Source organism: Caretta caretta, chromosome 6 (genome assembly GCF_965140235.1).
Source record: "Caretta caretta isolate rCarCar2 chromosome 6, rCarCar1.hap1, whole genome shotgun sequence".
Classification (NCBI taxonomy): Eukaryota; Metazoa; Chordata; order Testudines; family Cheloniidae; genus Caretta; species Caretta caretta.
The window spans coordinates 131,851,404-131,923,492 of NC_134211.1; the positions used below are offsets into that span (position 1 = coordinate 131,851,404).

Consider the following 72,089-nt stretch of genomic DNA (forward strand, 5'->3'; position numbering starts at 1 on the left):
AGGGGAAAAATCCGTAATGAGGAGGGGGATTTGCTGGAGTAACAGATGCATTGCTGCACACATTTGATTCCACCTTTAGAAACCATCAATGCTTTCTCAGTGAAGGAACATCAGTAAAACAATAAGCTCCTTTTCTATTTATTGACGATGGTCCAGTATTCAACAACCAGCACACAAGAAGTTGTTCTGTATACAGCATAAATGGCTGATTACATTCAGAACATGTTCCTTAGTGCAAAACGGTTAGAATCTGGCCTTCTCCTGGCACATACAAGGCAGAAAAAGCTACCCTCACAGCCCATCTGGGAATTCCCCTTGCATAAGGGGAACCCTTTCCTGGCAGCAACAGGGCATGCCAGGACAGGATGAACTGGGGCTGGAGTGTATTGCATAGGGGGCCATTACAAACTGGAATGAGTTAGAGGAGCCCAGGAGCAGCTTGAAGTTGTGCAAAGACCAAACTGACCTTTGGCTGCCCCCAGGACTGCCAGACCCCCTGCCCTACACCTCACTGGTATGCAAGCATTGCTCAAGTGTCCTTGTGGGTCTGTCACCTTGCCACAGGCCTCTCTGACAAAGGGATGGAGACTTCCAGGTGGTGAAGGAATCGCTTCTAGGCAACACTTAGTAAACTCCAAGTGAGAAGACAAGAGAACAGCTAATAATAACACCTGACAAAGGGATTGATCTGTAATGGGAGCCACAGCTTCAGCAAACAGACTCCATAATAAAGAGGAAATTGCTGCGGATTCTAATATAACCAACAATACACTACAGGGAGACAAAAAAAACCATAGACAGTAAGAATCGAGGAAGAACATAAGAAAAGAGAAATGGTCAGACTTTCTGTCAGCACAGTACCAGCTCTTTACAACCAGCCCATCAAATCAGACATCGGGACACAAAGCACTACTTCCGCTCGGCAGCGGGGGGGATTTTATAAACGTCCACACAAATACATGCATCCCTCCTGCACCCTCCTCATTGTCAGAGGAACGTATTGATCTATGTGCATTCATAGCACAGCCAACACGTCCTGAAAGGGAACATCGCACAGATGCATATGCGCAATAATAGCATTTGCTCGAGTTCACTGAGTCTGGCTCCTAGCACTGGAGAAGCAGCATTGTAGTGTTTGTCAAGGATGGAAAGACCTGACCAGTTCCTGGTGGAAATGGTTAATCTCATGGGGAACTGGTGAGCACTGAAAAGCTGGACCGTCCCTGGTTGTCTGGGGGGAGAGGGAGGGGGAGGGAGCCTCAGCCCAGAGCAGACTCTCACCCCATCCTCTGAACCACTTGAGACTAGAACCAGGGGGCACCTGCCCTTTGTGAATACAAGGCAGAAAGAAAGATTCAAGAAGCCTGATCCTTCTTTGAGCCCCCTGAGGCACAAATCACTCGCGGAGGGTGAGGGGGCATCAGGAAGATATAGGGCTTGTGGCAGTGGCCCTGAGAGCCGGCTGAGTGTGGGGTGTGGGTGTGGGTGTTAATGCTCCCCCAGTGAGCTGAGTTGCTAAGGGACCCATTATGCCCATGTGGGCCAGTGGCTAAATCCCAGAGTTTTATCTTAATGTACAACTTAAATTGAGACTAGCTGGCACAGAATCATAGAATATCAGGGTTGGAAGGGACCTCAGGAGGTCATCTTGTCCAACCCCCTGCTCAAAGCAGGACCAATCCCCACTAAATCATCCCAGCCAGGGCTTTGTCAAGCCTGACCTTAAAAACTTCTAAGGAAGGAGATTCCACCACCTCCCTAGGGCACCCATTCCAGTGCTTCACCACTCTCCTAGTGAAATAGTGTTTCCTAATATCCAACCTAAACCTCCCCCACTGCAACTTGAGACCATTACTCCTCGTTCTGTCATCTGCCACCACTGAGAACAGTCTAGATCCATCCTCTTTGGAACCCCCCTTCAGGGAGTTGAAGGCTGCTATCAAATCCCACCTCACTTTCCTCTTCTGCAGACTAAATAATCCCAGTTCCCTCAGCCTCTCCTCATAAGCCATGTGCCCCAGCCCCCTAATCATTTTTGTTGCCCTCCAGCTGGACTCTCTCCAATTTTTCCACATCCCTTCTGTAGTGGGGGGCCCAAAACTGGACACAGTACTCCAGATGTGACCTCACCAGTGCTGAAAAGAGAGGAATAATCACTTTCCTCGATCTGCTGGCAATGTTCCTACTAATGCAGCCGAATATGCCATTAGCCTTCTAGGCAACACCGCTGACTCATATCCAGCTTCTTATCCGCTGCAATCCCCAGGTCCTTTTCTGCAGACTTGCTGCTTAGCCAGTTGGTCCCTAGTCTGTAGCGGTGCATGGTATTCTTCCATCCTAAGTGCAGGACTCTGCACTTGTCCTTGTTGAACCTCATCAGATTTTGTTTGGCCCAATCCTCCAATTTGGCATCTTATGGGGGCCTTCTTCACCATGGTAATGTGCACTCTCCAGGAACAGACCTACTTTAAATGTTGGGCCTCAATTATTTTGTGTCAGGTCAAGCACAAGTGCAGACCCCATCCTTAGCCATGCATGTAAGAGGGGAGAGGTGCGTGAGGGCAGGGTGAAGGAAGAAGTGTTTCTTTTGACTCTTTCCCCTCAACTAAATAAACAAACACATAAAAATAGGGCTCAATAGTTTCTTTGCCTTTCTGAGGCACTGGGGGACTGCTGTGTTCACACCCTGCGCCTTACTCAATGAGATGTGTACAGAATGTACCTAGCGAGGCAGCAATTAAAGCTAATGAAACACTGATTAATAACATCACTGTGGAATGCAGGTGGCAATGCCCTGTGTGGAATTATGGATACTCACTGATAGCAGGCTTTAAAGGCTGAGACTAAAAGGTGTTTAAAGCAGGCTTGACCGGGGAATATATAAACAGGTTTTCTCAAGACAAAGGCCAAGAATTTCTCAGTTTCAATAGGTTGTTCTTTTGTTTGGGAGGCTGCAGGAGGAGAACATTTACCTTGTGCAACTGCAGCAGGAAGCTTTGCATTGGAACATACAAGGGGACACCTTAAAGAAGATGGATTAGCCCCACTGCTCCCCTCCAGAGGAGAAAGGAGACTGAACCCTAGGGAATCAACTTGACCCTTGAAAAAAGGCAGACTTTGAGAGATAAGGACACAGAGAAAGACTTTGGACTGTCCTTCACCTGAGGACACAGCGCCTGGGACTCTGTAGGGATCTGGCTAAGAGTCAATCAGCCATTGCTGGAAAAGGAAGTTTGGTGAGAAAACTATCTTGAAGAAAGACTGTAGCTTGCTAAGTTAGGTCTTAGCCATTAGAAAGTGTATGTGCGTGTGTGTAACCATTTCTGCCTTTATTCCTTCTACTTGCTATCACTTAACCTATGTGTTTTTTTGTTATTAAACTTTATCATTTCTACTGTACACCAAGACAGTGCTGTATTTGAAGGGAAGGGTGTGTTTACCCCAGTTACACTGAACGGCTTCAATGTAGTGACTCTTTAAAAGAGCAGCACACTAAATATCATCTCTGGCATGTACAGTGGTAGTGACTGTGCCTTGCGGAGGAAGATCTCTGGGGAGCTGGGGGCCTGGAGTTCACCGCTTATTATCTGCTAGGGAGAACCTGGAGGAGTTCGCTGGTGAGGGAGACAGGCTGGTATGGCAGGGAGATGACCCAGTCTGATCTCCAGCAAAGCTCGCTCTTGCTGAGACAGAGAGGTAATACGGGGCTCACAGTTCTGGGTAGTGGCAGCAGGGTATTACAATGTCCCCTTCACTTCTGACAATAAGGAACAGTGCCAACAACATGAGCCGAAGCCCAGTGAAATGAATGCAGCCTCCCTTCGACTTTGGCATTGGATCAGGGTCTAGAATAAAAGGCTTCACTGTCTCCATAAATACTCTCTTCTTTCTTCTAGCCTGCCACTGCTAGGCCACTGCCTCATGCCAGTGCCAGCAGCTCTCATACTCAGCTGAGTACAGCTGAAGCGTAGCCCATTTTCAGTCTGAATTATCAGCCAACCGGCTAACCACGGCACAACTTTTTTTTCTGTTCTGTGTTTCTTTCTGTCTAGGTTAGGCTGCAATAACATAAGGGGCCTGCCCTTTTCAATGTCTCGGCTATGGTTTGTATAAATGAGACCAAAGCCCTCTAGTGCCAGGGGCTATAGAGACACAAAACAAGACACAGTCCCTGTCCTGAAAAGCCGATACCTAAATCAACAACACAGACAGAGATAGAGGGCAAACAGAGGCACAGACAGGGGAAGTGTTTTGCCCAAGGTCATGGGTAGGCCTTGCTGGAGCCCTAACCATAATTAAGAGTGTAAACCAACGGTTGTTAACCAGAGTAAGCCTGTCCTTAGCAAAAGAGTAACACATAAGGTGTCAGGTAACCAAGTAAGCAATCCTGACCAGAGAGAATGGTACAAGAATACACAGATCTCTCAAGTAACTGCGTAAATGGATTCCTAAGAGATAGCACAGGAACACACCGACCCCTCGTAAGATAAGGAGGGGATGACAGGATAACGGATGAGGATGTTTTGTTCGAACTAGCGGGTACAAGGATAAGGGTGGTAACTAACCACGTCTGGAGTGTGATACGTAATTCCTTTGTATCGTCATATAAAAGGAGAAGTCCTAGAAGGGGCCTCTGTGCGCTGGTCATGGGGACAGGATCCTGGTGTGCTGAGTGAGCTGGTACCATTGTCCTGCACGTACGTGCACTAGTGTACCTCTAGCTCCTACAGAGCACTAGAACCGTATTTTTCTGGTGCCTTCACCACCCAACCGAGCCTGTGGTCTTTCTAATGACTAACATTGAGGTCTGCTGAAATAACAGGCTGCCCTGTCTGCTAGCGCAGCTGACATCAGACCTCCAAGAACAGCAACACTAACAGCATCAGCAACACTGAGCACGAAAACATCACCCCACCAGGTAAAGTGCAGGGACAGGGCTAGAACCCAGCTGCCCTGACTGCCGGCCCAGAGCCCTTACCTATGCAACTCTGTTGCCCCTGCAATAAAATAACAACACTGGTTTTATGAGAGAACATAGCTTTTAGCCCAGCTAGCTAGGGGTGAGCATTTTAAAGTATGCCATCAGGTTCTAAAAATATCTGTTCTGCTAATTAGCATTACAGAAGCAAAATCACAGACGTCTCAGCAGTAGTTTTTATATAGATCATTTGCAATATAGAAAAAAGTTTGGTGTTACTTTTGTCATAAAGAATAAATCTATATCCCCAAACAATGCTTAATCAGAGCATTTGTCAAGGTTCCTTCCCCACTCTGAACTCTAGGGTACAGATGTGGGGACCTGCATGAAAGACCCCCTAAGCTAATTCTTACCAGCTTAGGTTAAAGCTTCCCCAAGGTACAAACTATTTTTCTTTTTCCCTTGGACTTTATTGCTGCCACCACCAAGCATCTAACAGACATATAACCGGGAAAGAGCCCGCTTGGAAACGTCTTTCCCCCCAAAATCCTCCCCAAGCCCTACACCCCCTTTCCTGGGGAAGGCTTGATAAAAATCCTCACCAATTTGCATAGGTGAACACAGACCCAAACCCTTGGATCTTAAGAACAGTGAAAAAGCAATCAGGATCTTAAAAGAAGAATTTTAATTGAAGAAAAAGTAAAAGAATCACCTCTGTAAAATCAGGGTGGTAAATACCTTACAGGGTAATCAGATTCAAAACATAGAGAATCCCTCTAGGCAAAACCTTAAGTTACAAAAAGACACAAAAACAGGAATATCCATTCCATTCACCACAGCTTATTTTATCAGCCCTTTAAACAAACAGAATCTAACGCATCTCTAGCTAGATTACTTACTAAATTCTAAGACTCCATTCCTGTTCTGTCCCCGGCAAAAGCATCACACAGACAGAGAGAGAGGCTTTGTGTCTCCCCTCTTCCAGCTTTTGAAAGTATCTTGTCTCCTCATTGGTCATTTTGGTCAAGTGCCGGCGAGGTTATCCTAGCTTCTTAACCCTTTACAGGTGAAAGGGTTTTTTCCTCTGGCCAGGAGGGATTTTAAAGGTGTTTACCCTTCCCTTTATATTTATGACAACATTGATAAGGCTTAATGAGCTGTGACTTATAATACAAGTCATTTTTTAAAAATGATGATGACACCTTGAGTTGAGAAAAAAAAATTGCTTGTCTTTTCCAATGACTAATTCACCTTCTGTTCAGATAATTTATAGAAAAATGAGGTAAAATAAATGTTAGGATTAAAAAAAAAGGAGGTTGGAGGGAGGTTATTAGTGGAGTTACTCAGGATTAGTCTTGGGACCAACCTTATTTAACATTTTCATTAACATCCTTGGCACAAAAAGTGGGAGTGTGATAATAAAATTTGTAGATGACACAAAGTTGAGGGGTATTGTCAATATGGAGGAGGACCAGAATATCATACAAGAAGATCTGGATGACCTTGAAAATTGGGGTAATAGAAATGGGATGAAATTTAATAGTGCAAAGTCATGGATTTAGGGACTAACAACAAGAAATGTTGCTGTAAACAGGCGATTTATCAGTTGGAAATGAGAGAGGCGGGAAAACCCTGGGTATATTGGTCAATCACAGGATGGATATGATGAGTTGGCAATGTGATGTGGCCATGAAAAAGGCTAATGCAGTCCTACGATGCATCAGCCAAGGTATTTCCAGTAAAAACAGGGAAGTGTTAGTATCATTATACCAGTGAGACCTCGTCTGGAATATTGAGTGGAATTGTGGCCTCCCATGTTAAAGAAAGATGAATTCAAAGCAGAAGAGTGCAGAGAGGGGTCCTAGGCTGATCAAAGGATGGAGAATCTACTTTACATGAAGAGACTCATGAAGAGACTTGGCTTGTTTAGCCTAACCAAATGAAGGCTGAGGGGAACTATGATTGCTCTCTATAAATACATCAGAGGGATAAACAGCAGGGAGGGAGAGGAGTTATTTAAGTTAAGAGCTGATCATGGCACAGGAACAGATGGATATTAATTGGCCATCAGTAAATTTAGGCTTGAAATTAAATGAAGGTTTTTAACCATCAGAGGAATGAAGTTCTGGAACAGCCTTCCAAGGGGAGCAGTGGGGGCAAAAAAAAACCTATGATGGGATTGCCTGCAATGAGATATGGCCCATCTGCAACTATTATTTGCAAATATGCCCAATGGCCTGTGATGGGATACTAGATGGGGAGGGCTCTGAGTTACTACAGAGAATTCTTTCCCAGGTGTCTGTCTGGGTGGGTCTCGCCCACATACTCAGAGTCTAACTGATCAATATTTGGGGATGGGAAGGACTTTTTTTCCCCAGGTCAGACTGGCAGAGACTGGTGGGGGGAGGGGGCGGGGGAGAACGACACAACGACAGTGGTTTCCCTTCCTCTACAGCATGGGTTACAGGCCACTTGCTGGTTTAAACTAGACTAAATGGTGGATTTTTTTTATTTGAAGTCTTTAAATCAAGATTTGAGGACGTCAGTAACTCAGCCAGAGGTTAGGGATCTATTACAGGCCTGGGCAGGTAAGGTTCTGTGGCCTGCAACGTGCAAGAGGTCAGACTAGATGATCGCGATGGTCCTTTCTGGCCTTAAAAATCTCTAACTCTATAATGCAACAAAAAGAAAAGGAGTACTTGTGGCACCTTAGAGACTAACAAATTTATTAGAGCATAAGCTTTCAATTGTACATTGTACATTGTAAGGAGAGTGATCACTTTAGATAAGCTATTACCAGCAGGAGAGTGGGGTGGGGGGAGAGAAAACCTTTTGTAGTGGTAAACACCCATTTTTTCATGCTTTGTGTATATAAAAAGATCTGCTATACTTTCCACAGTATGCATCCGATGAAGTGAGCTGTAGCTCACGAAAGCTTATGCTCAAATAAATTGGTTAGTCTCTAAGGTGCCACAAGTCCTCCTTTTCTTTTTGCAAATACAGACTAACATGGCTGTTACTCTGAAACCTGCTCTTTTTATGGATAAAGACTAACACAGCTGCTACTCTGAAACCTGTCATAATGCAACAGTGAACCAGATCCTCCTTAATTTATCTGAGTTAGTCGGTAGCGGTGAGCTGGACTGTGTACCATAGCTAATGCACCAAAACAGTCTCCAGTACAAAACCCTTTTTCCACACCCTTGTAACTTTTGGAAACATTCATCTCTTTCCCTAGAAAATCATGAAAAAACAACCATTAATTTGTATTACTATTTTTGCTAAGTGCTGGCAAGTTAGTTGGAGCTCTGTGGGACACAGAGGCAGGCCTGATCCTTTCCTAGGGCAGTTTATAATATACACAGATGATACCTGTGACATTGTCTAATTAAAATATAACCATGCAGGCAATTATTACTACCACTGTTATATACTTGCAATGACTGTTATACAAAATATAACTCAAAATATACAAAATATAACTCATGGCCAGAAGGGATTAAACAGCTTGCAGGCTAATTAACCCAAAGTGACCTTTAAAAACATGCTACAAAAGTATGGGAATGGAAATTAGGGCCATTCATGCTAAACAACCTAGAACTTTGAAATGCAGATGTAAGCAGTGTCAGGATGAGCTCCACCCTGACATCTGGTGGTGAGGTGTGGCAAGTTGTGGAAAAGAACTTCAGGGGCCGATCTCATTTGCATAGGCACACCCACCCCGCCTAGAATGAGACCATAGCTGCCCAAATGGTCACTTTGGCTGCTGTGGGATCCCCAGTGTCTCTGTTATTGGGGCAGGAAGAATAAATTGTTATTACCCTGATTATGGGAACTGTGCTTGGAACTGTACGTGGCCTTTTGTTATGATGGAGGGATTCACCATCAACTAAGTAGCACTCGCTAGGCAAGGGTCATGGGTTCCAAAACTGTGTGAATGGAGAGAGGCTGGGGACAAGTATTAATGCTTGGTGGCATGGGCCCCTTGGTGAGGGTCTTACATGCTAATTGCACTTCCTCCTCTCTCCACTGTGGAATATCAGAGCTAATTTTGATTTCATTAGAAGTCTAGTTATAGGCTGCTGAGCTCACTTTGGGCTGACAGTGCACCAGCACTGGGGCTCCCCTACTACAAGCTGAATTCACCTAAGAGCTGAAATCACTGAGTGTTGTGTTAAGTAGTGGGGGAGCCTGAAGATGTATTGTGGAGCAGTTCGACGCGGAGCAGTGTGTGGATGGCAGGAGCGGCTTGTGGGCCATGGAGCTGAGCGAAGGAGTTTGTGGGGCGGCTGGCGGAGCAGAGCGCAGCTGAGTGAAGGAGTTCGTGGGGCGGCTGGCGGAGTGGAGCGGAGCGAAGGAGTTCGTGGGGCGGCTGGCGGAGCGGAGCGGAGCGCAGCTGAGCGAAGGAGTTCGTGGGGCGGCTGGCGGAGCGGAGCGCAGCTGAGTGAAGGAGTTCGTGGGGCGGCTGGCGGAGCAGAGCGCAGCTGAGTGAAGGAGTTTGTGGGGCGGCTGGCGGAGCGGAGCGGAGCGCAGCTGAGCGAAGGAGTTTGTGGGGCGGCTGGCGGAGCGGAGCGGAGCGCAGCTGAGCGAAGGAGTTTGTGGGGCGGCTGGCGGAGCGGAGCGCCGCTATGGAGCTATGGGGCAGTCAGCTTCAGATCACGTAAGGTGCCTCTTACCCCTGTCCCATTTCCACCCAGGTTGGGAGGTAAAGCTCCGCAGATAAACTTTCGAACTCTGGGGCTGCCCTGACCAGGGACAGAGACTTTTGGGGCATTGGACTTTTGGGACTTTGGGTGATTTGGGGTTGCTGGACTCAAGAACCAAAGGGAAAAGGGCATGCCCCAATTTGCCTGGGGTGGGTTCTTTTTTTGCTCATGGGTTGTGTTATGAATCCTGTTGGTGGTGTTTCCCCAACATAATGCCACATTGTTTCTCTCTGTTATTAAAAGGCTTTTGCTACACTCAGACTATGTGCTTGCGAGAGGGGAAGTATTGCCTCTTGGAGGCGCCCAGCGGGGGTGGTATATATTTGTCCCAGGTCACTGGGTGGGGGCTCGAGCCGGTTTGCATTGTGTTATTGGAATGGAACCCCTAGATATTGAACCCGGCCCTTGTTGCTGCCAACTCTGACGGGCAGAAGGGTTACACAAAGTTCACTTGCCACACTATGCATCCCATGAAGTGAGCTGTAGCTGAGGAAAGCTTATGCTCAGATAAATTGGTTAGTCTCTAAGGTGCCACAAGCCCTCCTGTTCTTTTTGCGAATACAGACTAACACGGCTGCTACTCTGAAAAAAGTTCTCTATTGTTAGAAGTGATACTAGTTGTGTGTATCTTTAATTCTAGCCATGTAAACAGACAGTTCCTGTCTGTCACTACAACTATTGATTCAGAGATCAAAAGGGAATATTAACATTTAGATGAATGTTTGGTAAAATAATGTCATTGTCTGTACGCTCTTTGAAGTTTGTGATGGACTGCTCAGTGGATACATTGTCCTATGTTAATTTGTGTAACTAATTCCTGGTCGTGTTTAGGATGCAGAAGGTTACATCAAAAGCATATTGTTTACCCAGGACTGTGTGGTCATGTGGATGCTAGAACACTGTTTAAAAGACCATTGGGTCCTGATTTTGTCATCTCAGATCTGCTTGAGGCTTCACAGAGGGGAAGCTTGAGCCATAAGGACTGAGATCCTAGTTCGAACTGGATCGCCCTGAAATGTAAACATTGGACTATAACCTAGGGACCATTTCTGAAAGAACTCTGTGCAACTACAAAGCTCACCGTCTCTGCTATGAATCTGAACCTCAATGGACAGAACTCATGTCTGTATGTATATTGATCTTTTAACCATATTGTCTCTCTCTTTTATTTTGTAATAAATTTTAGTTTAGTTAATAATAAGAATTGGCTGCAGCATGTATTTGGGCAAGATCTGGAATATTCAATAACCTGGGAGGTAATGTGTCTGGTCCTTTGGGATTGGTAGAACCTGTTCTTGTATATGATAAGAAGCTGTTTTATGCTGGCTTGGTGAATCTAAGTATTGGAATATCCACCAGTTTTGTGGGGATTGTTTGCCCAATTCTTTGCAGTTCACCTTAATTGAGTGACCACAGCTGGCCCCCACTAGGACCCCGGTCACAATACCAATCAGGACACACAAAGCAAGGATCTATGAGAGCTGCATGAAACTTTTTGGGAGGGGATGAAAAATGACTTTTCAATCAAAACAAACCATTCTGTGAAAAAAATTGTATTGACATTTTTTTACCAAGTAATTTTGAAACAACAAATTTCAAAAATGATAAAAACATTTCACTTTTTTTAAATGGGGGAAAGAAAATATTCTCCCATTTTTTAACCACCTCCCCTACACCTTTTCTAGTGGAGAAAAGGAGAAAAATGTGTGGGATTTTCCCTCCACCAATATGAAACCATTTTTAAATTAAAAAAAAAATCCAAAAACTGAATTGAAAAAATGAAAACATTTCTTAAAAAGATTTTGAAAGAAAAAATCAGTTATTAGAATTTTTGGGTGCGGGGTAGTTAGCATTTTGACTGGTCATTGTGCATTTGTGTTTATATATATTTTCCCCTAACCCCAAACATTTCTTTGCTTTTAACTTCACTGGACAGTTGTAACTTCCTGAAATTTCTTTTTTTTTGCCAGCTCTTTATTATTTTAGCAACCCCTTGTCATATAGACACTCAGAGTAGGATATTTTAATGCTTGCTACCATTTGAAAGCCAGCATTGTGTGTCATGAGGGATCACAGATTGGTGCGAACTCGAACAGCTTTTCAGATAATGTTCAAGAAAGAGAATTGAAGAGGTTGAAGAACAACAACAACATTGTCTGAATAATGTGCACATGGGATCAGATATCTTGTCAACTCTTAAGGCTCAAAAAAATGCTCTATACATCTTTGGAAAGTGGGGGCTCCCAGTGTCCATCAGTGTATAGCATTAGCTCCTATCTCTTGGGGTTCATAAGTAGAGCTGGTCAAAACTGTGAATTTCCATTCTGTGGGGATTCTGACATTTCAGGAAAAAAATGTTCGGAACTTTTTCATTGTCAGATTATTAATTTTGGTTTTATTATTTTTATATTACTTTATGTTTTATTATTTGAATTTTATTTTACATTATTTGTGCTGATTCCTGCCCTCCTCTCTTCCTGACTCACTGAGAGCAGTTCCAGACACAACGGCCTGCCAGTGCCTAACCTCGAACCTTTAGAGGGTGTAGAGTGGTGGAGTAATACTGCTCTCCCTGGTCCAACAACAGGCTCATGCCAACCCAGTCCATCTCGCTGTCACCATCTTCCGACCCATCCCACATGGTTTCAAACCTCTCCAGAGATTCATAGAATCCTGCACATTCCTTCTCCCCAGCCCTCAGTCCCTTGGCGCCACTGCCCGGTCTGACTGGAACGTTTTCTTTCACTGTCTCACATTCCCGGACTGTTGTGTCCGCTTTGTCCCACAGTTATTTTGCAATAAAGTTTAGATGTTAACACCATCCTCTTTTCCCTTCCTTTCATTGGTGGATCTTTCCATTGCCCCCTCAGGATAACCCCCACCCCAATTTAATACATCTCAGATTTAGCACTCTCTCATTTTTATTCTTCAGTGCACCAATGACTGGCATGAAGGGTGGGGTTGTACCCAGTGAGACAGCCCGGAACTAAGGGCAGGGTGGAACTGCACTGCCCCAGGGGTAGCTCTGAGTCTGAATGTGCTTCGGGAGGCACAATCCTTGCTCTGTTTTCCTTCCCACTCTTCCCTAACCATGTGGAAGACACAAGCCATGATGCTCCCATGCAGACATTTCCATAGGCCTTAGCAGGGTGACAGCTAGAGCAGTGACAAGTCTTCTGGGGTACACATTTGCATCTCTACTGCTTTTAAATGTTGGCGTTTTTCATTCTCCCACGTCTTCATAGGCTGGGCTTTCCTTCCTGTAGGAAGCTGCTGCACCCTGGTCCATAAAGTGTTTTCTCTCAGTTCTGCCTCTGCAAAGCATCTTATGACAGATAAGATCTGCATAAAAACCCAAACCCCTTTGTAATTCTCTGTTGTGTTCCTTTACAAGGTGTTGCGTGGAGGAGGTACATCAGGGTCCCCATCAGCTAGAAGAATCCACTTCCTCATGGATCAAACATGAAATGACACACTTTTAGCTAGGGGATGAAACCGTCTTTTTGTGGTACTAGGAGATACAGAAATTGACGAGCATACAGGCAAGCAGCTGTACATTTAGCATGCAACACTTCTGCACCTACGGCATCCATAGATGTTATGTACAACTGGGGAAATGAATAGGGGTTCATAAAGATCTTAGAAAGTGGGGAAAAAAGTTTAACCCAGTGTGCAGGGGGGCTTTATAGATCCCAATCAAATGTGAACTGGCTTGCAGTGAGCAGTATTTAGGGTATGGTCGTGCAGTGGTAAAGTGTCACATTGTGAGGATCATGAAAATGCCCCTTGAAGAAAAATCAAACCAAATCATACACCAATAACCTCTATATACAGGGGAAAGATTGAGAGTGAGAGTTCCTGGCAATACCCGTTGAACTTAGAGGAGTATATTGACAAAACAACTAATGGGTCACTTTTCTTAGTTCAACCACGCGTCTGAAGTCCTCAGCAAACAGCAATGCAAGAATTCCAGGTGGTTTAATATTTACTTTATATTAGTTTCTTCTATCCGTTTCCCCTCACCCTCCCACCCCGCAAAAATTGTCTGAGTGAAAAGGAGTCTAGAGCTGTGTAAATAATGTGTGTGTGTGTGGGTGGGTTTTTTTTTTTTTTAGTTAGCTGGCAAATCTGAACAGAATTGAAAAACAAATTCTTGTTAACCTTCAAATGAATTTTTTCAGAAATTTTGGTGAATCACAAAATGCGGGGGTGGGGGGAATGTTGTTATGGGTAAGACAAAACATTTCATTTCAGGTTGAACAGAATGTTTTGTTTCAATTTTGACCATTTTAAAAGGTTTTGTATGATTTTTAATAAATGAAAGGAAATTTTAAAGTGAAAAATCATTTAGAACCAAAAAATAAAAATGTTTTGTTTCAGAAATGTCAAACAAAATGTTTCAGTTCTTTAGATTTTTTTAAACTAAACAAATCAGCAAAACTGACATGAATACACAGCATGGTTCTGCGTCACCAAATCTGCATCATAAGATGCTTTTTGGAACAGGATCCAGCCATCTGGCCCAGAACGCCTTGCCTTTATTAATGTATTTTCCCTCTACATTCCTGATTTTTGATCATGTGCTCCAATTCTCTGCCTTACCAGAAATAAATCTGTAGAAATCACTTTTGCTCTTTGCTTCAGTCACTTTCACTGAAACTCAGCCCATGTTCCTCTGTGTGAATCACTTCTCCGAGTTTCCTGTTTACTTCCTGTTCTCCAGTTTTCACATTTTGATCCTTATTGGATCACCTTGATCTGAAGTCGGGTTTCTTCATTGCTTAGGCTGAAACGCTTGCCTGGACAAGGAATGGAAATCCATGTGCTTTCACTCCGCCTCATGCTCAGTTCTAGCTTAGATGGGCTCAATGTAGCTCAGTGTGTGTGTGTGTTTGTGTGTGTGTGTGCATACACACAAAAGTATCTTTAAACCCCCTTTTCTCTTTAAAGGAAATAAGTGAATGTAGGTCTTTTTTCACAAGCACTGATTACAGTCATGTATTTATCACAGAAAAGACACTGAAAGATGATAAACGAAACTTACTGAACATGCCCTGTCCATAGCCTAGGTCAGAACATGTTCCGTTTGCCATTATTTTTATTTTTTAAATAAGCCATTGCCACACTATGGATTAAGAAAATCTAAGATTTCCTTTTAAAATAAGTATTTTGATCTTTAAAGGAATAGAACACACCCCCTTGGCCAAAGCTGTATGGAACATGTTTAGCATTTACAGAATTAAAAATAAAATAGTTACATTTGAGAGAGGAAATTATTTTTGTAAAGATTTCTTAAAATCATTTCACTGCCAGAATGTACCACCAAGCTAAGTGAACCCTTTCATAGCCCCATTGCTTTAGAGGAGTATCCTGAATGCAACAATTTACAATCTCAGATGCAAACCCTGGCACCCAGTTAGCTCCCTCTTAGGAGCATCAGGTGCAGCCATGAAGCAGACTGTGGTCCAGCTGGCATGCGGAAGCTCTCGAGCATCATTTAACGTGCAGGTGAGCTATGTGAGGACTTTTCCCATTCCTGAGCGTTCCTGTTCCACAGCCCACTGAACTCAGGGGAAGGGCGCCTATTGACATGCACGGGCTCTGGATCTGACCCTAACTTCCTGATGCCACAGCTAGGACTGGGCAGCGGGGTGGGGAGCAGGTTTTTTATTACTATCTTTTACAAAAGTCCATGCATGATTTCTCACTGGTTCATTCTGTGCAATTTCACAAGCCTCTGGATGTTGATAAGGTAAATTCAGATTGCAAGTAAGGTACATTTTTAACAGTGAGGGTAATTAACCACTGAAACAATTGACTCAGGGTCACGGTGGATTCTCCATCACTGATCATTTTTTAAATCAAGACTGGACACTTTGCTAAAAGCCTTGCTGTAGGAATTATTTGGGGGCAAGTCTCTGGCCTGTGTTGTGCAGCAGGTCAGACTAGATGGTCATGATGGTCCCTTCCAGCCTTGCAATCTATAATGTATGACATTTACAGCCTTTGGGGGAAATGATGCTAGGAAAACACAAAGTGACATGAAAGCCTGAGAGCCACCGGGAGCTGCTGTTGTACCTAGGCTCTGGCCCCTGTTCCCCACCTCTGGAAAGTCACTTGGCTCAGGGGGCTAAGAGTAGGGCTGGGAGCCCTGAGTCCAAGGGCCAGCATCTGGTGTTGATAACCCTTGGCACTTCCCCTGTGGGAGCTCGTTACAACGTGAGTCAGAGGGTAAAGAGCATTGTCACCCTTGCACGGACGGCCCAGAAATCATGAGGCCCGCTCTTGGAGTGGACCACACAGGCAGAAAGCTTCCCCCTCCTTCTTACACTAGTGTGCCAGGGTCACTCACAACAGCACCCTCTGTGCTCTGCAGGGAACTCGCCCCAAAAGCAGGTGGTGTGGCCAGGCCCTGCCCACTGTGCTCCAGTTGGCCACAGGGAGGGGAATCTGCTCCGTCCTATGGGCGGGTTCAACAGCAGCACTAGCAAAGGTCCTGCTCACCTGAGGCAGAGTCCCACAGTATTCTTGTCAGCAAGTTAAGGAAGTACGGGCTGGATGAATGCACTATAAGGTGGGTAGAAAGTTGGCTAGATTGTCGGGCTCAACGGGTAGTTATCAATGACTCCATGTCTAGTTGGCAGACGATGTCAAGTGGAGTGCCCCAGGGGTCGGTTCTGGGGCCAGTTTTGTTCAATATTTTCATAAATGATCTGGAGGATGGTGTGGATTGCACTCTCAGCAAGTTTGCAGATGACACTAAACTGGGAGGAGTGGTAGATACGCTGGAGGGCAGGGATAGGATACAGAGGGACCTAGACAAATTGGAGGATTGGGACAAAAGAAATCTGATGAGGTTCAACAAGGACAAGTGCAGGGTCCTGCACTTAGGACGGAAGAACCCAATGCACAGCTACAGACTAGGGACCGAATGGCTCGGCATCAGTTCTGCGGAAAAGGACCTAGGGGTGACAGTGGACGAGAAGCTGGATATGAGTCAGCAGTGTGCCCTTGTTGCCAAGAAGGCCAATGGCATTTTGGGATGTATAAGTAGGGGCATAGCGAGCAGATCGAGGGACGTGATCGTCCCCCTCTATTCGACATTGGTGAGGCCTCATCTGGAGTACTGTGTCCAGTTTTGGGCCCCACACTTCAAGAAGGATGTGGATAAATTGGAGAGAGTCCAGCGAAGGGCAACAAAAATGATTAGGGGTCTGGAACACATGACTTATGAGGAGAGGCTGAGGGAACTGGGATTGTTTAGCCTGCAGAAGAGAAGAATGAGGGGGGATTTGATAGCTGCTTTCAACTACCTGAAAGGGGGTTCCAAAGAGGATGGCTCTAGACTGTTCTCAATGGTAGCAGATGACAGAACGAGGAGTAATGGTCTCAAGTTGCAGTGGGGGAGGTTTAGATTGGATATTAGGAAAAACTTTTTCACTAAGAGGGTGGTGAAACACTGGAATGCGTTACCTAGGGAGGTGGTAGAATCTCCTTCCTTAGAAGTTTTTAAGGTCAGGCTTGACAAAGCCCTGGCTGGGATGATTTAATTGGGGATTGGTCCTGCTTCGAGCAGGGGGTTGGACTAGATGACCTTCTGGGGTCCCTTCCAACCCTTATATTCTATGATTCTATGATTCTATGATTCTGTGATTCTCTCCAGAGGTGCTCCAGGGGCACCCTGACTCCCGCACAGGGATGGGCTTTAACAGCCACAACCCAGCCCTACATGACTCACCTGGGACAGGCTGTGGTCCAGAGGCTGCGAATGAGCCTGAGCTCCAAGGCTGTTTGAATTGAAAACTGCATACAAATGTCATGCTGTCACCTTAAATCCTAAGGGGTTTCCTGGTCCTGCCTGCAGGCTAGAGGCCTCTGTAGGGAAGCATGCAGTGTGGATCTTCTGCAGTCAGTCTTCACAAAGCAAGCCGAGAGCAATGTGAGTCCAGTTGTGCCTGAGGGAGCAGCGTACTCTCACTTCTCTCTGTATTTGGTTGTCTTGTGTTAGAATCCAGGATTCCTAGGGGTCGTGTTATGCTGCAACAGTCTAACTCCATGTGTGTGTGCTGGGAACATAGCGGGTCTCACACTGATCTGTGGCCCATCATTAAACCTCTCTGAGCTTCAGTTTCCCCTGCTGCAAAGTGATGGTCTTCCAAGCTCACAGAGCACGTGCACAGCAGAAGCAATTCCAGAGCCCCCCACTCATATCTCGTGCTCCAGGCCATTAGCCACAAGGCAAACTTCCCTCCTTCTCAGCCTTGATATTTTAAAATGTCCTTTGCTTTATTAACTATTCTGTCTATTTAAGCACACCAGAGCTGCATTTAAAATAGTGTAAGTGACTCACAGATTGCCAATGTATACAGTGGTATGGAACCACTTTTCTTAAAGTGACAGCTTGTGGTTCTAATAATCCAGCGAAACCTTTCGGGGAACAGACTGCAATGTTGTTCTTTCAGTCTATTCCTAATACAGAATCTCTTAGCCTATCTGGCTAGGACTTAAAATAGGAAATCCCAAAGGGTAGCAAATACACTAATTGTTCTCACCACTCAAAGCAACCCTTAATCATGAAGATCAGCCTGTTGCTGTTCTTTAAGAACACTTCTTTGCAGTTGAGGGACAATCAAGTCAATCTGAGCAATTCATTAATGATCTTTCTGATATGTCAGCTGTCAATAACAGATCAGGAAGTGAAGATCCTAGAGTCCTAGGTCCAAGACTGGGAAGAACAATTTTGTTCACTCTTACTCTATGTGTTAGCCCAAGAATGGAAGCAATAACCTTTGCAGCACACATTCATAGACTCATAGATTTTAACGTCAGAAGGGACTATTATGATCATCTAGTCCGTCCTCCTGCACAAAGCAGGCCACAGAATCTCACCCACCCACTCCTGCAATAAACTTCTTACCTATGTCTGAGCTACTGAAGTCCTCAAATCATGGTTTAAAGACTTCAAGGTGTAGAGAATCCTCCAGCAAGTGATCCATGCCCTGTGCTACAGAGGAAGGTGAAAAAACCCCAGGGCCTCTTCCAATCTGCCCTGGAGGAAAATTCCTTCCAGACCCGAAATATAGCGATCAGCTGAACCCTGAGCATGTGGCCAAAGCTCACCAGCCAGATACCCAGGAAAGAATTCGCTGTAGTAACTCAGATCCCACCCCATCTAACATCCCATCACAGGCCATTGGACCTATTTACCATGAATAGTTAAAGATCAATTAATTGTCAAAATCATGTTATCCCATCCTACCATCTCCTCCATAAACTTATGGAGTTTAATCTTGAAGCCAGATAGGTCTTTTGCCCCCACAGCTTTCCTTGGAAGGCTGTTCCAGCACTTCACTCCTCTGATGGTTAGAAACCTTCATCTAATTTCAAGTCTAAACTTCCCGATGGCCAGTTTATATCCATTTGTTCTTGCGTCCACATTGGTACTGAGCTTAAATAATTCCTCTCCCTCTCCGGTATTTATCCCTCTGACGTATTTATAGAGAGCAATCATATCTCCCCTCAGCTTTCTTTTGGTTAGGCTAAACAAGCCAAGCTCCTTGAGTCTCCTTTCATAAGACAGGTTTTCCATTCCTCGGATCATCCTAGTAGCCCTGCTCTGTACCTGTTCCAGTTTGAATTCATCCTTCTTAAACATTGGAGACCAGAACTGCACACAGTATTCCAGGTGAGGTCTCACCAGTGCCTTTTATAACGGTACTAAAACCTCCTTATCTCCACTGGAAATACCTCGCCTGATGTATCCCAAGTCCGCATTAGCTTTTTCACGGCCATATCACATTGGCGGCTCACAGTCATCCTATGATCAACCAATACTCCAAGGTCCTTCTCCTCCTCCGTTACTTCTAATTGATGCATCCCCAGCTTATAACTAAAATTCTTGTTATTAATCCCTAAATGCATGATCTTACACTTCTCACTATTAAATTTCATCTTATTACTATTACTCCAGTTTACAAGGTCATCCAGATCCTCCTGTATGATATCCTGGTCCTTCTCTAAATTGGCAATACCTCCCAGCTTTGTATCATCCACAAACTTTATTAGCACACTCCCACTTTTTTTGCCAAGGTCAGTAAGAAAAAGATTAAATAAGATTGGTCCCAAAACCAGTCCCTGAGGAACTCCACTAGTAACCTCCCTCCAGCCTGACAGCTCACCTTTCCGTATGACCCGCTGTACTCTCCCCTTTAACCAATTCCTTATCCACCTTTCAATTTTCCTATTGATCCCCATCTTTTCCAATTTAACTAATAATTCCCCATGTGGCACCGTATCAAACGCCTTACTGAAATCTAGGCAAATTAGATCCACTGCATTTCCTTTGTCTAAAAAATCTGTTACTTTATCAAAGAAGGAGATCAGGTTGGTTTGGCATGATCTACCTTTTGTAAAACCGTGTTATATTTTGTCCCATTTACCATTGACCTCAGTGTCCTTAACTACTTTCTCCTTCAAAATTTTTTTCCAAGACCTTGCATACTACAGATGTCAAACTAACAGGCCTGTAGTTACACGGATCACTTTTTTTTCCCTTTCTTAAAAATAGGAACTATGTCAGCAATTCTCCAGTCATACGGTACAACCCCTGAGTTTACAGATTCATTAAAAATTCTTGTTAATAGGCTTGCAATTTCATGTGCCAATTCCTTTAATATTCTTGGATGAAGATTATCTGGGCCCCCCGATTTAGTCCCATTAAGCTGTCCGAGTTTCACTTCTACCTCAGATATGGTAATATCTACCGCCATATTCTCATTCCCATTTGTCATGCTACCATTATCCCCAAGATCTTCATTAACCTCATTAAAGACTGGGGCAAAGTATTTGTTTAGATATTGGGCCATGCCTAGATTATCCTTGACCTCCACTCCATTCTCAGTGTTTAGCTGTCCCACTTCTTTCTTTGTTTTCTTCTTATTTATACGGCTATAGAACCTTTTACTATTGGTTTTAATTCCCTTTGCAAGGTCCAACTCTACATGGCTTTTAGCCTGTCTCACTTTATCCCTACATGTTCTGACCTCAGTAAGGTAGCTTTCCTTGTTGATCCCTCCCATCTTCCACTCCTTGTAGGCTTTCTGCTTTTTCTTAATCACCTCTCTGAGATGCTTGCTCATTCAGCTTGGTCTACAACTCCTGCCTATGAATTTCCCCCCCTTTCTTGGGATGCAGGCTTCCGATAGGGAATCATAGCTGATATAGACACTTTACAGAGTCACTGGAGTTGACCTGGACTCTGCTTTGAGTTGTCACTGGAGTAGCACCTGGAGTGCAGCTAACTATTTAAGTGTGCCAGGCGACATAATTAGCTTTCAGAACTCAAGGGAACAGGAGATTTTTTTTTTATTTGTTGCAAAACAGAAGTGTAGTTTGTTTTGCTTTGTTTTACAACTCTGCAATTAGTCAGAAGATAAACAGATCTTTACCTGAGTAAAAAATATGCCTGCTGGAGATTCAATCTGTCATATCTCCCAGAAATGAGATGGGAGAGTTCCTTATTTGTAACTCAATATCTATTGCAAAATGAAAGCAACAGGGACGAGCCCTTTGTTCTCACATACAATGATGTCCCGAAGCTCTGGCTGTGCCCTTCAGCTCCAGCCAGGCACAAAGGGTCCATGCTTTTTACTTGGCTCACAGTTCACATTTCAGAAGTGCTGAAAAGACACTTTTTTTGTTTGCATTCTTTGTTACTGTTAAATTTCATATTCAGACTGGATGAAAATGATGAATCTTAAATGTGTGCATTACAATTTATTGTAGGGCTGTTGATTAACCGCAGTTAAATCACAGGAATAACTCAAAAATTGTTCATGATTAAAAAATAAATTGTGATTCATGGCAGTTTTAATTGCAGTGTTGAACAATTGAATTCCAATGGAAATGAATGAAATATTTTTGGATGTTTTTCTACATTTTCAAATATATCGATTTCAATTACAACACGGAACACAAAGTGCACAGTGCTGCTTGATATTATTTTTATTACAAATATTTGCACTGTAAAATGGTCAACAAAATCACCGCATCCAAATACCGTCGTGCAATCCCTTTACCATGAAAGTGCAACTGACAAAGGTAGATTTTTTCATTACATAACTTCACTCAAAAATAAAACAATGTAAAACTTTAGAGCCTCCAAGTCCACTCAGTCCTACTTCTTGTTCAGCCACTCGTTTGTTTACATTTATGGGAGAAAATGCTGCCTGCTTCTTATTTACAAGGGCACCTACATGTGAACACAGACATTCACGTGACCCGTTTGTAGCTGGCATTGGAAGATAGTTACGTGCCAGGTATGTTTCACGCTTCAGTCACCATTCCAGAGGACATGATTCCACGCTGATGATGCTCATAAAAAAAATATATGTTAATTAAATTTGTGACTAAACTCCTTGGGGGAGAATTGTATGTCCCCTGCTCTGTTTTACCTACATTCTGCCTATATTTCATGTTCTAGCAGTCTTGGATGATGACCCAGCACATGTTGTTTGTTTTAAGAACACTTTCACTGCAGAGCTGACAAAACACAAAGAAGGTACCCATATGAGATTTCTAAAGATAGCTACATCACTCGACCCAAGGATTAAGGATCTGAAGTTCCTTCCAAAATCTGAGAGGGATGAGGTGTGGAGCATGCTTTCAGAAGTCTTAAAAGAGCAACACTCTGATGTGGAAACTACAGAACTCAAACCACCAAAAAAGAAACCAACCTTCTGCTGGTGGCGTCTGACTCAGATGATGAAAGTGAACATACATCGGTCTGCACTGCTTTGGCTCATTATTGAGCAGAACCCATCATCAGCATGGACACATGTCCCCTGGAATGGTTGCAGCATGAAGGGACATATGAATCTTTAGCGCATCTGGCATGTAAATATCTTGCGACCCCGGCTACAACAGTACCATGCGACCACCTATTCTCCCTTTCAGGTGACATTGTGAACAAGAAGCGGGAAGCATTATCTCCTGCAAATGTAAACAGACTTGTTTGTCTGAGCAATTGGCTGAACAAGAAGTAGGACTGAGTGGACTTGTAGGCTCTAAAGTTTTACATTGTTTTATTTTTGAATGCAGTTTTTTGTACATAATTCTACATTTGTAAGTTCAACTTTCTTGATAAAGAGATTTCACGACAGTACTTGTATAAGGTGAATCGAGAAATAAAATTTCTTTTGTTTTTTACAGGTTTTTATAGTCTTTTGTTCCATCCATTCCTCAGACTAAGAAAAGGGCATCCCCTCCAGCACTGACCAATTTTTCAAAATGAGCAGATATGTTTAATCTCCATGTTACATGAGAAACAGATATGTTGTATGAATGTACATCGTTGTTTCAAATGCTCTGCACTGAATGCAAGCTATGGAAAGTCTTACTCTAGCTTGACCAAAGGTTTTGAAAGCTCCTTAAACAGCACGTGATCTGCTTTTCAAACTGGCTGCTCCTACATTATCCCTAGCCCTGAATGCTCAGTGGGCCTTAAACTTATTCTCTTTTCCAGCCTTCAAAGCTAACAATCCATGGCCCTTGGGAATGGATTATTACCTCCACAAAACATATTCCATAAAACTTCACCAGTATTCTAAGCCAGAAATCTTACTACATTTATTTTTTGCTTTCATTTTCCTGTCTTACTTGATGCCCCTTACTTCAATTCTTGGATGATTTATAGGCCTATGAATACTATGCTCACAGTGCAAGAATTATGTAGAGGCAGTAGTTGCTGTGATGCAAGGTCTTGGTCATGAACAGAAAAACAACACACTAAAGATCAGACTCACACGGACAGTCACAGTCTTGAACCAGCATTACCAAGGGGAGTATGTTTCAAGATGGGAGCCTGCTGTTGAAGGAGGGTCTTAATCTGCCCTGTGGTTCACCTAGTGCTTTCCCCAGTCTGGTCTAAGACAATATATTTAAGTCTTAACTGATGACGAAGGAATAAGAGTCTGAGCTGGGGTATTCTGCGTGACCACCTGTGACGATGGTCTATGTGATAAAAAGACGCATTTTAAGTTTATTAGGAACACAAGAAATCCTAGCAATGAGCATAGGCCCATAACTGGATGGAGAAGGTAGCATTGTTAATGATGATGCAGAAAAGGCAAAAATTTTCACTAAATATTTCTGTTCCATATTTGGGACAAAACAGGGTGATATACACCTATCACATGAGGGGGATGAAGTATTTTCAAGCCCTTTTGTGACCAAAGAGAAAACTAAGTAGAATATCTATGAAGGATAACCAGGCTCAAGATTCCTAGAATGGGCTGAGGTGCTCTTCGCCCTGCTGATGTTCATTTTTAATAAGTCCTGGAATACTGGGGAAAATCCAGAAGACTGGAAGAGGGCTAATATTGTGCCAATATTCAGAAAGGGCAAAGGATAGGCATATAATTAATGCCAGTCAACCTGTTTTATGGGAAATAAGTCTTGTCAAACCACCTGATTTCATTTGTTCATGAAGTGACACATTTGGTTGATGACTGTAACTGGGTAGATGTAATATGATTCAAATTTTGTCAGGCGTTGGACATGTGAAATGGATTAAGATCTGGCTGGCAGACCTCAGAAAACACTTGTCAGTGGGGAATCATCATTGAATGGGGGGGGGGGGGTGGTTTCTAGTGAGGTTCACAGGGATCAGTTCCATGACTGATGTCATTCGCCATTTTATCAACCATCTGAAAATAAATATATCAGCACTGCTGATGAAATATGGCCCAACGGTTGGCAGAGTGGTAACTAATGAGGAGGCCACGAAAGTTGTATGGAGTGATATGGATTGCTGGGCCATTCAAGCAAAATGCATTCTAATACAGACACATGCAAAGTTCTGTAAAGCATAATGCAGGCCAAACCTCCCAAATTGCATCCTGGAAAGCAGAGATTCTGGAAAGGATTTTTGACTCATAGAGGACAAACAATTAAACACGAGCTCTCGGTGTGATGCTGTAGTAACAATGGCTAAGTGATCCGGGGGTGTATAAACAGGGGTGTCATGAGTAAGAACAGGGAGGTGATTTTATGTCTGGACATGGCATTAACGAGACAACTACCGTGTATAGTTCTGGCATCACATTTTAACAACAGAGTAGTGCCTTAGGGATGTGTCGTACAGCCTACTACGGTGGGTCTCAACCTGTTTACCACTGTGGCCAGCAGGCTGAGAACCACTGCGCCCCCCCCCCCCCCCCGTAAGCCCCTTCACAATCCCTTATGTCCAGCACCCCCGCCCAGAGGCAGGCCAGGAGCAGAGCCCTGGGCGCTGGGCCGGGCAGCCGAGACCCGATCCCTGAATGGGCCCAGGCAGTTGGACCCCACCGCTGCCAGGGGCTGGACGGCCAGGCCCCGGGACCCCCCATGCAAGGCCAGGCTGCCCGCAGCTGGACCTGGAGCAACCCCCCCTCCCCCACAGCTGGATCTGACCCCTGGAGCTGAGCCCCACCTAAAACCTGGGGGTGCTGCAGCACCCCCTCACTGCCCAGAGCCACGCCCCCAAACCTACCCACAGACACACCCTCTCCCACCCCCTGCGCCACTCACCAGCCCCCTGCCGGCAGCAGCGCTCCTGCAGGCTGCCTGATTCGCTCTCTCTCCCCCTCAGCCAGCCCTGCCCCTGCCAGACCAGCGCAGTAAATGCTGAATCCCGTTTTTTAGCACACAGCCGGGCCGCAGCTCTGTGCTAATCGGGCCGCATGCGGCCCGTGGGCCGCAGGTTGAGAACCGCTGGTCTAATACAATGGAACAGTCAGCGTAACCTCTGTGCTCCAGCTGCATGTCCACAGGGCCATAAAGAAGCCACTGCACACCGAACGCGGTGTAGAGTCGTTGCTTTGTGAAGCAATGAAGTGGCTAAACTGAAGGGCTTCCCACAGCGCTGCTCTGGTCATGTTTGTCATTCCCTGAAACGAAATGCTGCACAATGCAGTGGATGCTCTGAGAAGCAAGGTGGCGTTCCGAGTGTGCACCGAATGTGATGGTCAAAGGGTTACAGAGCTAGAAAATAGGGCTTTGGGGTTTTTTCAATATTTGACTAAACAGCCCATGGCTTCCCCATCCAGTAGATCAGTGTTTAGTCCAAGTATAAGGTCAAACGACTGAACCTTCCTTCGCATAAGAGGGGGATGGGAAATCTGTTTCTTCCACTCGATTAGAGATATAGTCAGGCACGTATGACTCAGGGATATTTAATACTGTTATTTTCCTCAAAATTAAATCTATTGTGTTTTTATCCGTCTTTTGCTGAGGATTTCTGCAGCCAATCGAGAAGAATTACCTATTGCCCTGTAGGAGCGTTGAAGACAATTTTTAATTCTAGCAATCGTATTTGTAATTGATACAAACAGGATGTAAGCTGCAGGAGCTTGTCTTTGGACTCCGCTCCTTTATATGAGGTTGATTGGTGGGAGGGTTTTGTCTGTTAATAGACGTGAAAACTCATTTATGGGCCTTCGTCAATCAGTATGCATGAGAGAGGAACAATGTAACAGATGTAACCATGTGACAGATGTTTGACGACAAAAGAGAAAGAAAAATATAACAATAATTAGTTCCTCTGCATTCGCAAAAAGAAAAGGAGGACTTGTGGCACCTTAGAGACTAACCAATTTATTTGAGCATGAGCTTTCGTGAGCTACAGCTCACTTCATCGGATGCATTCAGTGGAAACTGCAGCAGACTTTATATACACACAGAGAATATGAAACAATACCTCCTCCCACCCCACTGTCCTGCTGGTAATAGCTTATCTAAAGTGATCAACAGGTGGACCATTTCCAGCACAAATCCAGGTTTTCTCACCCTCCGCCCCCCCACACAAATTCACTCTCCTGCCCATCCAAAGTGACAACTCTTTACACAATGTGCATGATAATCAAGTTGGGCTATTTCCTGCACAAATCCAGGTTCTCTCACCCCCTCACCCCCCTCCCAAAAACCACACACACAAACTCACTATCCTGCTGCATTATAACTGACCAAATTGACAGAGCTGAGCCTGGCTAGGGGAATTGGGACATAGCACACGTGGAGCAAGAACGTATGTAAGATTAATCCTCACACTGACAAGCCCAAGGTATATGGCGTGATTCTCCTCTCTCGTATATTGGTATAAATCAGGAGTAACTCCACAGAAGTCAGTGGAGTTACACTGTTGTAAAACTGGAGTATGTAAAAAAAGAATCGCAGTCCCTTGACAGATGTGTCGCTGGGTCTTTACAGAGCAAAAACGGGCAACTTTTGTTACACGACTCATATTTTACCAAGAGGAAACTGTGTCGATATCATTGCACCGTTATCTTCGGCTCAACCTGTGCTCCTGAGCCCCAGGAGTTTGGGCACTGAGATTGGGTCCCCACGTCTGAGACCTAGGCTTTTAGTCCACTTTGTAGCTGGCATCTTTTCTTCTTCCACGGGTACTCATGAACACCACTGGATCCCGTTTTCCTGCATGGTTTCAGTCATTAGAACATGTGATTATGCATTGCATACACTCTGTGCATTCCCCATTGGTGTATTTCAACTTCAGAGCAATTTTCAAATTCAGCTCTCTGGGACCTGATTCTCCTCTCACTTACCCCATTCTGACTCAGACTGGGGTGAAAAGGGCAAAGAGGAAGAGCGGAGTTTTGGTACCTAATACGCAGGCAGCTCAGATTTCAAATTTGGTGACCACCAAGAAAATGTGATTATCAGGGTGATCTCATTAAATTAAAATAAAGGACAGTAGCCACTGTGATTCCCTGTAACTCCTAAACAACAGAGATGCCTGGGACAATTTTATCCTTAGCTGAAGTAAAAACCATATTGTACCCATGTGAATTCAGCTTTACTTTGGGAATGATATAGGATAAATATATATGCATTACAGGTAGTTCTCCCCTCTCAGAGATTAGTGAAGTGTTTTCTGACTGTGTGAAAAACAGGATTAGGAGCTCATCTCTACGTCCCTGGGAATATCAGAGCATGTAATTTCAAAACAGCAGTCAGATATACACAAGAGCAGCAGGATTGATTCCAGATTTCACCCTATATTTTTCAGGAATGATTCTGTGCAGGTCTGGCAAGTGTGGTACACACACTGAACGCGTATTATTTTGAAGTTCCAGGAAGCAGATACAGACTGATATAGCAACTGGGAATTGCATTAGCTGAAGCTTTTCCATGTTTGTTCTGATACTTGAAGGGGAGATAAACCACTATAGCAATGCCCCTGAGTACCGTATGTGGAACAAGTTCTCTCATTCGCTATGGCCAAAGTTCACCAGTTGTTTCAGGGCCTATCATAAGACTACCCCCATGTAGAAGCTGCATGGGGGGACTGCAGGCTTGCTGGACTTGCAGGTGCTCCACCCTTCAGCAGATGATTGTGCCAGCCCCACCCTGGCTGGGACAGAAATCTGTGATAGGGTTGGGCTAATGGAGGAGAATGTCAGAGAATAAGAACGGCCAGACTGGGTCAGGCCAAAGGTCCAACCAGCCCAGTCTCCTGTCTGCCACCAGTGCCCAGTGCCAGGTGCCCCAGCGGGAATGAGCCGAACGGGCAATCACAGAGTGATCCATCTCCTGTCACCCATTCCCAGCTTCTGGCAAGCAGGGTAGGCACACCATCCCTGCCCATCCTGGCTAATTAATGGACCTATCCTCCATGAATTTATCTCGTTCTTTTTTTGAACCCTCTTATAGTCTTGGCCTTCACAACATCCTCTGGCAAAGAGTTGCACAGGTTGATGGTGAGTTGTGTGAAGAAATGGTTCCTTTTTTTTTTAACCTGCTGCCTATTAATTTCATTTGGTGACCCCTAGTTCTTGTGTTATGAGAAGGAGTAAATAACACTTCTTATTTACTTTCTCCACACCAGTCATGATTTAATAGACCTCTATCATATCCCCCCGTAGTCGTCTCTTTTCCAAGGTGAAAAGTCCCAGTCTTATTAATCTCTCCTCACATGGAAGATGTTCCATACCCCTAATCATTTTTGTTGCCCTTTTAGAGGCTGCAACAACCTGCATAAATGGCCTGGAGAATATGCAGGAAGCCAAGGACCTGAGCTTGTTTTTTTAACCCGGTCCCCTCAGTAGCTGAAGGGCCAAATTTGCTGAACAATTGTATCCAGCCAAGTAGGGAAAGCTTGGCTCACATGTCTAAACAGTCTAAAACATGTCTAAACATGTCTAAAGAGTGAATTTGTGTGGGGGGGTGGAGGGTGAGAAAACCTGGATTTGTGCTGGAAATGGCCCACCTGATGATCACTTTAGGTAAGCTATTACCAGCAGGACAGTGGGGTGGGAGGAGGTATTGTTTCATATTCTCTGTGTATATATAAAGTCTGCTGCAGTTTCCACGGTATGCATCTGATGAAGTGAGCTGTAGCTCACGAAAGCTCATGCTCAAATAAATTGGTTAGTCTCTAAGGTGCCACAAGTACTCCTTTTCTTTTTGCGAATACAGACTAACATGGCTGTTACTCTGAAACATGTCTAAACAGTTCTCCATCTGCCCGTCTGTAACTTACACTGTTATGGCAGCCCAAGAGCTGTCTAGCAGCATATGGACATTTTATGCATTTGGCTAAGTCTACTTCCTTTTGGTCAATCCACACCAATTGGAGATCTGCCACCAGAAATTAGTAGTCCTGGCAGATATGTTGACATGCCCTTCTGGGAGAAGGGCAGAAGATAGGCCCATAAGCAGTTTCGGGCCGGCATCCCTTCTACTACATACTTATTCCGGTGTGTAGCACCCCCAGTGCTCCTAAGGGGAGGATAAAGCCAGAGAACGTTTTGAAAAAGAATCTTTAAAACTAATCTGTTTAAGAATGAATATTGGACACTGCCCCTATCCTTCCCTCCAGCAGCCCAGATCCGACAAAAGTTGAAAAGGACAAGTTCACAGTAGCCCCTTTTCCTGGGTTTTGCAGCTAATAGATATGAAAATCATCACAAGCTGATACTGAAATTCATATTCTTTTGTGTCAGACAAAATATAGAACTGTGCCTTCAAATGATGATATATTGGTACATAACATCCAAATCAATTCTTCCTTGTCTGAAGCATAACTTATCACACAGATTCAGTCCAATCTGCTCTTATGAATTTGACATATTCTTTGATCCTGGCTATCTTTATTGTTTCCTACGCATGATATTGTGCTGCATATTTGTTTGCTATTTCATAGCAGTGACACGGCATATAATGAAACAAACAAACAAACAGATCCTGGGTAGCCGTAAATATGAATCAAGGAAACAATCTGAGATGTAAAATTCTTTCCAATAGTCTTCAAGTTAAGCTTCATCAAGTGCACCTTCATTTTTCTGCTTTTCTTTCCTGCGCAGATTTACTGTTCAGCATTCATCAACAATAGCATCACTTGAAAAAAATATGGCTTCAGCTATAGTTAGTACTTCCAGGATTTAGTTAAGTCATGTCATGTGGTAAAACACAATGGAACTGGGATATGCTCAGTATTAAAGCAATCTTTTTTGATGCTTGTAGATAATTAAATATTGAAACATGGCTGCAAATGAGTATAAACAAACACTGCTACTGCCAGCAACGATGTTCAGATCAGAGAGGACACTGAGCACAGAACCGCAGCTGATGGATTTCAAAACTGCTTCTGCAAAAACTCTACAAAAATCAACAGACCACTTGGAAGTATCCCACCCCTCTACCTGCTGCAGGGGCATGTTGGCAAAGACTTCAAATGGGAAGCTACTGAGACCAGGTCAGAGACTTAGCATTGCGCAAAAAAAAAAAAAAAAAAAAAAAAATCCAATTTGTTGAAACCCAAACTTTCCGCAGGAAAAGGTTGTTTTCAATGAATTCCTGAAACCAACTTTTTTGAATTTTTTTTTCCTGATTTCCCATTTCCCAGTTAGGCTGCTGGTGTACGGACACCACTGCTGATATTGCTGACCAATATTGGCTCATTCTTTTCATGTGCTGTCCTGTGTTTACATTCCTCTGTTGTCTTCTTGTCTGCTGTGATGGGAAGCTCTTTGGGGAAGAGGCTGCCTTGCTGGTCTGTTTGTACAGTGCCTAGCACAATGGGGCCCCGTCTATGACTGTGGTTCCTAAGCAGTATGGCAAGATATATAATACAAAATTAAGCTAAATATAGTGAAAACAAAACAAAAATGGGTTAAAATTGAAATGAAATGTTTTTAAATTATGACAACAAAATGTTTCAATTAACCTGAACCATTTTTATTTTATGTTTGATTTGGGGGGAAAAAATGTTTTTTCTTCCTGATTCATGATGGGGAAAGATTTTTATGTCTCAAAATTTCCCCTCTGGACAGGAAAGCCATTCCCTTCCCCTTGGAGCACCTCACTAGGTTCTGGGCTAGATTTTGAACAACGTGAACAAGTTATGCAAGTCAACCCTTGAACAACAGACGAATTCTAAAGAACTCATTGGTGGTGTGAAAAGAAGCAGAACATTCATGCCTAGCAAAACAAGGAAGAAGAAATAACTTTGGTGAATGTGCTGTGTCATACATCTTGAGAATTGTGTTGAAGCACTGTAGGATATTTAGCTCCTATTGATGGAAGAAGTGTGACGACAGGCTCTGCATTGCTGTGAAGATTACAACTCACAGGGTTTCGACCAGTTTATTTTCAGGTGGAAACATTTTCAAGAGTAAAACTTTTATTTTCTTGTGAAAATGGCATATTCTGATTCAAGCAATTCACTTCTAGTCAGAATATTGCTGAAGTGCAGAATTGTGATTATTTTCTGTTAAAAAATAAAACAGGCTTTTCTGTGAGCTCAGTCCCACTTCTCCTCTCAATGGGCAGGCACACTTCTGCAGATACTGGACTCTCCTAACTATCCCCCTTTGCACATGAATGACAGCAGAGCATCCCTTGCTTGACACAGCTCCAGACCGTGTGCTGATCCTGTAAATGGAAATGCACAAACGATTTTCACTCACTCTCCATGGGCATTCGGGTTCACAGGGACAGATCCCTTTCCAGGAACAGGATCACAGAGTGCTTCCTGCTACTCTCAGCTGGGCATACAGACCATATTAACATAGTATGTTTGCATGCTTGTGTTTAAAATCAGAGACACACACCGGTCAGTGATGCTGTGCCTTGGATATGCACATAAACGAACACATCAGCTCTTCCCTCTTGCACGGTTGTTTGGGGGCTAGAATTGGCTTCTTGCCTCTATCACAAGAGAAATAAAAGGCAATCATTTCCTCCAGAAAATCCTCACAGCTTCTCTCTTCCGCCTGGCCTTTGTGCTTGCAAAAACAAAAACCGCTATCAGGTTGAGAACCCTCAGTGCCAAGCCTGTCATTACGGTTCCTGCCTCTGGCTGAATCTCAATACCCAGGAGATTGGGTAGCTTGGACAATCTGGCTGAAAGTCAATGTGACACTTTTCCCTTAAGATCCTTCAGGTTTTAAACAACTTTTCCTCCTTTTTCTCTTAAGTTCGCAGAATGTTTTAAACCAGCCCTTGCTGGTACAGTGACATTTTTACAGTCTTGGTGGGCCTGTAAAGGTGAGAGGGGTATAGCGAGGCATAGGGCACCCTAAACTTTTCAAGTCTGGCAGCTCAGCTGATGTAAAGCCCTCCTCAGAGCTTAGAACAAACATACTGAAAGATGCCACAGCCAGGAAACCAGGGCACAAAGGTAACCAGCCTGCCTGCTGAATGCTTTTCACCAGGAAAGCCTGGCTGTAGGCCATCAAGGGTTGAATCTCATGCTAAAGCTTAAAAGCAGCCTTTCCCTAAACATTTCCGCCTTCCTTGCAGAAAGCAATGTACCCTGATAGCAACCAGCCCTGCAGTCTCTCAGCTTACCCCTTTTACTGTGGCTGGAAATTACCTAACCCACCACAGCTGGGCCCCTGGGAACCATCCCTGCACGGACAGCCTGCATCAGGGATCGGTCCTGTTAATTCGCCCCCTGGGCTGGAACCTCCTCCCAGTTAATCCAAGGGGACATTTGGATCAACTCCAACAGGTGCAGCAAGCAGCCCCTGAGGCTCACAGCCCATTTCAGTAAAACCGGGGAGCAAAGTGGCAAATGCAGAGGCCAGCCGTGGGAGTGGGGCCAGGTGCTGTGTGTTTGAGAAACCATCTGTGGAGCTGCTCTGCCCAAGCTAAGGCAGCCTAATGGCTGAAGTAGCTCCTGCAGGCTCTCCCACACCACTGTCTCTCTCAGCCTCTCTCTGCTCCGCCCGCTCCCCCGTCTGCACCTGGTCACGCTGGGAGCACTGGGCTGCAGTAGCAACCGGCCCCTTTGCCTGTACAGTGGAGCTGCACCATTCCTGCAGCCCTGAAGGAGGAGGCCAGGATTGCCTCTTTCGGAATAGTTGGCAAATGGCTAGAGACTGCTTTGCTCTTTGCATTGCAGCAAAGAGGGCTTGTAGGTCACAATCACACTGGTCATTTCTTCAAGCTTTTATCAAACCCAGTAACAGATTCCCGCTGGCGGCTGGAGCCCCCTGGTCTGTCCCTGCAGCTGGGAGCCCCACCTAGGGCTCTAGAGGTGATCCCAGCAATTACAGACTGGTAAGTCTAACGTCAGTACTGGGCATGTTAGTTGGAAACAATAGTAAAGAAAAAAATGGTCAGACACCTAGAAGAACATAAATTGTTGTGCAGAAGTCAGCATGGTTTCTGTAAAGGGAGATTGTGTCTTACTGATCTATTAGAATTCTTTGTGGGGGTCAACAAGCAAGTGAACAAGGGGGATCCAGTGGACATAGTGTACTTAGATTTCCAGAAAGCCTTTGACAAGGTACCTCACCAAAGGCTCTTCTGTAAATAAAGTTGTCATGGGATAAGAGGGAAGATCCTTTCATGGATTGAGAACTGGTTAAAAGACAGGGAACAAAGGGTGGGAATAAATAGTAAATTTTCAGAATGGAGAGGGGTAACTAGTGGTGTTCCCCAAAGGTCAGTCCTAGGACCAGACCTATTCAACTTAGTCGTAAATGATCTGGAGAAAGGGGAAAACAGTGAGGTGGAAAAGTTTGCAGATGATACTAAATTTGTCAAGATAGTTAAGACTAAAGCAGACTGTGAAGAACTTCAAAAAGATCTCACAAAATTATGTGATGAGGCAACAAAATGGCAAATGAAATTTAATGTGGATAAATGTAAAGTAATGCACATTGGGGGAAAAAAATAACCCCAACATGCAATACATACAATATGATGGGGGCTATTTAGCTACAACTAATCAGGAGAGAGATCTTGGAGTCATCGTGGACAGTTCTCTGAAGACGTCCATGCAGTGTGCAGAAGCAGTCAAAAAAAGCAAACGGGATGTTAGGAATCATTAAAAAAGGGATAGAGAATAAAATGGAGAATATCTTATTGCCCTTATATAAATCCATGGTACGCCCACATCTTGAATACTGCGTACAGATGTGGCCCCCTCATCTCAAAAAAGATATACTGGCATTAGAAAAGGTTCAGAAAAGGGCAACTAAAATGATTAGGGGTTTGGAACGGGTCCCATAGGAGGAGAGATTAAAGACACTAGGCCTTTTCAGCTTGGAAAAGAGGAGACTAAGGGGAGAGATGATAGAGGTCTATAAAATCATGAGTGGTGTGGAGAAAGTGAATAAGGAAAAGTTATTTAATGTTCCCATAATATAAGAACTAGGGGCCACCCAATGAAATTAATGGGCAGCAGGTTTAACACAAATAAAAGGAAGTTCTTCTTCACACAGCGCACAGTCAACCTGTGAAACTCCTTGCCTGAGGAGTTGTGAAGGCTAGGACTATAACAGGTGTGGTAAACCCAGGACAAACAGCTATAAAAGGGGGGTAGTAATTAGTCCCAGGGGATTAAAAGGCCCCTCCCTATCCATTGAGGAGAGAGAGCCACAGGGCAATAAGGTTCAGCTGGAAAAGGGGTTGCTAGGGAACCAATTAGGTTTAGCTGATCCCAACTACTTGGGACCTTTTTAAACCCACCCCTGGGTGGAAGGAGCAGGAGCAGGGAAGTTGCCAGTAGGCTGTTTGCAGCAAGACACCAGGCCTTCCTAGTAGGGAGGCTGCACTCACTCCCCAGAAGGGAAGGAAAACAAGCCCAAGGGACTAACTGAGGAGAGTAGTGGCAGGACCCTGTGCCTCCTATAAGGATTTGCCTTGCCCCAAACCCGAGTCTCCCAGGCTAAAAAGCACTGAGCCTGCTGAGGCGAACAAGGTACTTTGCCACACAGGGTTTAAAAAAGAACTGGATAAATGCGTGGAGACTAAGTACATTAATGGCTATTAGCCAGGATGGGTAAGGAATGGTGTCCCTAGCCTCTGTTTGTCAGAGGGTGGAGATGGATGGCAGGAGAGAGATCACTGATCATTACCTGTTAGGTTCACTCCCCCTGGGGCACCTGGCTTTGGCCACTGTCAGCAGACAGGATACTGGGCTCGATGGACCTTTGGTCTGATGCAGTCTGGCCATTCTTATGTCCTTCTAGAAGGGAGAATGAGCTCTGGTCTCTGCAGCTGCACATCTCCCCCTTACATAACACTAGCAGTCACCTTCACACAGCGCTCTCTTCCCTTCCCTTCCCTGCTTCCAGCATGGGTCTCCTCTCCTCTGCTGAGTTCTCTCTCAGACACATGGGAATTGATTCCATGTTCTCCATTTTAAATGTATTCCTAACGTTATTTTCTACTCCAGTTTGTAGCAATTATTCCATAAACTGCACTCAGTAGCACAGAGTAAGAATTATACACATGGTTATTTTAGGATACACAGAGATATGATTATTCATCCACAAAACCAGAGACATGTAGAAGAGAAAACAAAACAAAAAACAACACAGTGAGATCAGAGAGAATGGGGCAGAACAGAAAAAAAGGAAAACAGACAATTTTAAATGCTTGTGGTGTTCCTTTCCTTGCACTTGTTCTTATCTGTGTGGAAGGGCTTAGCAAGAGATCATGTCTTAAGGGGATATATCAGGATTATATAACTTCATTAAGAAGAGACTGTAGATAGATTTCACATACAGAAGGAAAGAAATGTCCTATACAGTTCTTTGTAGGGCTCTTTTGCTTCAAGGCTACCCATAATTAATTATGGGAGAACCTCAAGACAGTCACTTTGGAGAAGATTCCCAAACTCCCACTGCTTATTTGAAATTAAATTGAGCCTTTCTGGTAAAAAAAAATCCTGCTGGAAACTGTGATGAGAAGTGTCTTTGTGGCCCATTGTTCCATTCACCCTGATTTTGGTCAAATTGGGAATGCGGAGACTGGTTTTTTCCCTGGTGTTCAGTTGTGCCTGATCCAGTCACTGGCAGACTTCTGTGAATGCACATAAAAGGATAATGTTGCACATTGTTTCTATTGTAATATTTTAAAACTACTTTTCATTATTCATATCTATTAAATCCTGTTCAGCTATGCAGGTATTCTATAGTGCTTTCACTGCACCACCAGAAACCTCCGTCCCAGGTTTCATGGCAATCAAAGATAACTTTGGATCAGACTCAGGGTATAAACTATTCAAGATTTGAATGCCTATTAATTGGGCTGGGTGCATTCTCCCTTCTTGTGATTCTCCCTTTCAAAAGAGAAAATGAGGTATTTGGGAATATGGATTGCCAGGGAGTTAAAGGATATGTGTAAATATAACTTGGTACCTATTTTGGCCAATGCTATGGACTATCGCATTGTATGGAAATCCATCCCACTGTTGCTACTGGGAAATGAATCTCCTACCAAAGCTATCCCGTCCCCTTTAATTTAAAGCATCACATTTTTCCTCAGCCTACAAATAATTGTCTGTGCAGTCTCCTCAAGGGTGAAAAACTCATGTATTGCTTGATGCTTGGTAGAGGAGAGAGGTACTGGATTACTTGACTTAACAAAGGACATAGGGGTTACTTGGCTATAACACCCCGTAGGCAGGACCAAGCAGCCAGTGTGACTGGGAACCCAATATTATGTACCTGACCCTGGTTACTTAATAAACTCCTTATCTGATTATGGAGTTGGTCCATAAAAACATACACTATATTTCCGGAAACACCATGCTTATACCAACCCAGATTTTTACAATATACAGGAAGATGCTGCATTGTTTGACAGAATATGCAAAAAGACCACAGAATTTGCAATAAATGTACAATCTTATGTAATATAGATTTGTAGATTTCAAGGCCAGAAGGGACCATTGTGATCATCTAGTCTGACCTCCTTTATAACACAGGTCAGAGAACTGCCCCAGAACAGTTGTGAAAGCAGATCTTTCAGAAAAAAACATCCAATCTTGATTTTCCAATTGTCAGTGTTGGAGAATCTGCCATGACCCCTGGTAAATTGTTCAAGTGGTTAGTTACGCTCACAGTTAAAAATTAACGCTTTAATTCCATTCTGAATTTGCCTAGCTTCAACTTCCAGCCAATGGATCACGTTTTACCTTTCTCTGCTAGACTGAAGAATCTTTTATTAAATATTTGTTTCCCAGCTATGCATAGGCACTGCCTCTGAGGGTGCTCTGGGCTGGAGCACCCACGGGAAAAAATCAGTGGGTGCTCTGCACCCACCGGCAGCCAAGCTCCCCGCCCTGCCCCACCTCACCTCACCTCCCCTCACCCTCCGCCTGCCTCCCAGTGCTTGCCACCGCCAAACAGCGGTAGCAAGCGCTGGGGGAGGAGCGGGATCGTGGAGTGCTCATGGAGGAGGTGTGGAAGAGGCGGAGCCAGGGTGGGGATTTGGGGAAGGAGTAGGAATAGGGGCATGGAGGGGATGGAGTTGGGGCAGGGACTTTGGGGAAGAGGTTGGAATGGGGACAGGAGGGGGATGGGCAGGGATGGAGTCCGGGCGGGACCAGGGGCAGAGGGGGGTTGAGCACCCACCGGTGCCAGTAGAAGTTGGTGCCTGTGCAACTACATACTTAAAGACTCTAATCAAGTCATCCCTTAACCTTCTTCTTGTTAAAACATATTGAGCTTTCAGTCTGCCACAACAATGCAGGTTTTCTAATCCTTTAGTCATTCTTGTGGCTCTTCTCTGAATCCTCTCCAATTTGTCAACATCCCTCTTGAATTATGGGCACCAGCACTGGTCACAGGATTCCAGCCATGGTGGCACCAGAGCCAAATATTGAGTTGAAGTAACCTGTCTACTCCTACTTGAGATTTCCCTCTTTATACGTCTCATGATCTTACACAACCCTTTTTGGGCAGACACCATATACATGTGTCAGAGATTATTGTTCCTAAAATACCACGTATGTGCACCCTTGGCATTCATGACATGTTCAAACATCATGATGTGGATATAAAGCACCGTGGCTATTGTTCCCAGGTCAGTCCTGATGACCAGCATGGATGGATACAGCGGGAACACATCGTCAGTTATGGCTCCATCTGTTCAGAGTAAATCTCATCATGCCCCAAGTCTCAGCAAGGGTAACCCGGGATTCAGACCAATTCAAAAGGAAATGGGAAACAACACTCAGCTGTTTCAAAATGAATACTATGGACCAACCCCTGCAGCATGTCTTTGTGTCCGTTTGATGCAGGAACGGTATCCCCTTTGCATTAGGTACTTTGTTGCCATATTTTAAAGGCCTGAGTGGGGTCGGGGGGAAGATTCTTGTATTCATGGCAGCTGGAAGTTGCGAGAAACTGCTCTTTGCCTTCTCCTGGTGGTACACACAGTAAAAAAAAAAAAAAAAAAAAAACACAACAAAACCCTCATTAAAAACAAAGAAAGGGCTGGTTGGTTTTGGTTAGACATTAGCAGATGGGTTTTGCATATGCAGAGCTGAATAATCCCATGTGTCTCTAAATCCTATTGATAAAATATAAGTAGAATTTCTTACAGTTCCTCTATACGTTGTTCCCTCTCAGTTTACACAGATGTAATTGTAACAGTGAGGGGATTGTTCTGTCTTTGAGCTGATTGGATCCATAGCTTCCCATTATTTGCAATCTAGGTAGATTAAGGGGGGGAGCAAGCATATATAGATATCTGTAGATATCTAAAACAAATCATCCAATTGATTCTTTGACTTGCCAATGATTCTTTTAAACATTTCTGTGAAAATAGACTCCAGTCATTCACTTCAAAAAGGGCCAGATGGCACCTCAGTGACCCTGGGGTAAGCTGCCCATGATGCCGCCACCACCATCAATGGAGTTGTGCCACATTTATACAGATATAACTGAGATCAGGATCTGGCCCGCAGAAAGCAGAAGAGAGAGAGTGACATCCTTATCTCACTGTTTTCCTAATAAAATCCTAGTGTGAGACCCAATTTGTGGGGTGCAAGTAGTAAAAGTAATGTTGCCTCTGCCGTGTGCAGGCTCTCTTTGTGGTGACATTCACCCCTGCTCAGAGATCCATCAGCCTCATTTTCATTGGTTATGTTTTCTAATGCCTCCCAATGTCAGCTTGCCATGAGCCAGGGAAAAGCTCTGTTCTCATTTTGCGAAGAAACATAAATGCCCTTTGGCAGTCCAGATATTATTTCTAAGATAATGAATCCAAAGAGGAGCTAAAGTGCAAAATGTGTTTACATTATTCACGCTTTTTCAAAGCGTTCATGAATACTTTTATAAAGAAATGAGGCTCTAGCTTTGCTCAGTCGTGTGGGGCAAATGCTAGAAAACCTTGTAATATCCAGTTTTAGCCATTTGGGCTATGTCTACGCTACCGCGGTAAGTCAACCTACTCTACGCAACTCCAGCTATGTGAATAATGCAGCTGGAGTCGACGTACCTTAGGTCAAGTTACCGCGGGGTAAACTTACCTTACTCTTCTCGCTGGGGGTAGAGCACAGGAATCGACTGGCAAGCAATCTGCCGTCGATTTGGTGGGTCTTTACTAGACCCGCTAAATCGACCGCCGGTGGATCGATCCCAGCTGTAGCATAGACCTGCCCTTGGATTCCAGTTTTAGAGAAAGTAAAGTTTCACATGCATGTCCTATGTGTGGAACGGGGAATATTGCTGGAGCTCGTAACATCTCTAGAACTGGAATGAACCTAGTGTTTCCATACCAGTGAGAATCTCTGCAGAGCCCATCCCAGCTTGCCTTACACAAACAGTGCCATCTGGAAAGGCTGGGAGAAAGGGGACGTGCTGTAAATCATTTCAAGGTGGCTTTCACACACTAAGTAAAATTCTGTCCTGTGCTATCTAGGTTCTTTCGCTACCCTCCTCACGCTAGTATTTGAGTGCCTTCCAGTTGTGCATAAGTGATTTAACTAGCACCTGTCACACGCAGTGCATTCTCTCTCTCCACCTCTCCCCAGGGTGAGCTGTGCTCAATCACTCATGGAGACATACATGTGCCCTTTGTTTGTTATTTGGCTGAATGTGTAATAACAATCATCCAGGCTGAAAGTACATGTTTTATAGTGAATGGAAAAGCAGTGGAGGAGCAGAACCGAGAGCTGCATTAAAGAAAGGATCTCTACAGTTCTCGCTTTGTGAATATTAACATGCAAGGCAGTGTGGTGTTCTTCGTGATGTTCACTAAGGAGAAGCAACATTTAAGAGCATGAAGAAGCTGAGCATCAGCAGCCTGTGGGCCATGATACAACAGACAACTAGGATGATAATTATCATTTCACTTAATTCATTCCTGTCCTGGTAACATGAAAAGCTCAATGTCTTTCTGACTGAGGAAATATTCAACAAAGGAAACTGAGCAACTGGAGGCCTGAACAAGAATAGTAAAGTGGTTAAAAATCAAAATCCCTGTCCCTCGGAAAAATATGGTATTTGAAAATTTGTTTTGTCAAAATATGCCAACGTTTTGTGGAACAGAAAGAGCTGAAAAACTTCAGTTCTGAATGGCAAAACATTTCATTTCCCGTTGTCAAACTGAAGAGAAACATTTTGTTTTGATTTGGTTCAACATCAACCTATGTCCCCCAGAGCTGGTGCAGTGCCTACAGCTTCCATTCTCCTCCTTTGAGCCAGACTCCATCCTCCATGATGGACTGTGGTCATGTGACTCACATTCTGCACTGCATTGGTTCAGCCAGAGGGGACACTGCAGTGCATCATGGAAGATGTAATCCAGCTGGCTGTCCAGCTCATAGGGGAGAATGGGGGCATCAGGCAGCCAAATCACAACTCCCATAAGGTACTGCAGCAGCTAAAGTAGGCACAAAATTATGTCAAACTGACCTCGGACAAAACATTTCTATTTCCTTTGACATAACAAAACATTTAAATTCATGTCAACCTGAGACGCCATCACAATTTCATTTTTGTCAAAAATGAGTTGACCAGCCCTCAGGACTAGGATATCCAGATGTAATGGGGGGAGACAGTAAATTATGTACAAGTATTATTACACTGTCTTCTCCTGCACCTCACACAGAGATAGGGAGAGTGGACATAAGAACGGCCAGACTGGGTCAGACCAAAGGTCCACCTAGCCCAGTCTCCTGTCTACCAACAGTGTCCAAAGCCAGGTGCCCCAGAGGGAATGAACAGAACAGGTAATCATCAAGTGATCCATCCCCTGTTGTCCATTCCCAACTTCTAGCAAACAAAGGCTCGGGACACCATCCCTGCCTTGTGGAGAAACAGAGCAGAATATCCATCTGGAGAATTCAAAAGAAACATTATGTGTGTGTTTATGAGGAACTGAGAATACGGACCTGATTGCAGAATGAACAGCAAAGGTACAGAGGCAATCATGGGGCAAAATGATATTGGAGAGACACACAGGATAAGATTAATGTGATGGCTCACAAGACATGACAACATCTACCCTTGGAACATGAAGATATTTGTATATTAATGAAGAGCATAAGAAAGCGAAACCACGTCAAGAAGGGATGGCATTGATAAAAGTTAGGCAAAGCTCACACAGTGTGATGCTACAATGTATCTTTCAACAGGAGGGAGAAACCAACAGGCACAAAGGTAGCACCACAATATGGGGGTGGGGAGGGGGTGTCCTTGACAAGGATGCAAACAATTAAGTAAGAAATGAGATGAGGTGGCTGCATTAGCAATGAAAAAGAGACCGAGTAGAGTGTAATTACAGGAAGGGATTGGCATCAGTGCATCTAGACCTGAGGATAACAGCAATGAACATGAAGTAAGGACGTTAGCGAGTGGTCTGTCACCCCCAAACCTGCAGTCACAGGCACAGTGGGTGATCCACTCTTCTTGGAGCTCTCTTTTGCTCTGACAACATGCCAAGCAGTAGACAGGGCATGGTCTGTTGTGGGTCAGGTGACCGCTGGGAATTGGTGACAGAACTGCAGAGCAGGCTCGGCGTGGCTGGACATCCACTGTCTCCTGTCGGAGAGTATTCCAAGCAAGCTCAGCTGGCTGTAGCTTGGGTCAACAGACAACCTTTGCTCTGTACTTTCCACCATGTATTGCTCCAGATACACAAATATATGCCAGCTGAGGGGACTGCCAGTAGCCTTTCCATTTATTATTGGTAAAAACCTGTTTGACGCACATTGGCAGCAATAGCTTTGAAAATCACTTGGCAAAAACACTTGTAGCCCCAGGCGAACATTTCTTACCCTTGCAGGTGGTGGCCCTGCTGACTAGCTATTGTACCATAAACTGGGGAGCTGGCAATTAGATAGACGTGGCTTTTTTTCTGTGCATGCAGCATGAATATAATAGAATAGACAGGAAGATTAAACGTCTTCCAGCCACACGGAAAAAGGAATTGAGGCTTCTCAAGAAGAAAAAATGAACAGGATATTGAGAAGACATTTTTCAGAATAGCAGCCGTGTTAGTCTGTATTCGCAAAAAGAAAAGGAGGACTTGTGGCACCTTAGAGACTAACAAATTTATTTGAGCACAAGCTTTCATGAGCTACAGCTCACTTCATCGGATGCATGAATGTAGCTCACGAAAGCTTATGCTCAAATAAATTTGTTAGTCTCTAAGGTGCCACAAGTCCTCCTTTTTCTTTTTGAGAAGACATTGCAGCTCTTGGTTTACAAGACATTTGAAAGAGATTTCTCTCCTACTGTGCTTGTTCTTTTATATTTGAAACAATGACAATCTTATTCTCCTATGTTTTAAAGAAAGCCAAAATGAGTATGACAGTTTTACTTAACAGTCTAAGTTTATATAGCACCTTGTCATGCTGCAACATATTTGTTTGTCTCCTCATAACTGATTAATGTCAAAACAGCGCTGGGAATAAGTGTGCTCGTTGAATGCTGCCACAAGGCCAGCAGAGGAGCACAAACCAGTGTGTGTTTGTGTGTGTGTGAGTGTGAGGTATGTGTACGAGTGTGCTTTGTATTTACCAAAGTAGCAATTGCTTTTCCTTTTATTCCCACAGCTGTATGTTTAAAAACCTCCACAAAACCAACACCACAAATTGTAATTACCATCAGACTGTCCAAGTTTTAACCTAAATCACATTTTGTATTTAAAAAGCCTTCCCAGCATCATCCCTTTGTATCTATCAGCGAGGGGTTGGCCGCTCTGCTCTGGCTATGAGGCAGTCAGAATGGGACCAAGGGGTTCAGGACACTCCTTCACTCCCCAGGATTCGTGGCCTACCCAGCACCTCATGAAAAGTCCAGTCAGCTCTACAGCTAGGTCAATGTAAGGCAGCTTACCTCCATCTCCTGATGCCAGTGTCCACACTGCAGCCTTGCTCCTGCCAATGTAAGTGTCCTGCTACATCATAACTCCACCTCTGTGAGAGGCGTGAGGCTTATGTTGGTGCCGTTAGGGTGATGCAGTGTCTGTTTAGGGTTACTTACGTCAGCTGTTGGCCATCAGTCTGGTGCTGGAGCCATGCAATTGACAAGAAAGCGGGCTCACAGCTCGGCTGTCATGGGAATAGAGGAAGGGCCGGGGGGACTCCAGCTAGAGCCTGGCTCCCCCCTGCTACTCCCAGGCTCTTGGCTCCTCCTTCCATGCCGGGCTGCTGCTAGATCTCCCTGTTCCCCCCTCTGAGATGGACTGCTGCCCAGCCTCTGGGCACGGAGCTCCTCGCTGAGAGCGGGGGGCAGCTGGACTCCTGGCGGGGAGCTCGGAGCCAAGACCCTCATAGGGGCAGCCGTGCTCCTGGGAGTGAGCAGGAAGCCAAGAGCCCAGGGGGCTGACCAAGCTCCTGATATGGAGTGGGGAGCTGGGAGCCGTGGTGCAGCCGGGCTCCGTGAGGGGAGCTGGTGCCGAGCTGAGAGTCTGGGTATCAAAAAGCTGCAGATTCGTCAGTGGAAGCGCTCTTGGTGAGGACGCTCACCATTGACAGAAGGAGGGTAGTGTGGCCATGGACCACTACAGGAGTGGCTGTAAGTCAACCTAACACACGTCGACTTAAGTTTGTAGTGTGTATATGGCCTAAATTAGAGCAGCCCAAGGTTGCACTAGACGCTGAAGTTGCCCATGGCCTCCCAGGGCAGTGAGCACCTGAGCCTATCCAAAGCAGTGTTGTCTCTGGTCCCCCCACTTCCCCAGTAACACCAGCAGTTCAGACACCGAGGATCGGCACGATTTGCTTTCTAAGCTTCGGCCTTGGAGCCTTTTCCTTCTGATCTCTGAAATACCGCCCTCAGACCTGGGCAACATTTTCCACCAAAACTTGTTTTCAGTTAAAAAAATGCAGATTTGGGTTGACCAAAGCATTTTGTGTATTCCTGTTGATTCTGTCAAAAAAAGATTTCAGTTGGAAAAGAACCTTAATATTTTTTAAGTCAAAATGTTTCGTTTGGGATGTTTTGACTTTTCTGTTCAAAATAATTTTGCAGTTTCAAATTAACCTTAATTTTATTTTTAAAACTTTTAAGAAAAACAACAACATTGAAACAAAATGTTTAACTTTAAACTGAACTTTTTTACATTTTTAGGTTTTTCTGGTTATTTTTCAAATCACCAAAATATTGATTTTTTTCCCCCCAGAATTGTCAGCAACACCAAAAATCCATTATTAAACAGCTCAGATGGCAGCAGGTGCTGGCTTAAGAGAATAACCCCCCCTGCACATTACAGAACTGTCACTTCTTTATCATTCTTCATTCACCTGTCTATCGATAGGGGGTGATAATTAAATAACTGAGGGAACATGCCTAAAGCACATGGCTGCGCAATGCATGTGGCTACATAGAAAAGGAAGAGCACAGAGAGCAGAGCAGCACAGAGGAAAAGAACAGTTGTTGTTGCCAGGGATTTGGGGCCAAATTCTGCTCTGAGTGACAGAGATGTAAACTCAAGGGAATCCGGATTTACCGTTTTAGCAGACACTGAACTTTTATATCTAATGAAATCGTCCTCCCATTGCAGCCTTAGAGCGTGGGAGACAAGGGAGAGAGAACAACTGAGCTGAACTTCAATAATTATTGCTCTTTCTGCTCTTCTCTGTTCCATCCATAATTTGCCTTATATTTGTAGCCCCTGCAGTCTTCACTCATGCCTGGCTCAATCAAATAAATCTCTCATTAAAGCCAGTGGGAGTTTTGACTGCGTAGGGAGGGGGTCTGATGAGGAATTGCTTCTAGCTCTGTTATATTAATGTTTATCCTTTCCTTGTATCGCTTTATAAGACCATTCTGAACTAATATGGCAGAAAACATTGTTTGCTTTCCATGGGATTAAACAATAATGAGATTCAAAAATGCTCCTTCCTATTGAATACACCTTTTCTAGCTTCCTGGCTGTGTATTGAAAATGCAATCTAGGCTTTTCAGTGTTAGTGTACAGCCCGAGAATGCCTCTTAGGCCCTCATAATGAAGGGTCTCTGCTGACATTCTGTTCTGAATGACTGTTTTTGAAGGTTAGCTATTCACATGGTCACTGGTGTAGGCGATAAAAAGAAAAATGACTTCAGCTTTCATCTGTGAATCCAGACATGCAATTTCATACTTATTTTAAATCACTTATACACACAGTTCAGATGAAAGGGCAGATCGGGATTATACACACACACAGTATAAATAAATGGGACTTTTTAAAAAGAAATCCTGGTATCAAATCTCTAACTCCTGTAAAAATCCTGTTCTGTTTTTTTCTGTAATTCAGTTTGTAGGAATTACTAGGCTGGCTCAGACCCCAGGTCCTTCTAGTCTAGTTTCATGTGGCAAGAACCAGATGCTTTAGATCAGCATTTCCCAACCTCGGGGTCCCGACCCAAAAGGGAGTGAGGGGATTGCCACCCTTACTTCTGCACTGCTCCCTTCAGAGCTGGGTGGCCGGAGAGCAGTGGCTGCAGGCCAGGTGCCCAGCTCTGAAGGTGGCACAGAAGTAAGGTTGGCATGATGGGGGTGGGTTGTCATTTTTTGGGAGGGTGGAGTCATTACAGCCTGAAATATTTTCAAAGGGGGACCCAGCAAAACAGTCTGAGAACCCCTGCTTTAGATTAGAGGAAGGTGCAAGAAGCCCCTTCATGGACAGTTATGGAATACCCTTCCCCGACGGGAAGTTTCTTCCATCAGTTAGTAGTTGGTTTATGCTGTGGCTTCATTTTCTGCTAAAGAAACCTCAATTTCCTCTCTAATGTGTGTCTGTGGATGGTCTCATTATCCATGTAAAGGTTGTTTACCTTTTTGAATTCTTGCCTTTGAGAATGTCTTATGGAAATGAGTTCCCCAGGTTAATTTTAATTATGTAAGAGAAGTATCTCTGTCTGTGAGTTTTAAGTTGCTCTCTTTCAGTGGCATAGAATATTAAATTGATTTAACTGATTTCCCGCCTGTATACCATTTGTCATTTTTATGTCCATGCCATCTTTTTAAATTACCCCTTTCCAGTCTTTTTCATATCTCCTTATTTAAAGAAGTCATTCCATATCCATCACCCATCTCTAGGCCCCTTCTGTGTATATCCCTGCGTCTTTGAGATGGGATGACTGCACATAGTATTAAGAACTGAACTGAACACAGTATTAGATAAAGAGATTAGAAAGCCAAAAGAGAACATTGTAATCATTGAGTCTGACCTCCTGTATAGCACAGGTCATAGAGCTCCCCCCAAATAATTCCTAGAGCAGATTTAAACAAAAACAAAATACATCCAAGCTTGATGTAAAAATTGTGAGTGATGGAGAACCCACCATGGCCTTTGGTAAATTGTTCCAATGGTTAATTGCTCTCACTATTAAAAATGCATGCCTTATTTCCAGTCTGAATTTGTCTAGCTTCAGCTCCTAGCCATTGGATGATGATAGACCTGTCTTACATTATTAAATATGTGTTCCTGATGCAGGCACTTGTGACTATAATCATGTCACTCCCTCAGCCTTTTCTGTGTTAAGCTAAATAAATTGAGCTCTTTGAGTCCATCACTAGATGAGGCAAGTTTTTGAATCCTTTACTCCTTCTCATGGCTCTTCTGTGAGCCCTCTGCACTTTATCAATATCCTTCTGGAATTGTGGGCACCGGAACTGGACACAGGATTCCAGCAGTGGTAACCCCCGCGACTTCCTGAACAACACTGTTAGAGTGAGAAGTGAATAGCATGATCATATTTTCAGTAATACTCTTTATATTCTTTCTACATCCCAACATTTTGTTTTGTTTTTGATCAGTAGCGCACTTTGAGCAGGGAGCTCCATTGAACTGTGCACACGCGGATCTTTTTATCTGAGGGATTGCGTTAAGTTAGAACCCAGCAATGTGTCAGAAACAGTCAAGTGATTCCTTGCAGTGTGCTTTACTTTGCCTTTTTCAGCACTGATTTTTGCCTGCCATCCTGCTGCCCACTTTGTTCAGTTCCTCTGAACTTCCTCAGTATGCTCTGATTTTCACTGACCTAAATAACTTCGTTGTCATCTGCAAATGTTCACATCACACTGCTCAGCCCCTTTTCCAGCTCATTAATAAATATCACACTGGATAATAATTCTGTTTCAGAGGAGCTGACCACTCAGTTCCAGAAATGCTCTTTTGCTGATGCTGAAAGGTCACACAGATGTGGCAGTACCAGAAGGTGCAGGTAGACTGTTTCATCCCCTGCACCTCTCTGCAGTAGATAGGAATATATTCATAAAACCCTGTGATATTTCTATACAGCACTCAGCAGGGAGTGGCTCTGATCTTGAAGGGACTCCTGCCAAGCTTTGAATTTCTTGCCATGAAATTTGCTTAATTCATTATTATTTCCATCATTAAATATTCAGCTTCTAACAGAACACAGCTTGCCTCAAAACTTCCTGTTTGGCAGTTAGTACTAATGAAAGAGGGGGAGAGAGAGACACACAGCGAGAGTCTATTGAGAGGGAGAGAGAATGCTGGAAAGAGTACAGCACATCACTTTCCTCAGCAAAGGCAGACAACCGGCAGCACGAATGCATCAGTTTTGTCTCAGGTGTTGGTGTCCCTGGGCATTCTGTTTCCAGAAAAGACATCATAGTTTACCGCTCCTCCAGGAGCACCATTTCTGCTGACGTTAGGGAAATTACATTCCCTGAAAAGTTGAACTGTCAGGCATGGAACATTCTAGCCCATTAGTCTGATCAGTGCAAAACATGGTTCTTTCAGAATACTAGCCCAGCTGACTAATGAAGCTGCACTCCCCTAGACAGGCACTCCCACAGGATCCAGAGGCTTGCAAGAGGCAGAGACACAGGATAAACCTTCCTGCGCAAGAGCTGAAGATAGGAAAACACATCTGGCTCTTTTCTTTCAGCATCCATCACCCCTGGATTGTCAGCATTTCACATACCATAAACCAGCTCCAGCCCCCTCACGGGGGATTAATAGTGGTTTTAAACATGGGATTGCTGTCACTGTTTGAAATAACCTTCTGCTCTCTGGATACAGTTTTGAAAGGTGGGGACAGGCAACTTTCATTTAAACATGAAAGCAATGAGGAATATTCATTCAGGAACCACCTGCCCTCTTAGAAAAGTGGTGTCAGGATATCTTATGTGCAATGGAAGCTTATCCATTAAGGTAAGCTTATGTTGAAACCCATGTAAGTAACTTTTCTCTATTAAGGTGAAATTTTCCAGAGATACGCTGTTTGACTTACAGCCCAGCTTCAGAATACAAAGGTCACTGTTCATTGTCTTGTACAGGAAAAGAATGACAACATTTCTCATGAAATGTCCAAATTAATGTTTAATGTTGCTGATGAGTGCATGTTGAATGGCTGGTACTTGCTAGGATCGGTTATTTGTAGAAGGTTTGGGATTGAACATTCCTTAAACTGGTGACTCTAGGTAATTCTACACCATGGCTGGCCTGGGTCAGATGAAATTTCAGTGTACACATACAAATTCCAGTGTACACATTCAGGTTTGGGCTGGAGGCTGGGCTGTGAGACCCTGAGGCTCCAGTCCAAGCCCGGAAGTGTACACTATAATTTTTAACCCTGCAGCTGGAGCCCTGCCAGCTGAGATCAATTGGCCTATGCTCTCAGACTTGGTGCTGTGGGATTTATTGCTGTGTAGATGTACCTAGCATGTCCACTCAACATCTTTTCACAAGCCTAAGGCCATGTCAACTTCCACAGACGTCATCTTGTGTTCTGCATTTTTTATATTTGGGTGAGTGGGGAAAATCACAGTCTGACAGTCTCTGGACAGTGTAAATCATCAAATATTCTTACAATTATTGGCTTAAACCTAACTTTTCCCCACACTGATGTTAGCGAAGGATGGCCTAATTCAAACTGGATTAGAACATGCTGTATTACACCCAGGGAGGCCTCAGACCTGATCTGTCTGAAAGTCTTGAAGGGAGGTGCTGGAAGGTGAGTAAGCAAAAATTGCGAAGCATCAAAGTTAAAGCTGAGAAGGCTCACCTTTCATGCCAGCAGGCCACTGGAGGGGAGACTGCCCAGCAACTTACCAATAACCTGGCCACTCCAGTCCTTGGCCAGTCTTTCCCTGCACCCGAAGGAGGCCTGCTAGTGACAAGCCCTCTGCCGATAGCATCCCCGTCCGGCTCCTTGACTGCAGACTCAGCTCCTACTTCACAAGAGGACACAAGACTGCAAGAGCTGAAGCTTTCAAGGACCCTGTTATCTCAACTGTCTTATTTTTTCCTCTTTTCTATCTTTGTTTTGTTTTAATGAGATGGAAGACATTGAAGCCTTTTTATATCATAGAATCATAGAATATCAGGGTTGGAAGGGACCCCTGAAGGTCATCTAGTCTAACCCCCTGCTCGAAGCAGGACCAATTCCCAGTTAAATCATCCCAGCCAGGGCTTTGTCAAGCCTGACCTTAAAAACCTCTAAGGAAGGAGATTCTACCACCTCCCTAGGTAACGCATTCCAGTGTTTCACCACCCTCTTAGTGAAAAAGTTTTTCCTAATATCCAATCTAAACTTCCCCCACTGCAACTTGAGACCATTACTCCTCGTTCTGTCATCTGCTACCATTGAGAACAGTCTAGAGCCATCCTCTTTGGAACCCCCTTTCAGGTAGCTGAAAGCAGCTATCAAATCCCCCCTCATTCTTCTCTTCTGCAGGCTAAACAATCCCAGCTCCCTCAGCCTCTCCTCATAAGTCATGTGTTCTAGACCCCTAATCATTTTTGTTGCCCTTCGCTGGACTCTCTTCAATTTATCCACATCCTTCTTGTAGTGTGGGGCCCAAAACTGGACACAGTACTCCAGATGAGGCCTCACCAATGTCGAATAGAGGGGAACGATCACGTCCCTCGATCTGCTCGCTATGCCCCTACTTATACATCCCAAAATGCCATTGGCCTTCTTGGCAACAAGGGCACACTGCTGACTCATATCCAGCTTCTCGTCCACTGTCACCCCTAGGTCCTTTTCTGCAGAACTGCTGCCTAGCCATTCGGTCCCTAGTCTGTAGCGGTGCATTGGGTTCTTCCGTCCTAAGTGCAGGACCCTGCACTTATCCTTATTGAACCTCATCAGATTTCTTTTGGCCCAATCCTCCAATTTGTCTAGGTCCTTCTGTATCCTATCCCTGCCCTCCAGCGTATCTACCACTCCTCCCAGTTTAGTATCATCCGCAAATTTGCTGAGAGTGCAATCCACACCATCCTCCAGATCATTTATGAAGATATTGAACAAAACCGGCCCCAGGACCGACCCTTGGGGCACTCCACTTGATACCGGCTGCCAACTAGATATGGATCCATTGATCACTACCCGTTGAGCCCGACAATCTAGCCAGCTTTCTACCCACCTTATAGTGCATTCATCCAGCCCATACTTCCTTAACTTGCTGACAAGAATACTGTGGGAGACCGTGTCAAAAGCTTTGCTAAAGTCAAGAAACAATACATCCACTGCTTTCCCTTCATCCACAGAACCAGTAATCTCATCATAAAAGGCGATTAGATTAGTCAGGCATGACCTTCCCTTGGTGAATCCATGCTGGCTGTTCCTGATCACCTTCCTCTCATGCAAGTGCTTCAGGATTGATTCTTTGAGGACCTGCTCCATGATTTTTCCAGGGACTAAGGTGAGGCTGACTGGCCTGTAGTTCCCAGGATCCTCCTTCTTCCCTTTTTTAAAGATTGGCACTACATTAGCCTTTTTCCAGTCATCCGGGACTTCCCCAGTTCACCATGAGTTTTCAAAGATAATGGCCAATGGCTCTGCAATCACAGCCGCCAATTCCTTCAGCACTCTCGGATGCAACTCGTCCGGCCCCATGGACTTGTGCACGTCCAGCTTTTCTAAATAGTCCCTAACCACCTCGATCTCCACAGAGGGCTGGCCATCTCTTCCCCATTTTGTGATGCCCAGCGCAGCAGTCTGGGAGCTGACCTTGTTAGTGAAGACAGAGGCAAAAAAAGCATTGAGTACATTAGCTTTTTCCACATCCTCTGTCACTAGGTTGCCTCCCTCATTCAGTAAGGGGTCCACACTTTCCTTGGCTTTCTTCTTGTTGCCAACATACCTGAAGAAACCCTTCTTGTTACTCTTGACATCTCTCACTAGCTGCAGCTCCAGGTGCGATTTGGCCCTCCTGATATCATTCCTACATGCCCGAGCAATATTTTTATACTCTTCCCTGGTCATATGTCCAACCTTCCACTTCTTGTAAGCTTCTTTTTTATGTTTAAGATCCGCTAGGATTTCACCATTAAGCCAAGCTGGTCGCCTGCCATATTTACTATTCTTTCGACTCATCGGGATGGTTTGTCCCTGTAACCTCAACAGGGATTCCTTGAAATACAGCCAGCTCTCCTGGACTCCTTTCCCCTTCAAGTTAGTCCCCCAGGGGATCCTGGCCATCCGTTCCCTGAGGGAGTCGAAGTCTGCTTTCCTGAAGTCCAGGGTCCGTATCCTGCTGCTTACCTTTCTTCCCTGCGTCAGGATCCTGAACTCAACCAACTCATGGTCACTGCCTCCCAGATTCCCATCCACTTTTGCTTCCCCCACTAATTCTACCCGGTTTGTGAGCAGCAGGTCAAGAAAAGCGCCTTTATCCCAATATATCCTTTCATTTTAGCACTGGAAAGTGTGGCTGTGTTCAACTGGTTAGGGTGTGTTCTCGGCCCTGTGTTTGAACTGTCACGTGTACGCGTTGGCACCTAAGGCTTGTCAAACACCTGCTTATCAGGGTACTCTGGAGGAGGAAAGGGTTAGCCACCATGCAACACCAGAAATAGAGAAAGGAAGCTCTATTATGGTTCTGTAGATGGTGTTCAGCCTTTAGGCAATTTTATTTGATTATGAATAAATAACTAACCAGCTCTAAGTTATGAATATGATTTCCTCTGCTACAATTCTTTAATTGGTGTTTATAACTAAATGGACAACCTAGGCCTAACATTCCTTTGTAGGGTTTATAGGGATTGCTATTTTTGTTGTTTTTCTGAGTGATTTAACTACTCTGATGATCGGATTCCAATCCAATACTGAGACTAACTTAAGAACATAAGAACAGCCATACTGGGTCAGACCAACGGTCCATCAAGCCCAGTATCCTGTCCTCTGACAGTGGCCAATGGCAGGTGCCCCAAAGGGAATGAACAGAACAGGGAATCATCAAGTGATCCATCCCCTGTTACCCAGTCCCAGCTTCTGGCAAACAGAGACTAGGGACACCATTCCTGCCCATCCTGGTTAATAGCCATTGATGGACCTATCCTCCATTAATCTAGCTAGCTCCCTTTTGAACCCGGTTATAGTATTGGCCTTCACAACACCCTCTGGCAAGGAGTTCCAGAGGTTGACAGTGCATTGCGTGAAAAAATACTTTCTTGTGTTTGTTTTAAACCCGCTACCTATTAATTTCATTGGGTGGCCCCTTATTCTTGTATTATGAGAAGGAGTAAATAACACTTCCTTATTTACTTTCTCTATACCACTCATGATTTTATAGACCTCTATCATATCCCCCCTTAGTCGCCTCTTTTCCAAGCTGAAAAGTCCCAGTCTTATTAATCTCTCTTCATACGGAAGCCATTCCATATCCCTAATAATTTTTGTTGCCTTTTTCTGAACCTTTTCCAATTCCAATATATCATTTTTGAGATGGGGCGACCACATCTGCACACAGTATTCAAGATGTGGGTGTGCCATGGGTTTATATAGAGGCAACATGATATTTTCTGTCTCATCTATCCCTTTCTTGATGATTCCCAACATTTGGTTTGCTTTTTTGACTGCTGCTGCACATTGAGTGGATGTTTTCAGAGAACTATCCACAGTGACTCCAAGATCTCTTTCTTGAATGGTAACAGCTAATTTAGACCCCATCACTGAATATCTATAATTAGGATTATGTTTTCCAATATGCATTACTTTGCACTGATCAACATTACATTTCATCTGCCATTTTGTTGCTCAGTCACAGAGTTTTGGGAGATCCTTTTGTAGCTCTTCACAATCTGCCAGATACTTAACTATCATAAGTAGTTTGTATCATCTGCAAATTTTTGCCACCTCACTGTTTACCCCTTTTTCCAGATCATTTATGAATGTGTTGAATAGGACTGGGTGCAGAACAAACCCCTGGGGAACACCGCTATTTACCTCTCTCCAGTCTGAAAACTGACCATTTATTCCTACCCTTTGTTTCTGATCTTTTAACCAGTTACCAGTTCATCAGAGAACCTTCCCTCTTATCCAAAACTTGTTGATTTGATCTTGATTTGATAATTGTATTTCTTTATTTTTAGTTTATTAATAATAGCTTAACTTTAGTGACGTGTTCTTGACTTTATTTTTGTTCCATTACCAGCATTAATAATATTTACGGAACTGATGCTGAGTCACGCTTCTTTCAATTGGCAATTTGGGTTCAGAACTTTTGGGGTCCTGGGTAGATACCAGCCCATCAACCTACAAGCCTGACCAGCTGTGGCCAATTATCCTTTGGGTGTCACAAGAGGTTAGTAAGATCTTGCAGAATGTATTGCTTATATCTGTTGTATCACATAGCTCCTAAAATAAGAATCTTTTGGTAATATGCCATTTCTATTTAACAGGATTCTGTCGGTTCTATGCACCTTTACATGTTTTCAGTATCATTTTAAGTATATATCATGATTAATACAGTGTAGTCAAGTGGTCAGATGTGCATGATGAGTTATAGAACAGCAGTCTATCACACGGCTCTCTAATTTATTACAGGGAATCACAATAACTGATATAGTAAGTGTCTATAGTGTTTATCATTTTGTTTTTCTTCTCATTTTTTTGTTTCAGAATTCTCTATGGCATCTGGAGTTCAAGGTCACAGATTCATAGATTCCCAGGCCAAAAGGGACCATTGTGATCTTCTTGTCCGACGTCCCGTCTAACACAACGGATAGAATTTCACCCAGAGATTTCTACCTTAATCCTAATAGATGTGGTTGAACTAGATTATAGTGATGAGAACTAGATAAGTTGGTCCAGTGGTTAGTTACCCTCACTGTTAAAAATTTGTGCCTTCGTTTCCCATCTGAATTTGTCAAGTTTCTGCTTCCAGCCATTGGAACTTGTTCCATTCGTTGCTGGATTTAAGAGCCTTTCATTAACAGAAATCTTCTCCGCACTTACGTGTTATAAATCACGATTGCGTCACCTCTTACCCTCCTCTTGGATGACCTACAGAGACTGTTGTGTCCTTGCTCTCCACACAGCATTAAGAATATGGGGAAACCATGTGGATGCAACTGGACTCCAAGAGTATGCCTACATAGCCAAAAAAAAAAAAAAAAGTCCCATGGCCACAAGTCTCCGAGCTCCAGCCACTTAGCTCAGGCTGTGGGGCTAAAAGTAGCAGTGTTGCCATTCACGTTCAGGCTGGAGCCCAGGCTCTGAGACCCCCCCTCCCTTGCTGGCTTTCAGAGCCCAAGCCCGAGCCTGAGCCCGCATGTCTACACGGCTATTTTAGCCCCACAGCCTGCACCTCATGACTCTTAGTCAATTGTGTGGCTCTGAGACGTGCTGCCAGGGGTCTTTTTCTTTTCTTTTGCCGTGTAGACATCCTGTTAGTAACCGTGTTTATTAACGATGTACAAATCTACAAGGCTCGGCGACCTGCAAGCCCTGCTGCTTTGGCTCCTACAACGGAAGACGGGGGAACCATTACAGGGCTCCCAAACGATTTAAAGCCATGCTACCCAATACACTCTCCACTCCTCTCCCAGGGTGTGGATGGACACGGAAAACCTTACAAATGTACTATCAAAGCGTTTCAACAGCACACAACATAGACTGAGCTCCTTGAGCTTCACACTGATCTTTTCTCAAGTCACAGCACGTGCCCTGAAAAGAAACCACCTAGCCTCACAACTGTTCTGCATGTCTGGATTGGCTATTAAAGCTGTGATTTTCAAAGGCACCCGGCTCCCATTGACTTGGGTGCCCAACTCCCTTAGGTGCCTTTGAAAATCCCATTCTAAAGCCACCCAGTGGTGCCTCAAAGTGTTTCCTGGGGATTTTGCGGCATGACCTGCATGGGTCTCCCAGTACTAAAGCTTTATGCTGTTCTTTGAGGTGAGTTGCACCCTGTGCTGAAGAAATATCCCATCTGTTGGTATCCTGTATGTGTTAAAGAGCAATCTAGACGTCCCACATTACGTTTGTTCACTGTATACCAAAGCCTCAAACAATCCCTTTGCTAGAAGGACTCTGCAATCAATACCCAAACATGCCTTAAACTTATTCCATGGGATAGCAAATGTACTCCGTGATGAAACTCCCATCTGAATTACCCACACTCTCATAGGAAGCAAGGTCTTGCTTTCTATGTCAAACGTAAGAATCTTGGAGATGTTTGTTGACCAAAATGTTCCTGTCTGGCTTCAAGGCATCCCACTGATTCTGGAGAGTGTAAAGCCGTGTCAGCTTGAATCCACCACATGTCAGCTTCAGCCCTTCAGAGGACTGTGCTGAGTCTTACAGTTGTGATTTTGCAACTTTAGAGGCACAGGAAGGGGAGCTCACGCTAAAAATTTGAATGCTGTGGTTTTATCAGTTACAACTGATAAAATAATCCACTTCTTGTAATCCATATTAGATTGAAGTAACATTGTGGAAATATCCTTCAAGGCACCTAAGCCAATGGACCTGAATAGGTACAAAAGAAATTACTTTGCCAAGTTCAGAGTCCACTTGCTAGGGGGCCAGGATTGTTAGACGCCCTGTTATCCCCTGCCTCAGCGAGAGAGAGAAAGAAAGTTGTGCTTCTGCTCAACTGGTCATCAGGTCCTAGACACCAGGAGTCTCTTAGCCACCCACACAATCTCAGAGCTCTGGCATCCCCTACTTTGCCTTGCAGGTTAACAATCCCCTCTGAAAGTGTCCCCCTGTAATATCCAGGCCTTAACCATGGGACCCTCACAGAAATTGCAGGTAAATTGTCCCCAAAGAGACAGTGTACACACACAACTTGACTTTTATAACTCAAAATCCTGTCCTTTATAACATTACAGCTCAAATATTTTTATAGTGAATCAATCCTAAGGTTATTATCAAAGGTTACATTTAAAGAGATAGTAAAAAAAAAAAGATAAAGAAATGAAGCATTCTTTAGTGAGTGAAGACACACAAATTATTGCACATATAAAATAAAACATAAAACAGTCTTGGTTTGCACTTTTTAATGGTTATGTTTCTTATTTCCTAGATTTTTCTCCCACAATCAAAGCTGATGGTTTTCAGTCAAAACCAGGATCCAATTTTTCATGAATCACCCAAGCCCTTCAAGGTTTTGTCCTCAATAAATGGATACCAAAATGGCTTTAGAATCATAGAATATAAGGGTTGGAAGGGACCCCAGAAGGTCATCTAGTCCAACCCCCTGCTCGAAGCAGGACCAATTCCCAGTTAAATCATCCCAGCCAGGGCTTTGTCAAGCCTGACCTTAAAAACCTCTAAGGAAGGAGATTCTACCACCTCCCTAGGTAACGCATTCCAGTGTCTCACCACCCTCTTAGTGAAAAAGTTTTTCCTAATATCCAATCTAAACCTCCCCCACTGCAACTTGAGACCATTACTCCTCGTTCTGTCATCTGCTACCATTGAGAACAGTCTAGAGCCATCCTCTTTGGAACCCCCTTTCAGGTAGTTGAAAGCAGCTATCAAATCCCCCCTCATTCTTCTCTTCTGCAGGCTAAACATCCCCAGTTCCCTCAGCCTCTCCTCATAACTCATGTGTTCCAGTCCCCTAATCATCTTTGTTGCCCTCCGCTGGACGTTTTCCAATTTTTCCACATCATTCTTGTAGTGTGGGGCCCAAAACTGGACACAGTACTCCAGATGAGGCCTCACCAATGTCGAATAGAGGGGAACGATCACGTCCCTCGATCTGCTCGCTATGCCCCTACTTATACTTTCTGTCCCTTAGTTCTACTTGAGTAAACAATTGGAATACCCTCCATTGTTTGTTCTCCAGTGTGCTGACCCCATATTGCCTTCACAGCCTCATGTTGACTTGGAATGGAAATGTAGCTCCCATTGTGTTTGCCTGTCTCTGATGTAAATTAAACATTGTAAGTCAGAGAGGAATAGACGTGCTTTGTTTGGCAGAAAAACTGTTTGTCAACTCTGCCTTGTTACATAGTTTAAATCACCTTTTTAGCAGCACACATAATTCTTTAAATACCATTAGTACATACATTTCACATTGATATTAATGGACCTGCATGATACCCGCTTTCATATGACACCTGACAAGACACAATGTATGCATAAATACCATGAAAGCAGTGTGTTAGGTGTAGTCAGTTTATCAGGCCTATTAGGAGTTGCTGACACCACTGAAACGTTTGCCCGTTGGCACTGAGGGGTTGTTAGGATCATACCACTCAAGAAACTTGGGTTCTGAATTTACAATAATTTACTACCATCGATTCATCTCGTCTGACCTCATACATAACACAGGCCACAGGATTTCTCATGGGAAATTACTGCATTAAGCCCAATCCCTTGAAAAACCTGCAAGGTTCAAATTTGCAAAACATGAGTGCTGAGTCGTCGTCCCTTCCCCCCAGATCTTTTATATTTTACTCTCTTCATAGCCATAGAACCAGGTCAGGAATTACTTTCCTGGAACCTTTATTTCTTTGCACAGCACAGTCGCCCCCACCGTTTCTGACCACCCCATTCAGAATGTTTGGTACTGAATTTCTCTTGAAAATAATGGCTCAACTTAAGAGAAAACTCATTGCATGGAATTCAGTATGGTTTACAAAGCTTTCAGTGGGCCTAAGTTACTGTGGCTCTTCCACGCCTAATCACGAATGGTCTTTTAATGTAGGAACACTGCTGTTTGCTCTGGCTAGGTAGAGCTCTCTCTCAAAGAATACCCAGCAGAATATTTAAAGAAAGTGACTAGAGTGTAGCTTGAACACAAGCCAGTATATTAAATGAGTCAGGGAAAGATTTCCCCATTCAGAAGAAAGGGGAAGACGCTAAATGGAAAACGGGCAGCTGAGACCGCCCCATGAAAAAACCCTCTTGACAGAGGTGGATGGGAGCAGTGCTGAGCCAGCATCCCTCCAGAGGTCTTGGACATTTGGATGTAGTGTAAGAGGGTGTGAGCCAGCCACACACACACCAGATGGCCATTGGCCTTCTTCCTCCAGCATCCCAACACAATCGCTGGGGGAAAGGATTCTAAAGTGCAAGAGCCAACCCTTTCTTTTTATTTGTTTGGGTTAAATGCAGCGAGTTCTTCCTGACAGTGTCTCTTTGCAGTTAAGAGCAAGGTGCCTCTTAGTGAGCAAGTGATTTAGATGATTTGTTTGCAGGATCATACAGGGCTACGAAGTTCACCATTCAGACGGGCCTAATTTGCTAGACACATGTTCATTTTGTTTCTCAGAGATATGAGCCAGGCTCCGCTAGCCAGGAGAATGTAAATCAATGAGCAACTTGTATTGTGTGTATGTCCACGTGCCGAGCTGTTCTTCTGCAATAGATTTCACCTCCCCTTTTCCGACACTACGGAATGTCACCTGCCTCGGAAAGGATTGCAGTAGCTCTAATATCCTTTCATAGGCTTCCATTTGGATAACTACCAAGAATCTGATTTTCAGTGTGAGGTATTCCCTAAAAACGTTCTGGGATCATAAATGTGGCCCCCTCTCTGAGATACCATAAGTGGAAGAAACGACAGCTGCAAAACAGACTGCTGGTTGTCTGGATAGGTATCCTCAAAGGCAGCACGTTTCCATGATTGCACTGCCTCATTGCTCTGTGAATGGCCTTCCCTGCCGTTGGTCATGCTCTGTGGATAACACATATCGGAGATCTGGTGGAGGCAAGTCCCAGAGAGTCGACATAGGGGCTTTCAGTCCTACTGGGTTCTGGGAAGTGGAACTGCTAAAGGACCCTCCCCCAGCCTTTGGGGAGGATATACTGATGCCGGGAACTCAAATGATTATGGGGGAGAACGAAAAAATATAACAGGGGCAGGTGTGAAGGTCAAAGGGTCAAAACAAGGGAACCTGAAAGGGGTTTCAGTGAGGAGCAGAAAGTGCCCATCAGGTGAAGGCACAAAAGGTTTAATACCCTCTCCTTTCTCTGACGCAATGCTGCCAGCATGTGGCTGACACTCGGCTCTGTGTCCTGCTCTGCAAATGGAACTTCCACCATGACCAAGATGTCCGAATGCTTGGAAGAGGTAAGCAGGTGAATGAAAAGGACTTGGCTTTCACTCCACCCAGGAAAAACAACATATGGTGAGAGTGGGAAGGCCAGGATAACCCCTCAGGGAACCCACCAATGCTCCAGCCTCTCCAGAGAACCCAGGGTATTAGACCACAGATTGCCAAGGTGGTGCCAAGCCTCGGCATGATGTCAAGCTTCCTACCAGGCAGGCACACGCTGTCTGTTTTCAGTAGAGTGAAATAGCTTCTTCCATCAAGGATTGGGCTGAGAGTGTCCCTCTGTGCCTCACGGACAAGGGCCGAGATGCTCCAGTGCGCACACAGTCTCCTCCAGAGTAGACACTGCTGATCACTCTACTGAGGGCTGAAAACTAGAGCGAGTTGAAATGTTTTTATCAAAGGCCTGGGAGGGACCTCCTGGGTCATCCAATCCAGTCTCTTGCAGGCCACATTATCATTATGGAATTGTTCTAACAAAACCTGTTTAGAAATGAAAATTGTCACAAAATAATGATTTTTTAATGAAAAACTGGAAAAAGAAAACTGAACATTTTTACCAAAAGGAGAGAGTTTTACTGAAAAGAATTTTCAAAAGCAGAACATTCTTCTGGTTTTGGTTTCAGTTTTTCCTTGAAAACATTTTGTTGTCTGTTTGTTTGTTTTTTTTGCATGGCATTGAGGGTAGGGTTGCGAACTTTCTATTGGCACAAAACCAAACACCCAGCCCCACCCATGCCCTGAGGCCCTACCCCTGCTCTGCCTCTTCCCTGAGGCCCTGCCCCCCACTCATTACATTCCCCTCCCTCAGTGACTCACTCTCCCCCACCCTCACTCACTTTCATTGGGCTGGAGCAGGGGGGTGGGGTGCAGGAGAGGGCTCTAAATGGGGGTGTGGGCTGTGGGGTAGGGTCAGAAATGAGGGGTTCAGGGTGCAGGAGGAGGCTCTAGGCTGGGAGAGGCAGTTGAGGTGTGGGAGGGGGTGAGGGCTCTGGGGTGGGGCTGAGGGTGAGGGGTTTGGCATGCAGGAGGGGGCACCAGGCTAGGCAGTGGGACTGAGGGATTTGGAATGTGGGAGGGGGCTGCGGGTTGAGGCAGGGGGTTGTGGTGCAGGAGGGAGTGAGGGCTTTGGGGTTGGGCCAGGAATGAGGGGTTCAGGGTGCAGGAGGGGGCTCTGGGTTTGGGGGGCTCAGGGCTGGGGGTTGGGGTGCACAAGGGGATATTGGCTCTGAGGTGGGCTGGGGATGAGGGGTTTGGGGTGCAGGAGGGGGCTCTGGGTTTGGAGAGGGTCTCTGGAGAGTGCTAAAGGAACTGGCGGCTGTGATTGCAGAGCCATTGGCCATTATCTTTGAAAACTCGTGGCGAACGGGGGAAGTCCCAGATGACTGGAAAAAGGCTAATGTAGTGCCAATCTTTAAAAAAGGGAAGAAGGAGGATCCTGGGAACTACAGGTCAGTCAGCCTCACTTCAGTCCCCAGAAAAATCATGGAGCAGGTCCTCAAAGAATCAATCCTGAAGCACTTACATGAGAGGAAAGTGATCAGGAACAGCCAGCATGGATTCACCAAGGGAAGGTCATGCCTGACTAATCTAATCGCCTTCTATGATGAGATTACTGGTTCTGTGGATGAAGGGAAAGCAGTGGATGTATTGTATCTTGACTTTAGCAAAGCTTTTGACACGGTCTCCCACAGTATTCTTGTCAGCAAGTTAAAGAAGTACGGGCTGGATGAATGCACTATAAGGTGGGTAGAAAGTTGGCTAGATTTTCTGGCTCAACGGGTAGTGATCAATGGCTCCATGTCTAGTTGGCAGCTGGTGTCAAGTGGAGTACCCCAGGGGTCGGTCCTGGGGCCGGTTTTGTTCAATATCTTCATAAATGATCTGGAGGATGGTATGGATTGCACTCTCAGCAAATTTGCGGATGATACTAAACAGGGAGGAGTGGTAGATACGCTGGAGGGCAGGGATAGGATACAGAAGGACCTAGACAAATTGGAGGATTGGGCCAAAAGAAATCTGATGAGGTTCAATAAGGATAAGTGCAGGGTCCTGCACTTAGGACGGAAGAACCCAATGCACAGCTACAGACTAGGGACCGAATGGCTAGGCAGCAGTTCTGCGGAAAAGGACCTAGGGGTGACAGTGGACGAGAAGCTGGATATGAGTCAGCAGTGTGCCCTTGTTGCCAAGAAGGCCAATGGCATTTTGGGATGTATAAGTAGGGGCATAGCGAGCAGATCGAGGGACGTGATCATCCCCCTCTATTCGACATTGGTGAGGCCTCATCTGGAGTACTGTGTCCAGTTTTGGGCCCCACACTTCAAGAAGGATGTGGATAAATTGGAGAGAGTCCAGCGAAGGGCAACAAAAATGATTAGGGGTCTGGAACACATGAGTTATGAGGAGAGGCTGAGGGAACTGGGATTGTTTAGTCTGCAGAAGAGAAGAATGAGGGGGGATTTGATAGCTGCTTTCAACTACCTGAAAGGGGGTTCCAGAGAGGATGGTTCTAGACTGTTCTCAGTGGTGGAAGAGGACAGGACAAGGAGTAATGGTCTCAAGTTGCAGTGGGGGAGGTTTAGATTGGATATTAGGAAAAACTTTTTCACTAGGAGGGTGGTGAAACACTGGAATGCGTTACCTAGGGAGGTGGTGGAATCTCCTTCCTTAGAAGTTTTTAAGGTCAGGCTTGACAAAGCCCTGGCTGCGATGATTTAATTGGGGATTGGTCCTGCTTTTGAGCAGGGGGTTGGACTAGATGACCTTCTGGGGTCCCTTCCAACCCTGATATTCTATGATTCTATGATTCTGTGCTGGGGGTTGGGGGGGCAGGAGGCTCCATGGCTCACACTGCTCTCGCCCACAGACATCACACCCCTAGCTCCCATTGGCAAGTTCCCAGACAATGGCAGTGCAGAGCCTGTGCTTAGGCTGGGGACAACGCACAGAGCCCCCTGGACTCCCTGCCTAGGAGCCAGACCTGCTGGTCGCTTCCAGGGCTCAGCGCAGTGCCAGGCAGGACAGGAACCCTCAGCTTGCAGTAAGTTGATGCTCAGGCTGACATGGTGTCGGACCAATGCAATGCAGTGAAATGTCTTGCTGTCACGCCACTGCTGTCTGTGTGCAGGGAAAGCCAGGAGAAAGGGTTTGGCTCAGAGGGTTTCATTCCAAAGTGCATTACTGTATTTAAAGTCTGTTTGGGCCATTCTGGGCCAGCACGGTTTTAGCGGCCAGAGAAGTGACCACGTGCACCTCTAAACCTGGATAACGAGGGGATGAGGGAGTGGAACATGGCTGGCAGAGCGGCAAGAGGTGTCAGACAGAGCTCTCCCAGAGTCGTTTGCTTGCAAAACACAGCTCAGGCTAAATGAATACACTCTTGCACCTACAATTCTGCTGTGAATAGCAATATGTAATTTCCAGAGAAGGAGTCTGTATTTTTACCCTCACTTAATGTTTGCATTCAGGATGTCAGCAGTAAGGAAGAAATAACAGCAAATGCAGGTGCTGAACTGGTACAGCTGGATCAGGCCGATAAGAGCCTCTGAGGGGATAATTGCTTCACTTCAGGGGAGCGGCACATGTCAAGTGGCTTGGCACCTGGACATAGAGCCGAGGCTCCTATTGGTTATTGCCATCTCGCATTGACCCTGGCAGCTGATCCAGCAGTGCTTTCAAAATCACTAATATCAATGCACCAACTGCAGTGAGCAAAATCTCCTGCCAGGAGCCATCCTGGGAGGGCAGCTCGTTATACAGCGTGGACAGTAGCACATTTTGCAATTTGTGTGTTATTTTCCACGGGGCACTTAGAATTCATTTTAACATGCATTTTGGGGAAAAAATTCTAGATGTGAACCTTGCATAAACCACTCTTTCTGTCCTCCTAACGGGCAGTTTTCTGTCCTTTTAATGGACAGACACGGGCAGGGGGTGTTTGTAAAAGCCTAGGAGCTAATGCCTTCCTTTTCAGATTGTTTTTGTGATAATCTTACAGAATATTTAGGAAGGAGGTTCTCAAAGTCCCAGATAGCCGATTAGGGGGTGTAGAGAGGGTTTGTCGGGGTTCATTCCTCTCCGGGGCAGCAGGGAACCACGCCGCCTCGCTTAGTCCTTGCACGGCCCCTTGGGGAATCAGTCGGGTCGCAGGAGTCCTGGCTCCAGCCGTCCAGCAGGGGGCTGAGCACACACAGGTGACAATTAACAGATAACTAGCCCAAGGTGGGTCAGGGCGGGGCAGTAAAGAGTCCAAGGCTCAGGCGATCAGGCAGCGGCTGAGAAAACACAGGGGAACCACACTGCCTCCCTACAGGTGGTAAAAAGTTGGGTAACTGAGTCACAAGTCCACCCAAGTTTTGCCTTTATTTCAGACTTATTGCCTCTTATAGTATCTGGAGGTACATTTATGCCAGACACATAATAAATGTGAAGACAGAATTGGTAAATAGGAGCAAGTTCCCACGTTCTGGGGCACTGGGAAGCTCTTCTACCTTCCATGGTAGTCGTCCCCTTCTCTGATCTCTTGGTCTGGTTCTTCAGTCCCATTCTTCAGTTTCTGCTCTGATCTTTCTCCAGTTTGGGCCCACGTTTACTACGGTCTTTTATACATTTCTACATTACAGATTACTGAATCTTTATCCCATTGCCTTTTATCCCATCGACCCTTTGGATTTTAGGTAACCAGTGCATTATGCAATCGTCAGTTACCCAACTAGTGTATTTTCCCTGCTTGCTTTGCAGTTTCTGGATCATCCTGCCCTGGGTGTTCCCAGGGAAGGGGCGGGAGGTTCATTTATCATTACATGTTTTAAGTACATCTTCCAACACAATGTTGTCTTTGGTCTGGCAGCAAGAACATTTTAAGCCGATTAACAATTCTATCTAAACGAAGCATTCCCAGAACCACACTGATGCCAGAAAGGAGTTGGCCTAAGTGTTACCTCGTCTGCACTCATGCTCTATCCATACATTACAAATAATTAAAACCATAGCTCCCAAAGCTCTTAAACTTGCCAGTAGCAATCCTCCATATTATGTTTCAATGTAATAAGTCAGTCTATGTTATTCCTTGCTACCCTTAACCTATTAGAAGGAAGAGGGGGAGTTATGGAAAACATCATGTTTCTTTGAATGAAAAAAATGCTTAAAGAAGATAAGAAATGTTGACATTAAAGTCCAGTGGTGATTTTATGAATCATACTAAGAAACACCATTAGAAATGCCCACGTAAATGCATTTGAGAGGTGTCTTAATTTTAGGACCTTCATATTTAGCTGCCTCTAGTGGTACCGCACCACTTCTGTTGCCTTCCAGTGGAAGGGAGGCTCCTGACTTCCATCTGTGTCTTTTGAATATCACCATTTAAATGCCTTGTGTCACTCGGGGGTGTGCAGAAAGGGAGGATGAGCCTGAGGCTAAAAGGCTGAACTGGAGAGATTTGGGTTCTGAGAGAATGCCATTGACAATGGCTATCTGAGCTAAAAGAGCCATGGTCAACATTCGCACAGTAAAATCCATAGGACTTGTGGCTCCTCAATGCCTTTGGGAATCAAGCCTTGCCCTAGATGTTCAACTTTAGTGCACAGCAGCAACCCTCCCTGAGCGATTCTGTAACATCACTGCTACAGCTCCGCTTTCTGCCCCCCCCAGCTCGAGGCTGGTGGTTGGTCCTGCCCGAGGAACAGCACAGCACAGGCCGCAGCTCCTTCTTCCACCAAACCGTGTCATTTCCAAGTCTCGGCTGACACTGGACTTTATGAGGGTTCATGTAGTCCATACTTTCAGCTCAATTCTGCCCTAACTTGCACTCGTCTGTGGGATCCCATGGGATATAAATCAGAAGAAAATTTGTCTCTTCCAGAGTAAGAATCTTAGCGACAAGGCAGCGCTGTGCTCAAACGGGGAAACACCAAGATCTAGTTTACTGTGTGAAATTCTCTTCTGCGAGCTTTATCCAAGCGCTGCAGCCCTGCATGTCTTACGGGTCTCTCCTGGGCAGTCGGCAGCTTCAAGGCTGATGAGTGTACAGAGGAATCCATTCCTGAAAAGGCTGTGGTCATTACAACAAGCTCCGTAAAAGTTTAAGGAACCAGAAAAATCGTTGTTCTGCCTTGCGGGGATGTCTATAGATAATGCACCAGTGACTCCAGCTTATTCAGTGACTAGAGTGAATGACAAGCTGGAGTTTCCTTCTGCCCTGGTGATTTCACTCTAATGGCTACTGGAGGAGATAGTGATGGTTGTATTAATTGTGTTACAGCAGCACCTCAGGGCTCATCTGAGACACAGGCCCCATTGTGCTACACACTGCAGAGACTCAGAGGGTGTCCTGAAGATTTTACAGCCTAAAAACAACAGACAAAGAGAGGGAGGGGGAAACAGATTCACAGGCGGGTGAAGTGCCTTGAACAAGGTCACAGAACAGATCAGTGGCGGACCTGGGAGTAGAACCAAGTGCCGGGCCTGAACCACAAGATCACCCTTCCTTTCTAAAGAAAGAAGAGAAACTCAAGTGAGCTGGATTTGGTCCTATGGCCTCACATATATGTACTCTGGCACCTCAATCCAGTTTCTCAGTGACTGACCCATGCTGCCTCTACTAGACAATATAATGAAATCACCATCATATTTAGGGTTATAAAGACCTCTTGGGGCACCCATCTCAGACTGATGTACACCTGAAATAAGATTACACAGAAAAGGTCACAAAAATGTTAATCATGCATACCCAATGCAAGCACTTAATAGTGAATAACTGCTGAATTGACAGGTCAGAGAAAAGGACCGTGAATTTGGGTTCTGAAATAAAAGTGAACTTTGCTTGGAGCAGTCACTTGAAACATTACATTACTTCTGGAGAGTGAAAATCTCTTGTTCTAAGGGGAAAATGTGGATTTTGGAGACTTCAACAGTTCAGCCATTAATGAATGCCGAAATACCAGGTAATGTGTGTGTGATGGGGCAGCTGCCCCTTCCTGGCAGAAAAGGGTTAAAAGCAACCTACGGAGGCTGCGCCGAAGACAGCCAATTAGAAAGGGGCTGAGAGGAGCAGCCAATCATGGCCCAGCAGGCTCATACAAGAAGGGCTGCAGAGCAGAGGGCAGTAGCTGGCTGGAGCTTGAGAAGAGAGGTCCCTAGCAGGAGGAAAGAGCACCAGCACTTGGGACGGAACAGTACTGCAAGCAGGGACCGGGGGAGCTGGAGAGAGCTCCTTCCTGGTTGCTAGGGCCTGAAAGCTGAGGCCCTGAGGTAAGGACAGAAGAGGGTACTGGAGCTGCATGGGAAGCGCCCTGGGGACTGTGGACTGCAGTTGCCACTGAGGGAGTGGCTGGACAGAGATTGCCGGTCCCCTGGAAGGAGGGAACATGGAGTGTGGCACAGCCAGAGGGCAGAGTCACTGAAGAGGATACCACACTCCTGGGAGTGGCATGGGTCCTGGAACAAAGGTGAAGGTGGTGAGGCATGACCAGAGGAGGGTGCCCTGGAGAGCAGAGCTAATTCCCATGACAACCAATAGGAGGCACCAGAGTGGTGAGTCCCATCCAATTACTGTGTGACATAAGGAACTTGCATAGCAGTGAATGTAAAAGACCAAGAACACGTAGATTGTCAAAACTTTTCAAATCATTTGTTTCCAGAGGCCCATGTAATTAGTTAAGATTAAGAAAAAAAGAATGAGGAGGACTTGTGGCACCTTAGAGACTAAATTTATTTGAGCATAAGCTTTCGTGAGCTAAACCCCACTTCATTGGATGCATGCAGTGGAAAATACAGTAGGAAGATAGATATATATACATACGGAGAACATGACAAATGGGTGTTGCCATACACACTATAATGAGAGTGATCAATTAAGGTGAGCTATTATCAGCAGGAGGAAAAATACCTTTTGTAGTGATAATCAGGATGGCCCATTTCTCACAGTTGACAATAAAGTGAAAGTAACAGTAATGGGGGGAAATAAGCATGGGGGAAATAGTTTGAACTCTAGGGTACAGACGTGGGAACCCGCATGAAAGACCCCCTAAGCTTATTTCTACCAGCTTAGGGTAAAACTTCCCCAACGCACAAATTCTCCCTTGTACCTTGGGTTTAAGTAAAGCTGCCACCACCAAGTGATTTAACAAAGAATCAGGGAAAGGACCACTTGGAGTTCCTCTTCCCCCAGCAATCCCCCCAAGCCCTTACACCCCCTTTCCTGGGGAGGCTTGAGAATAATATCTTAACCAATTGGTTACAAAATGATCAAAGACCCAAACCCCTGGGTCTTGGAACAATGGAAAAATCAGTCCGGTTCTTAAAAGAAGGATTTTATTTAAAAAAAAGAAAGGTAAAAATCATCTCTGCAAAATCAGGATGGAAAATACTTCACAGGGTATTCAGATTCAAAGCACAGAGGATTCCAAAGTAAAAAAAAAATGTCACATATGAGAAGAAGATTGTAATAAATAGTGCTAGAGGATACAAGGGCTTATTTTTTTATCATTTTACTGTCTCTTGGATTGTATAAGGTATAGTACAATAATTTCATTTGTTCAATTTAAGAAGTAAAAAATACTCCCAGAGACTGAATCTGCAGTCTGTGATATCAGTATTACACTGGCAAAAATTCATCTGAAACCAGTGACGTTTCCACTGGTGTGTAGTGATATAATGAAGTGGAGCTTCACAATACAAATGAACAGAGCTAAAAGGGAGAGAATTTAACCTCTGGAATCTGAACTTTCCCATCAAGAGTCTGAAAGGTGTGGAGGAAAGTAAAACTGCACAGACCTAGCAAATGAAGGAGATCCCTTTCTTTCTGAAAGGCTGTACTGCGTAAGATACTACAGCATCAATCAATCAATCAATCAATCAATCCATCAGTAATGGTAGAAATTATTTTTGAGGAACCAGAAGAAACACACAGACCTATGCATGTTATCTGCATAACAATGATATCCGATATTGGAGTGATTAAAAACAGAGCTGATGGAAAGCCTAGACATTGGCAAGAGCAACAGGACCCGGGGCTGGGCCCAAGTAAAGTGATTGTGTCTCTTAGGCCAGTTCACGGTGCGGTAGTTATGGTAGCACACCGAAAATGGTGAGTCAGCAATCGGCTGACTAGGGTCTATGAGATTATCTATAAGGACCTCAACATTTCTCGTCCCATGGTTGACTGTGTCAAAAAGAGCTGACAAATCCAGGCCGATTAGTTCAGAGTTCCTGCTCCTATCGTCCAGGAAGCTGAGAACGGCTGACACCTGTGACTGGATCCAAAAGCTGACTGGATTTTGCATAGAGTAGCATTTTGAAAGTATATTTGAAGCTGTGCAAAAGTTTCCTTTTCCACAAAACCTAAGCAAGAAATGCGAGGAACCCCCCCGGCCACTGCACTCCCACGCAGAAAAGGCAACTGAGCAGTGGCTGAATAGCAGATGATATAAAAGGGAAACACCATTCTTGTGCTAAATCCTACCGGATGTTCCCATTGAAGTCAATGGGGCTTGTTTGCATGTGTCCGTGTGGACAAAATCTAGCACAAGATGTGCCTGAGCACAATATTATTGTGACTTGTTCAGTCAATCGCTGCTGCTGAACATACAGCATAGAGTGGCCCTATATCTGGCAAATGCTGTCCCAGTACATGTCAAGAGTCCAACGTCTACACATATTAGGCTCAATATATTTTAACCATTTGTTGTTGGTTTTCTTTTCTTTTTTTTTTTCTTTTCTTTTTTTTCCTTTTTCTGGACTTAGTGGGTCCAAGAGGTTAAGGTCATGTTTTTCCATGCTGTGACCAAGCAATTGCCAGGCTCTCACAAAGGCACAGCTGGAAGTTCTGTTAGAATTTTTAACATTCTTTTCCATTTATTTTCCTAAATCTTCTTATGAGAAAAAGATTCTCAGACCCGGATTCACCATTTTTGCTGAAACTTTCCAAAAATAATTCCGTTTGAGTCAGACACCCGATAAGGAAAACCACAGTCCAAATAGCTCAAGCTTGGCAAAGATATCAGCAACTGGAAATGGGGTCCGATAATGGGACACATCTGGGGATCCTAACTAGAGGGACTACTTTCAGCACCCCTTCTATGCCACAATTTTCTTCAGAAAGCAGATGAACTCTAAATACCATGCAGATGAATCTGGCTGACTCATCCATTCCACGTACTCACTATGCCTTTGGCCCTGCCCAAGTACCCACTGGTCATTTGGGGGAAGGGTGACAGTCTCCATTTTCTCAGCAAGAGCAATCTTTGATCGTAGCCTTGACACTGCAAATCTTTTCACCGCAACACAGTTGTTTCAGAAAGCAGTTCTTGATAATCCAAGCGCTTATTAAATATATCAGAGTGATGTTAAATGTAACCCATAACTAGAAAATACACCTGGCATAGCCCGAACCGACCTTGCCATCTCTGAACCCTCATTTAAACAGGTGTGCTGGAATCCAGTAAATTGTCCACACTGCTTTCACTTGCATTCGCTTCAGTTCTGGCTCCCTTGCAATCCCATCTGTGAAGTCTTCAGTATGGCTTGCCACGCAAATGTGCATTCAGTTCACTCTCCCGTCTTGCCCTCTGGGACTGGCAGACTGACCTTTGAGATGATAATTCGGGGAAGAGCTAATACAATTTCAGAGAGCAGAATTCAAATCCTCAACATGTGTAAATGGTCCTGGCTCAGTTTCAGCCAATGGGGCTATGAACAGTGACACCAGTTGAGGACCTGGCCCTGGGAGGGGTACAGCTGAGGCCTTGGCAGGAGCTGCACTCTTCGGAAAAACTCAATTGCCTTTCCCAATGTTGGACGCAGGCTCTTCCATCTGTGCTTGGGCATGAGGTGGGTCTTTCCCGCAAACAAATCTGCTGGGAAGGAGGAATATGGCCTTTGGCGAGCCCAGGCACCAGTGCAGCTGAGTTCTGCTCCTGGCTCTGCCTTTCATCGAAACATAGAATATTGGGGTTGGAAGGGACATCAGGAGGTCATCGAGTCCAACCCCCTGCTCAAAGCAGGACCAACCCCCAACTAGCCCCCAGTGCTGCCCTGCTAATACCCTTTCTGGGAGAGCGCTGCTCTAGCTGTGGGCCAGGGCCTGCAGCTGCCTTTGTGCGGCTCAGGAACATTTGGTCATGGCAGATTAAGCTCATCTTGAGTGGCAGGACACCATTGCACCAAAGTTCAGGTGCGGCCATGTTAAGAGGGGAACTCCCTTGATGAGGTGTGTGATAGCAGAGGTCCTGAGCCCCCTCCCACAGCTGTTGTCACACTGCAGTCTCTTCATTTTCATCCTCGGACACTTAGGGTGAAGACTTGACCCTATTGAAGTCAATAGTAAAAAAGCCGATTTGCCTCCTATATGACCCAGCTTTGCATTTGGACCCCTGGATTTTGCCCATTGTAAATCCGAGTTTCCTCATCTGCAGTTCACCTGCTGCAGGACACTTGCCATACAGCACCTCTGAAGTCTTTCTTCCCAAAGGGAGAGATCAGTGTGCACTTGTGTATTGCCCTGATACGGTAATTATGTTTCTCTCATGTTTCCTTCCACTCCGAATGTCGGTAAACAGTGTCTAGCGTTAAGCTTGATCCATTTGTCCCACTTTCATCCACCTCCGGAGCGATGCTGCAGGGCTCCTTTGTTTTAGCTGGAATACCTTTAGATTGAAGCCATCTCTAAGCACACCAGGAATCTAAACACATAAGCATTGATAAAATATGCAAAGACAGGGTAACAGGAGACATACAGAATAGATGTATAGACTGAACTTCGTGCTGAAGAGCTTTTAATTGCCCTGGGTCTGAATGTAGCTCACAGTCTGATGTTCAATACACAATGTTTGTGGACATGGCATTTTGCATGTCATTTGCACTTGTGCTGGACAACAGAACCGGCAAGTGTAAATTTGGTCACAAATGTATTTCCTGAAATCAAACGTAGGTCTGTGATTTCGGAAGCAATCCTGTTGCTTCTCATTCATAGCTTAATAGATGAACAGAGGTCAGGGCCAGAAGGGAGCATGAGTTCATCTCGTCTGGCTTCCAGAATCATACAAGCTAATAACTGGGCCCACAAATTAGTGTTTGGCTACAGATCTCTTCCAGAAAGGAACCCCATTGAGATTTGAAGACAACAAGAGATGGAGAATGCATTGCTTCCCCTGGTAGTTTGTTCCAATGGCTAATCACCCTCATTGTTACTAATTAGAATTTATCTGTCTTCAGCTTCCAGCCATTGATTCCTGTTCTGCTTTTCTCCTGTGAACAGCCCTTTAGAACCAGTATCTTCTCCCCATGAAGGTACTTGCATATCGGGATCAAGACACCTTTACAACTTCCTTTTTGATAAACTAAACATACTGAGCTCTTTAAGTCTGTCACAGTGAGGTGGTTTTTTCTGCCTCAAATTATGTTTGTGGCTCTTCTCTGCACCTGCTCTAATTTTTAAAAATGTGGGTGCCAGAAGTGGACACAGTATCAGTCTCTGATATCAGTCTCACCAGTGCTATACATAAAGGCAAAATCA

At 44.7% G+C, this 72,089-nt stretch overlaps 1 long non-coding RNA gene across 1 annotated transcript; it reads left to right on the top strand.

The window, feature by feature from the left end:
• The first annotated feature begins 10,596 nt into the window (after positions 1 to 10,596).
• LOC142072380 (uncharacterized) lies at positions 10,597 to 56,595 on the top strand. The gene is made up of 3 exons (XR_012668779.1): positions 10,597 to 10,750; positions 53,716 to 53,865; positions 54,183 to 56,595. It is a non-coding gene; the product is annotated as an uncharacterized LOC142072380 (long non-coding RNA).
• The last annotated feature ends 15,494 nt before the right edge of the window (positions 56,596 to 72,089 follow it).